At 41.8% G+C, this 65,000-nt stretch overlaps 1 protein-coding gene across 1 annotated transcript; it reads left to right on the top strand.

The window, feature by feature from the left end:
* Positions 1 to 29,233: 29,233 nt before the first annotated feature.
* LOC142440572 (DNA replication complex GINS protein PSF1-like) lies at positions 29,234 to 59,335 on the top strand. The gene is made up of 6 exons (XM_075542935.1): positions 29,234 to 29,430; positions 31,595 to 31,659; positions 40,923 to 41,021; positions 42,027 to 42,117; positions 50,698 to 50,814; positions 59,207 to 59,335. The coding sequence occupies exons 1-6, from the start codon at positions 29,323 to 29,325 to the stop codon at positions 59,333 to 59,335; spliced, it is 609 nt and encodes a 202-aa protein (XP_075399050.1). The 5' UTR covers positions 29,234 to 29,322.
* Positions 59,336 to 65,000: the final 5,665 nt, after the last annotated feature.

Here is a 65,000-nt window from a genome sequence, read left to right as displayed (position 1 = left end):
TAACCCTAACCCTAACCCTAACCCTAACTCTAACCCTACCCCTAACCCTCACCTTCAACCTATCCCCTTACCCTAACCCTAACACTGAAAGTAACACTAACCCCAACCACAAACCCTAACCCTAACCCTACCCGTACCCTAACCCTAACACTAACCCCTAACCTAAACCCTAACCCTAACCCTAATCCTCACCCTAACCCGTAACCCTAACCCTGATCCTAACCCTAAATCCTTTCCCTAACCCTAACCCTAACCCTAAACCCGAGCCCTAATCCTAACCCTAATTCAAACCCTAACCCTAACCCTTAACCCTAATCCTAACCCTAACACTAACCCCTAACACTAACCCTAACTTCTTACCCAAACTCCTAACCCTAACCTTAACCCTAACCCTAACCCGCACCCCTAACACTAATCCCTAACCCTACCTTAACCATAACCCTAACCCTAACCCGTAACCCTAAGCCTAACCTCTAACCGTAACCACTAACCCTAACCCTAATGCTAACATTAACCCTAACCCTAATCCTAACCGTAACTTTTAACCCTAACCCTAACCCTAAACCTAACCTAACCCTAACCCTAACAATAACCCTACCCCTACCCCTACCCCTAACCCTAACCATAACCATAACCCTAACCCCTAACCCTAACCCGTAACCCTAAGCCTAACCTCTAACCGTAACCACTAACCCTAACCCTAATGCTAACATTAACCCTAACCCTAATCCTAACCCTAACCCTAACCCTAACTTTTAACCCTAACCCTAAACCTAAACCTAACCTAACCCTAACCCTAACAATAACACTACCACTAACCCTAACCCTAACCATAACCATATCCCTTAACCCTAAACCTAACCCTAGCCCTAACCCCTAAACCTAACCCTAACCCTAGACCTAACCCTAACACTAACCCCTAAACCTAACACCTGAGCCTAACCTAACCCTAACCCTTACCCTCACCATAACTCCAAGCCTAGCCCTAGCCCTAGCCCTAGTCCTAGCCCTAGCCATAAACATAGCCCTAAAACTAACCCTACCACTAACCCTAACACTAACTCCTAACCCTAACCCTAAACCTAAGCCAAACACGAACCCTAACCCTAACCCTAACCCCTAACCCTAACCCTAACCCTAACTTTTAACCCTAAACATAACCCTAAACCTAACCCTAACCCTAACCCCTAACCCTAAACCTATTGCTAGCCCTAACCCCTAAACCAAACCCTAACCCTAAAACTAATCCTAACCCTAACACCTGACCATAACCCTAACCTAACTCTAACTCTAACCATAACCCCAATCCTAGACCTAGCCCTAGCCCTAGTCCTAGCGCTAGCCAAAAACATAGCCCTAAAAATAACCTTACCCCTAACCCTAACCCTAACCTTTACACTAATCCTTACCCTAAACCTAACCCTAACACCTAACCCTAACACTAACCCTAAACTTACCCGCTAACCCGTAACCCTAACGATAACTCTAATCCTAACCGTAGCCCTAATACTAACCCCTAACCCCTAACCCTAACCCTAACCCTAACCCTAAGTTAAACCTAACTCTAACACTAACCCTTAACCCTAACCAAAACCCTAGCCCTAGCCCTAGCCCTACCCTAGCCCTAGTCCTAGGTCTAGCCCAAGCCCTAAAACTAGCCCAACCCTAACCCTAACCCTAGCCCTAGTCCTAACCCTAATCCTAGCACTAGCCCTAGCCCTAACCCTAGCCCTTACTCTATCCCTAACCCTAACCCTTAACCCTAAACCTAATCCTAACCCTTACACTAACCCTAATGCTAACCTTAAAACCTAACCCTTACCCTAACCCTAACCCTAACCTTAACCCTAACCCCTAACCCTAACCGTAAACCTAACCCTAAACCTAGCACTAACCCTAACACTAATCCTAACCCTAAACCTAAACCTAACGCCAATCCCCTAAACCTAACCCTAACCCTAACCCCTAACACAAACCCCTAACCCCTAACACTAACCCCTAACCCTAAACCTAACCCAAACCTAACACTAACCCTAACCCTAGCCCTAGCGCTATCCCTAGACATAGCCCTAAACCTAACCCTAACCCTTACCACTAACCCTAACCAAACCCTAACACTAAACCTAACCCTAACCCTAACTATAGCCCCTAACCCCTCACCCTAACCCTATACCTAACCCTAACCCCTAACCTTAACCCCTAACCCAACTCTAACCCTAACCCTTACGTAAACCTAATCCTAACCCTAGTCCTAACACCTAACCCTAACCCTAAACATAACCCTAAGCCTAACCCTAACCCCTAAACCTAACTCTTATCCTAATCATAATCCTAACCCTAACCCTAAGCCTAACCTTAACTCTAACCCCTAACCCTAAAACTAACCCTAACGCTAACCCTTAACCGTAACCCAAACCCTAAATATAACTGTAATACTAACCCCTAACCCTAATTCAAACCTAACCATACCCTAACCCGAACCTTAAACCTAACCCTAACTGTAACCCTAGCTCTAGCCCTAGCCCTTGACCTAGCCCTAGCTCTAAACCAGCCCTAAACCTACCCCTACCCCTAACCCTAACTCTAACCCCTAAATCTATCCCTAACCCTAACCCTAAATCTATCTCTAACCCGAACCCTAAACCTAACCCTAACCATAACCCTAAACCTAAACCTAAATTTAACACTAACCCCTATCCCTAAACACTAAACCCTAATCCTAGCCCTAGCCCTACCGTACCCCTAGTCCAAGCTCTAACCCTAGGCCTAGACCTAAACCTAGCCCTAATCCTAAAACCTAACCCTTACTCTAACCCGAAGGCTAACCCTAGTCCTAGCCCTATCCCTATCCCTGACTCTATCCCTAACCCTAACCCTAAACCCTAACCCTAATCCTAATCCTAAACTTAACCCTAACCCTAACCCTAACCCTCACCCTCACCCTCACCCTCACCCTCACCCTCACCCTCACCCTCACCCTCACCCTCACCCTCACCCTAACCCTAACCCTAACCCTAACCCTAAACCCTTCTAATGTGATCTTTCATAGCAGTCGATAGTGGGAGCTAGGCACCATCTAGTTCTTCTGGTCTCCAGTGGTGGAGGGTGATCGTTGCTGGAGTCACTAGTCATTGATTCATGGTGCCCAATCAGTTCTCCTCTTCTGCTGTCCTCTGTATGGGGAGAGACCAACTGTTGCCCCTTTCCTGATTGCTCAGGAATTTTGAAAATCCCAGAGACGATGGTCCTGATCCCCCAGGCTCAACAACTAATTCCCTCACAGTGTTTGCATCTGTCTCAGAGATTTTTTCCACCCCCACCCCGTTTTATGACATTGGTCCCTGTATGCTCCACCATATACCTGGATCTATTTAACAACCAAGGTCAATACATTCTATAAACTTTTCAATGGCCGAGGATTCTGAAGAAGATTGCCAGGCTTCTCTTTCACAGCTCCTCTAAGTGGGTTAGGAATGACAACTTTTCCCTAAATAGCAGAGCTCATTAACTGTTTACACCCCTAGATATATGTAGGATATATTTTTAGTTTACAAATTGAACATATTTAAAGCATAGTGATTAATCACAAAAATAGGTTACAGTCTCCAACGCCCAAAAGGTCAGTTCTATACTGTTTTACACAGTCACTTTGAGTCCACCTTGATGGCAATGAGTGGCCGGTGCAGTGGTTAACCATAGGAGCCCTGGTGGATATATCGATATCTCCAGTTACAGCTATATAACTGGTTTGGTTTCTCTAGGGAACACTGACTATGACACTCTCCATAGGCAGGGCTGAGACCTCTGTTGAGATTTCCCTCTTGTGCCCTTCCTTGATTCCCCCCACAGGTGCTTATTCCCTGAGCATTCCTCAATAAATGTCAGGAATCCAGAGCTAATTCCATCACAGGGTCTCCTTCTTCCAGCGAGTCTGAATGGCTTCCGGGGAGTATGAACTGCAGTCTCCATCCAACTTCCTCCTTCTATTTCTATGATCTGGATCTTATTTGGGGCTCATCTGGTTGTAAACAGGCAAAGAGACCAATACTTGGAAGAGAGAATCCTAGGAAAATGGAAAGGTGGGGAGAACAAGAGGACAGCTGGCTCTGTCGACGGTTCCTGACCACCACTGGCATGTTCCTGTGTTCTTTGTGTCTGTCTCTCAGGGCACATGCTGTAATCTCGCAACATAGACCGCCTCCTCCACATGGCGGGACATGTGCTTCTGAATTATGCTTCTTAGATGCCAGGCCACTTGCAAAAGCGGGACTATCTTTTTTTGTTTTTTTGGTTGGAAATGCTCCAGAAAAAGCGTCTAGTTGACCCATCTTATGTAAGTGTCTCCACTGGGCCAATGAAAACAGCCTTGTGACCATATTGAAATGTGGTGTCTTCCCCAGGGAACTGATGTTTCAGCCAGTGAGGTAGTTCACAGGGACAGATAAGAAAGGGGGTTGGGACAGATTAAAATAATAATAATGTCTATTTGCAAAGAATAGGGCCTTATTATTTTTTCGGATGCCCCCATCTGAACACCCTACCACTGAATATAGGCAGGAGGTAGGGCCCACCTGTCACTCAAGCAGCTAAAAATGTACAGCACTTGCTGTAGCAGCTGCTAATGTGCCCATGTATTAGCACTTGGCACCCACCACTCCCATAAATGCCAATGGTCTCACAGGAAGCACATGTAACTCCCCACACAGGGAACAGTCATTGAGCAGACAGGGGAGTTGACATCCTCCAGAACTTAATGCCACTTTAACCAATGACACATGGGGATAGGTGGAGCCACACTCCAGTTCCCTCAGCCTTTGGGTGGGACAACTACAAGAGGATTTATACTGTCTCTGGGAACCTACTCAATGACATTTCTTTATCGGCCCCTTCCCTTTGCTCTATCAGTATTACCCTTCTCTACTGGCCCTTCCTGGAGGCACCTCCCAAGGAAACAATAGTCTAGCTGCCATTCCAATTCTAGTGGATTCCAATTCTTGGTGACCACATTCATGTGAGTCAATCAGAACTGTGCTTTCTGCAGATTCTTTCTCTCCCCTTTTTAAGAGTAGTTTTAAGGACACTGTGAAAGCTTCCCACCATCCAGTTCCAGAACATTTTCATCGACCCTGCAGCCATTAAGCAGTCATTCCCCATTGCCCCTCCCGCCCCACCCTGGGAAACCACCAATCTACTCTATGGCTCTACGGGATTTACCTGTCCAGCATTTTTGCTCTAAATGGACTCACAATACATGGCATTTGGTGTTTGGCGTCTTTCACTTCATGTCTTGCGTTCACCTGTGTTACAGAGTCTGTCCGAATCAAAGGCCTTAGTTTTCTTGTGGCAGACTATATGTATATCCCACTCTGTGTAGATCATATTTTCTCTATTCTTCTACTGATGGGTATTGTTGGCTTATTGTTTACCTTTTGCCCATAGTGATTAGTGCAGCATCCATCTGGGTACTCGTCTTTCATTCTTTTAGATATGCACTTGGGAATGGACTCCCTGGATCAGCTGGCAAGGGTTCATGACCAAGTGGGTTATGTTGGGCTGCTAACCGTAAGGCCAGCATTTTGGACCCTTTAGCTACTGCGAGATAGAAATGCTCTCATAATGATCCACAGCCCCCCAGACCCACCAGCCGCAGTTCTACTCTGTCCTTTCGGGTTGCTGTGAGTCAGAATCGACTCGATGGCAGTGGTAGTGATGAAGCCAGCGACTTGAGAGTGGAACCAGGGACCGTGGAGAATTCTGGCAGTAGCCATGGTGTCCTCACTACCCAGATGCCAGCAGCCACCAGTGAACAAAGGAGGCACAAGCAAAGTTCTCGCTGACTTCATGCTGGCGACCCGGCTGCCCCTGCTTCCTCAAATGCCATTTCCTCAGCTTTACTGGCAAGGGGGTGTACTCCCTATTATCATGTCACCAACTCTTTCAATGGTCCACCTAGCCAGGTGTGATTCCAGACACTCACTGTGCAGCCACCATCAGCGAAGGTGGCTGCCCACCTCATTTGTACACATGCAAAGAATGTGATCATTCTTGGCACTGGTGTCCTTAGTCATCCTGGTTGGTATATTTACATCCTTGGGGAGCTGGGTCAGTGAGCAAGCGCTTCTCAAGGTGCCCATATGATCTGTTTACTGAGAGTGCCAGCCCAAGGATCTGACTTGCCACCCACAGTGAACGCACCTCTGAGGCAAAGGGGAAGGCTTCTTTCTAACTGGGAGACCAGCAGGTCTTCTGCAGACATCACTCCCCTGCAGCACTCTGATCCGAGGCCTTTCATATTCCAAAGAGCAGCATTAAGATTCCCATCTGTCACCCCGTCAGACTCACATGTGCGAATTCTCTTTTCAGAGCAAGACAGCCAATGCAGTGAGCTGGGTAAAGGGGCAGTCTCACTCTGAGGAGACTCAGCCAGGAGTGTAGGGACAGGGAGTGAAATGTGCAGCTTCCAGCTGCCACCCAAGCCTCCTTAGTGCAGTGGCATGAGAGCAAAGAGATAGTCCTTTGTGATTCTTTGACCTCCTTCCTGGCCTTGGTGGAATTAACACTGCTCACTGCTAGTCTCTTGTCAATATATGGAAAAGATAGCTCAGAAAAGAATAGAGTTAAATAAGAGCAGGACAGAGTAAGGTGGCTTCATGGTGTTGCATTTGTGTGTCTCAGAGCCCATCCTGGCTCACAGTGACCCTCTGTGACAGAGAAGAACTGTTCCACAGATTTTTCTAGGCAGAATTTTAAGGAAATGTACCTAGCAGCACAGTGGTTGCATGTGCGGCTGTAACAGAGAGACTGGCAGTTTGAACTCACTGATCCCCATCGAGAGAGTGAAGACGTGACTGCCTGCTCCCATGAAGACTCCTATCCTGTTGTTGTCTGTCCATTTGTGGTGCTGTGGTGAGTTGTGTGTTACTGTGATGCTGGAAGCCACGTGACTGGTATTTCAAATGCCAGCAGGGTTACCTCAAGTGAAGAGGTGTCAGGGAAACTTCCAGGCTATGAACAGAATACAAAGAAGGTTTCCACTGCCCACTTCAGAGGAAGTAGCCGCTGAAAACCCTTACACTATAGCACAGTGTGCCTTTCCTTCCCGTCACAGGGAGTCAGAATCGCCTCAATGGCACATAACAACCAACAACACCTTTGAGGAGGGAAATCTCCTTCAGTAGGGCTGGGTGAGTTTAAACTGGGTGGCTTCTTGGTTAGCACTTGAGCTCTGAATCATCTCACCACCAGGGCTACCATCTTCATGATGCAGGCAAATAAAACCATCTTGGTCCTGCTCGGTATTGCCAGCGTCAGCATGCTCTTTCTCCCATAAGCACATGTCTGGTGGTTGGACCACAGCAAACCCGGTTGACACTATTTCCTCATCACCCCGTGTGTGTCAGAGTAGAAGTGAACCATGAAGTTTTCTTTGATTAAAAACATTTTTATTGTGATTTGGGTGAAGGTTTAAGAGCAGCTCAGCTGTCCATTGAGCAACGCATACACATTTTGTTTCATGACATTGATAGCAATTCCCACAATGTACCATCACTTCCCCCACATCTTCTTGTTTCTTGTCTCCAAGCTTCCTTCATTCTCAACTTTTTTGAACTTCGTTCTTGGGGGAATGCTGTCTTTTGATCTCATGTGATCTATTATTCTACGGTATTTGTATGTCTCTAATGTCATTGTTCCCATTATAGACCTGTCTATTGTTTGGTTGAACATTGAGCCATGATGAGTTCAGTTCTAGACCTGCAGGGTAACTAAGCACCATAGTCTTGCAATTTCACCAGCCTTTATCCAAACAGTAAGCTTGGTGTTTTATCATGTGTGGGAAGCCGTAGCTCTCGCGAGATGTGGGAAGCCACAGCTCTCGTGATGTGGGTGGCCGCAGCTCTCGCCGCCATTACTAGATGGCGCCGGGCAGTCAGGGCGGTGGTCCAACTAAGTGATAAACAACCACTTAGCGCATGCGCGATGCTGAGATGACGTAGTCATAACTCCACCCTGGAGTATGCAAACGAAGGTTCTGGCGAACTCAGCAATCAATGCATGAGGTTTTGGCAAATGCACCAATCAGGGCACAGCACGTCCCCATAGAGCATATATAAGCAGCAGTAGTTTGGGGTTTCGGGGTCTTTTACCGCATTATGAAATATTAAATGCTTGTGGAAGAATCCTGTTGTGGTGCGTCTTTTCTTGCTGGCGAGACCTGGCGCGCGACAATCATGATTTTGAGTTTTGCCCCACATTTCCCTTCTACTCTAATCAAGCCCTTCTAATGTGATCTCTTTCATAGCAGTCGATAGTGAGAGCTAGGCACCATCTAGTTCTTCTGGTCTCCAGTGGTGGAGGGTGATCGTTGCTTGAGTCACTAGTCATTGATTCATTGTGCCCAATCAGTTCTCCTCTTCTGCTGTCCTCTGGATGGGGAGAGACCAACTCTTGCCCCTTTCCTGATTGCTCAGGAACTTTGAAAATCCCAGAGACGATGGTCCTGATCCCCCAGCCTCAACAACTCATTCCCTCACAGTTTTTGCATGTCTCAGAGATTTTTTTCCACCCCCACCCCGTTTTATGACATTGGTCCCTGTATGCTCCACCATATACCTGGATCTATTTAACAACCTAGGTCAATACATTCTATAAACTTTTCAATGGCCGAGGATTCTGAAGAAGATTGCCAGGCTTCTCTTTCACAGCTCCTCTAAGTGGGTTGGGAATGACAACTTTTCCCTTAATAGCAGAGCTCATTAACTGTTTACACCCCTAGATACTTCTTACTCTTAGAAAACTCACTGCCATCGAATCCATGCTGACTCACAGCCAACTTATAAGAAAGCGTAGAACTGCCCCTGTGAGTGTCTGAGACTCGAACTCTTTATGGGAGCAGAATGCCTTATCTTTCTCCCACAAAGCAGCTGGTAGTTTCAAACTGCTGATATAGCAATTAGCAGCCCAACTTGTAGCCACTAGGCCACAAAGGCTCTTTTTCTTCTTAGCAAAGAGAGGGAAAATAAGCAAACGGAACATTCCCCTGGTGCTTCCCGTGGATGCTGCGATGGGAGCTGGATCCTGAAGGCCCGGATTGGCTAAAGCTCCATTTACATAGGAACACATGCCTCCCTTGTTAGTATTTGCATTGGGCAAGCCATTTCCTGCGCTGACATTTTGCATCTAGTTAAATGCCAGCAACTCCAGAGAGATGTAGCTTTTACCTGTGGCTCTGCCCTTCTGGACAAGCCTTTGGTGCTCGATGGGGCTACTTTCAGTCTATGATCTTACATGTCCTTTTGGATCCCTTCGTCTCTTGTTTTTGTTTTGATTAACACAAACTGGATGAACAGCTTCAGGCTTAATATAATCGCTGCTGAATATTTCATTGGGAAATGTTAAGAAGGCAGTTGGCATCCATGATCTAAGTGTATGCATAGAGATTTCTTTTCAGATGGTAAAGTGGCTTTGAATAATTATTGTTATTATTAGTGAATTAAAGACAAATGTGCCTCAAAATGTGAACATTAGGTGTGTGTGTGTGTGTGTGTGTGTGTGTGTGTGCATGTTTTAAAGAGCACATGGCGTGGTGATAGAGAGGGCGAAGCACTGGTGAGGAGCACATGACAGTGTTCAGAGAGATGACAAAGGGTAGTGATGAAACAAAACAGATTCCAACCTCAAATCCTCTGCTCCCTGCCTCAGAGGGAGGGCGCAACAAGGAGCAGAAAAGCCAAGGGCATTTCCTGCCCTCTCACAGCTGGCAAGCGCCACAGAAGGCACAGGGTTTTAATGCCGAGGCTTTGCTGCTGTGAGGCAGGGAGGGGGGCTTGCCATAGTTTCCACACGCTGACATCACAAACATACCGCAAGTGGGTGCCTTTAACACACCAAAGTCAATGTTCTCACAGCACCGGAGGCTGACAGCATCATGCCAGTGCACCAGCTTGATGGGCACGCACTCTTTGTCCATCCCTGGGGGCTGAGGGCTGGTGGGCGGTATTCTTGTTTTGGCTTCAATGACCTCCATGGTTGGTGGTCCTTGGAGCTCTCTGCATGGCAGCTGCCTTCTTCCTTTGGAGTTGGTTTGCTTCAGTGTTGAATTGAATCCTTTTGTATCAGCCAAGTCATTGGTGTAAGGTACAGCCTCTTTAAGTCACAAAGAAAATCTCTGCCCAGGTGGGATTACATCCACAGTAAAAAATCCCACTCCTGTAGAGCTCACTCCAGTTCATCATGGCCCTCTCCAGGGGGGTTCCATGGCTGGGCATCTTTATGGAAGCACACAGCCACAGTTTTTCTCCAGAGAAACAGCTAGTGGGTTCTGAACTACTGACCTTGTTGTGAATAGCCCCCTTCTTAACGTGTGCGCCAGAAGCCCTGCTCTGCGGTTTGATGAGCAGCCCTTCTGGCCATTGCTAAGGGCTACATGGCAAAGCCATTTGGTACAAGCAACGTTGTCATCAGCAAAGAATGAGTTTAGCTGGCCTCAGTAGGATACTCAGCCGGGAAGTGATAAACTGCTTGGCTTGGGTTTTATGCAGGAGAACCATGGGAGTTGAGATGTGCAGTCTCTTGATTTGAACCCAGACACTCTATCTCCCAGCCTGAACTCTCACCATCATACTCAACTTTTGGGGGTCAAATGTTTGACTCACCTGAGAGATGTGCAGGTGAAAGCTTGCCCCAGGAACATCTCCCTCTCATCCCTGTCATCTCAGAGAGTTCTCCAGATAAGGATTGGTGGTTCATGTGAAGGGACATATTGTAGCATTTCCCTTGCACTCCTCAAAGGCAAGAAAATGACCCACAGCACCTCGAGTTGCCAGCAGTGTCAAAGGGGATGTGCTCCTTGAGACTCAAGCTGAGTCCCCAGGAGACGAGCTCTCAACTGTGGAATTAGCGCTTTTGAAAAGGGGCAAATCTTCCAGCAGTTCTCTCTTCAGAGGCCTGGCCGTACGCTCTGCAGACTTGTGGGCACGCTCACTCTGGTGAACCCAAATTCTTGGGAGAGGCTGATCTGTCCCTAGAAAACTGGCCACATGCAAAAGCATAGAGACCAATATCTGCCTCCTGCTGGAAGGATCTGGAAGGAGAAGGGTGGCTGGAGTCCTCTAGGAGGGAAGTTGAGAGCCAGGAGAGGCAGCAAAGCCACAGTTCCAGCAGGTGGTGTCCTAAGGCTAAGGGAGCTTGCCAAGGATCAAGTGAGTCCTGGAGGTGTCTGGAGCCCATCTTGCTGAGGGCCTCCATTTATTTCATATATCTATGGATAATGGGAAGGGCCCCCAAGGCCCGCTGGCTGACCTCATATGATACGCCGTGAACTATCCACATTGGCATCCTCCAAAGTCTCTGAAAGCTGCAGCCCCTCCCACCCACTGGCAGCCTTCTTGGACAGGATCTCCTCCACACTGCTGCAACCATGGGCTCACACACAAGGACCATTGTGAGGACGGTGCAGGACCAGGTGGTGCTTCAATCTCTTGTGTGTACTTTTGCTATGAGTCAGGAGCTCACGCAATGGTATCTAACAAGTTATTGTGAGATGACATAAGAGGACTTCGTGGAGGCCCTTCCAAGAGAGGGTTGGAACATAGCATGGTAAGAGGCCTGGTCAGGAATGTGCTCATTGTGCTCATTGTTTCCATCCCCTTCTCCCAGAAGCCAATGCTCTAGGGAGGAAAGGCAGGCCCAGAGACAGGGAAGGGCTAGGGAAGAGGGAGCGATAGGAGAGCAATAGAAAAGACAGGTTACTCTCCCTCATTCCCAGTATAGCTCCTCAAACCTCAGGTAAAGCCTCTGATTCTGAGGCTGAGGCTTATAATAGGATCAGACTGAACATTTAATCCCTCAAGCTGCCTGGAAAGTGTGGGAGCTGATTAAGATGGCAAGAGATGAAGAAGGAAGGAATCTACTGGTTACAGATGTGAAAGCACCTGTTAGTGAAGCCTTCTCAGTTTCTTATTGCCTTATCAATGTCATCAGTCCACTTAATGTACTCACTTTCCAAACGCCTATTAACCAATTGTACATACCTTGAGTTCTTTCTAGGAGGCAATAATAATATTCTCATTTCCGAGTTGAGGCCACAGAAGTTTGGACAACTTCTGGTTGTTGTTGTTGCTGGCAGGTGCTCATCAAGTTGGTTCCAACTCATAGCAACCCCTGTGCATACCGGAAGGGAGCATGGCCCCGTCCTGTGGCCCCTCTCTGAAGGGCACTTGCCTCAAATCTTTAAATTCAAAGCTTCTTGTTTTGTCAAATGAAATCATTTCTTCAGTCAATCTCAGAAATCTTTATGTAAAAACGTTGGAAACGCCTTTCACTCAAGGTCTAGGGAGGCTGAGTAAGGTGGGAGGGGCTCCAGGACAGATGGTGGGAATCACTCCTGCAGGTGGGTGGTAGGTTGGCGAGGCCAGTCTCACTTGCCTCCCTGGTGACTGACCTCAACCAGCAATGTGCAGCTGGACACATGGCATGAAGTGACCTCTGGTCTTCGTGGCGGTGGATGCCAGTAGACCGTCAGGTATGGGAGACCCATGAGAAAATAGGTTACTTTTCTCTTTCTCTCCAAGTTTCTCTGTGATCTCTTTATGCTGCCTGAGCCCGCATGCATACTGACAAAGGCAGACATGTGCACACACATGGCAAAGTAAATAGAGACGCCCATATTCACAGACGTATTCATCCACGTGCAAATAGGCACATATGTGCACATGCATGCCAAAGCAGACACAGACATCCATGAATGCACATGTATTCGTGAAAGTTGATTTTCATGGGGAAAAAGATCAGATCTATCACTGTCAAGTCCACTCCAACTCAAAGCAACTGTAGAACACAGAGGAGAACTGCCCCATTGGGTTTCCAAAGCTGTCATCTTGTCAGACACAGTCAGCCACCACTTTCTCCTGCAGAGCAGCTGGGGTTTTCCAACTGCCGACCTTTCACTTAGTAGCCGAGCACTTGCTGATTTTCATAGGAGTCTGGAAATCAGTTTCATTGCCTGCTAGTCACACCTCCTCTGTGAGTTAGCACAGCCTGGTAAGCTTGGAAGGAGAAAAATCTTCCTTCCCGAGGTAGTTGAGTGGTTTTCCCCTGAGGAAATGGTTCAGAAAAATATTTCCTTCAAGAAATCAGAACACTCTTGAAGAGAAATTTCCTGCCAAAACATTTGTTTGCTTGACACTGAGACAAGTGAAGCAGCCCCCTGACTTCCCCCTTGGGTCCTCTTTCTCATCATGACTGCTCTGCTCAGCTACAAGGCTCCAGGTCCTGGGAGCAAGGGTGCCCTTCTATTTGGAACCTCACAGGGCTACACTGTGAGTCAGGGAAAGACCTGGAAACTTGAGCATCCTGAAACGAGGCCTGCATAGCAATATCATCTGTCATCAGGCTCATCATTTCTCTCATTTTTTGTAAGATCATTGAGCCCTTGGAGCCCTGAGAAGTTCTCTCAGAGGAAGCCATCCTCCTCCCATGAATCCAAGAGGGACTGCTTAAAGATTGTTGTCTTCTACTTACAGGAATACCAGCAACCAATTGCCATTGAGTCAACTCGGACTCATGGAGAGCCCAAGTGTGTTAGAGAAGTCCGGTCCCTAGAATTTTCCATGGCTGGGGTGGGTTTTTTTCCAGAGGCATAGCACCAGGCCCTTCTTGGAAGGCACCTCTGGGTGAACTCAAACCTTTAACCCGTAGTTCGCAGCCTAGCTCATGAACAATACCATCCAAGGACGGTACAGTTACTTGCTAATGGTCACCTGCAGTAGATGAACCGAGGTGAAGTAACTGCCTGAGAAACATCAACCAGAGGAAAGCAGAGTGAACCCCAGGGTTCTTGGGAAGAGGGCCAGAGAGAGAAAAAGGAGAAAACAGCTTTCTCGGGACATCAGAAAGGAAAGGACTCCACTTTGTGGATGCCATAGAACAATCCCAAGCCAAGCATGGGTGAGAAACAGACCCCACCCAAACCCAGCGGGCTGGATTCTGTCGCCAAGTGTTGAACACCAGACATGGATATGACAGAGCCGCTAGTCGTCCGTGGAAAGAAACTGTTTGCCCATTGTCTGGTAGTTTTGTAGCATTTGAACAACCAGGCCTCTGCTGCCTCTTCTGGCCTGAAATATAATTGCAGCCATAACCGCCCAGCGTTTCAATGGGTAGAACTCCCTGGGGAGGGCTAACTACCCAAATCATTTGGGAGATCCTTTTAGGATTGTCCAGGAGATCTTTCTTTGGCTGTGTCTATAATATGAACGATGGTGTCTTTGTTTTAAAAAAAGAAAGTTTTTATTGTAAGGTGGGTTAAGGTTTACAGAGAAAATCAGCTTTGCACGTAACAATTTATACACGTTTTGTTATGTGACATTGATGACAATCTCCTGCAATGTAATATCACTCATGCCATTGAAACTCTGCTTCCTGTTTTCATTCACCCTTCTCCCCTAACCTTGCCTGCCTTTTGAATTTGGCCTTGGGCAAATACTGCCTATTTGCTTTTGAATGGTTGATGGTTCTGAGGAATGTGTGCTCCTCAGTGCTATGATACATTTTGGTGTAGTTGTTCTTATCAGGTGCCATTGAGCCAGTTGCAACCCACATTGACCCTATGCCAAACAGACAGAAACACTACCTAGCCCTGAATAATTCTCCTAATTGTTCCCAAGCTTGAGCCCCTTGTTTCAGTCACTGTCAATCCATCTCCTTAAGGGGCTTCCTCTCTTTCACTGTCCCTCTACTTCACCTGGCATGATGTCCTTCTCCAGGGACTAGTCTCTCTTAATAACATGACCAAAGTATGTGAGAGGAAGTCTCACCATCCTTGCCTTTAAGGAGCCCTCTGACCATACTTCTTCTAAGACAGATCTGTTTGTTCCCTTGCCAGTCCATGTTACTTTCAATATTCTTCACCAGCACCACAATTCAGACATATCAATTCTTCTTCAGCCTTCCTTATTCAATGTCTGACTTTCACATACTTATGAGGCAATTTAAATTACTATGGCTTGGGTAAGGTCCACCTTAGTCCTCAAAGTAACATCCTTGCTTTTTAGCACTCTACAGACGTATTGTGCACCAAATGTATCCATATGGAATGCGTCATTTGATCTCATGATTGCAGCTTCCAAGAGCATTGATTATAGACCTCATCAAGACAAAAAATCCGTGACAACTTCAACAAATAACAACAAGTAAAAAAAACAACAAACTTCTCCATTTATCATGGTACCTATTGATCAAGTTGTGAGGATGTGTGTCTTCTTGACATTGAGTTGTAAACCATACTGAGGGCTGCAATCTTTTCTCATAAGGTTCACTTTATAAACCTGTCTATTTTTCAGGGGGTTGAATTCAGTTCCAGACCTGAAGGGTGATGAAGGACCATAGTAGTGGGGATCTCACTAGTCTATCTAACCAATAAACCTCATCTTTTACCATTATTATTATTACTATTGGTAGTAGTAGTATGACTTTCAGTTTTCTTACACATTACTCCCCACTCTATCTAGGACCATGTACCATGATCCCTTTCAAGCAGCTGTTTGTCATAGGCAGGCACCATTTAGTTCTTCTGACCTTAGCATCATAGAGGCTGAGGTACGCATAGTCCATTACTGATTTGGACTAATTGTTGCCAGGCATCTTGAGCTTCTTCAATGTTATTCGCTCCAGACAGGGTGCAATAGTTTATTGTGCCAGCCTGGCCGATAAACACAAGTAGGATTAATCGAAGGGCAGAGGGATAAATGGCTTCGTGAGCCTCGCCTTGCTTGTTCTATGCCTCAATTTAAAGGGGTACACTACCTGTGGGATGCCTAGCTTGTGGACTCTGTCGCTGTAAGTTGAGGTCCATTTAATCCCACAGGATTGGAATGTTCGTCTCTGGAGCTGGGGACCGACAGTTGGTGACAGTTGGTGACTTGCCTTGCTGTTTGCTGCCTGGGTATATATAGCCCAGCTCTCTCTACAGAAAGGGACTGGCAACTGGCGGCTCTCAAGCCTTAAAGGACTGCTAGTGTCTCACTGTTTTATAATTTAACTGTTAGTTTCTTGTGTTATCTATCTGTATATAATTTAGTGGTTCATTTCTTGTATTGCATATCTAGCTTTATAAATATATTTATATATAATTACTAGCAATATGGTTTTGTCTCTCTAGAGAACCCTGTCCAACACATAGGGTGAGACCAAGAACCGACTTTTAGTTTGCTACTCACTAGCTTTTGAAGATCCCAGTCACTTCCCTGATGGATACAGAACATTGTCGTTGTGAGCTAGTTTGTACCAATTGATCTTGAGGTCTCTCAGAGCTATGTTCCTGATCCCCGATATTTAGGACACGCTCCCTCAAGGGGTTTTGTTCTAGCTAAGACATTTCCTAACTATGCCTCCTGGATGCACTATTATATTCATGGTCATATTTGTAGTATATGCTAATATGTATATAGAACTATTCTCTGGCAAACCTATATTTATTCATGGGGCTATTCCCATTCCCCTTCCCACAACTGCTCAGATTTTGTGGTTTTTCTATCTATCTATTTATCTCTCTAGCTATCCTTGTATGTTATTGTTATTATTGGAGTATTTATCTCTGTTGCCTTTAATGCTTGTAGTCTACTGAGAAAGGATAGTGTTTTGATGTTCCAAATGTTTCCCCATTTTCTGGGTTACATGACACAAACCAATAGAAGAAGAGAAAAGAAAAAAATTTAACCCAAGTAATAACACCAACAATAAAACCAATTTAGTCTTTTGGTTAAGAATTAGTCAGACTTTCCCACTCCTAGGCTAACCCTTGAAAGAAAATGAATGAGATAAAAGACCATAGGAAGGAAGAAAGGAGAGTGGGAGGCAAGGGAATAAAGAAAGAAGGTGGCAGGGTTGTGTGAACAATTAATGTGGACCTTCTTTGATGTGTATTAAAAATAATATTGACTGGTTTTTTCAATACTCACCAAAAATTATTTATATCAATCAAGAAAACCTCATTACCCTGGAATCAATTCTGACATATAGCAACCCTTTGGACAGAGTATAGAACTGCCCCTGTGGGTTTCCAAGGCTGTAAATCTTTACAGGAGTAGAAAATCTCATCTTTCTCCTGTGGAGTGGGGGTGGGGGGAGTTTCGAACTTCTGATGTTGCAGTTAGAAGTCCAACTCATAATCTACCACACCAACAGGGCTCCTCCTTTCATCATTAATCTAGACTGTTTGACCTTCTTGGCTTACTGGGTTTGGTTTTCTCGCTTTGGAAGACATGGTACCAAAATACACACCATTTCCTAGCCCCCCAAAAAATCAAAAGTAAGCAAAACAAAACAGGAAAAACTAGCAACCCAATCCAAACTAACTAACCTATTTAGCCATATAGATAAAGGATACTTGTAGCCAACCTCTGTTTTGGGGGCAATAGGGATGGATGGGGACTGTGGTTAACAGGCACGTGTCAGCTCATCCACAGGGGACATTCAAATTCTAGCTCCAGACTGTTGTTGCCTTGGGGAAATGCAAGGATTTTAAGGCCTGATTTTCTGTTTGTAACTGAGATGCTGAGAATATAAAATTCGATGTGAAATCGTCAACTTTTCAAATATTGGATCACATTAGTTAAAACCACTTTTCAGGCTGCTCATCATCATACTAGCACATCATTAGGCTAAAATCATATCAAAGACATCTGGTTTGTCCCCTGTGCCCTTTAAGGACATCTGAAACATAAGGACGGGAATGGGACATTCATTCTTCCTCTAGACCCTCACCCTTTGCCTCCATCGGCTGGCGTTCATAGAAGAGGCAGACGGTTTTGTTCAACTTCAGCATAATCAGAGTCCTGAGAGTTAAACACAATACATATATAATTTCATACTAGTCATTTTAATATTAGCCCAAACAAAACCAACAAAAACCCAACCCATTGCTGTTATGTTGGTTCTGGTTCCCGAGGACCCTCTGGGTGCCAGGGAGAAACTACACATCACAGGATTCTCAAGCCTGTGGGCTTCTAGAAGCAGGCCATTAGTTATTTCTTCTGAGGGGTGCAGCTGCCCACCTCTTGATACGTTGAGTCCTTAACCATTTGTGCCACCCAGGGTCTCCCAGTCTTCGTATGTGACCCCCAAATTCCTTGACAGGTTACCTATAGGAAGGTAGAGTCTATGCCCTTTCCCCTTAAATTGGGATGTTCCATGACCTCTGTGACCAATAGATTATGGAGAAGATGACACTGTGACATCTAGTTTGGGCAACCCCCTTCCCTCCCACAAAGTGCTTCACAGCTTCTGAAAAATCCCTTCAAAGACTTCTTCTTGAGTGCTCACCCTTAGAATGTCCAGCCTCCACGTGCTACCTCTCAGGACACTTCTCAGAACCCGGACACTATGCTGAAAGAAGCCTGAGCTGCCTGGAAAGGCCACGTGGAGACACTCCAACCAACAACCCAGCTAAGCACCCAGCTTCAGCTTCCAGCCCTCTGAGTGCACATGTAGGCACTGGAGTCACCAGAGGCCCCTGCCCCAGCTCCCATGTGACTGCCAACTCATGGGAGACTCCAAGCACGACCCAGTGGCCTCCCAGCAACCACACGATGATGGTCCTTGTTTGAAGCCACTGCGTTTGGGGAGGGGGTGTTTCTTGCCCAGCCACAGGGATGAGAACCTGTATCTCAACATCATGCAGGTGGGTGAGGGGGCCGTCTCTCGAGCAAGGCAGCTTCCCTTCTTGTCAACTCCTGGGGATTTTTGTTGTTCTTGCCACTGCTGCCCCAATTCCCCAGGAGCTAGAGGAAGGCAGGCAGCAGGCCTCAGGTGGCCAGGAGGCAGGAGCCTTTGTGGGATGCAGTTACAATGGGAGACATAACCTTAAAGGCAGGAGCCTGACTTTACCTTTGCCTCCTGGAGATTTGGGATGCAGAACACCTGTCAAATCCCATCTTCTGTCCAATCCTGATCATATGTCTGTCTTATGTTTGCACACAGGACACAGACTTGTGAACACCCAAAGAACAGGGTCTGGCGCCAAGAAACCAGCACCACAAGGAACTGATGTTTCTCCAGCAATGGGGAGGGGTGGGATGAGAGGAAGAAAGGAGTACAAATCACTGGATCAAAACAAGGTGGGGGAAGGAAGGAGCAAAGGAGAGAGTGAAGGAGGGAAACTGGGAGGCCTAAGGGAAAAGGCAGGGAAGGAAAGGAGAAAGGTGGCGGTGGGGAGAGAGGAGCGAAGAAGAAATGGAGGAGTTTGGGAGGGAAGATGGAAAGTGAAGGCAGGCAGGAAGACGTGAGCAAAGGGAGGGAAGGAAGAAAAGAGAAAGAGAAGGGCAAGAAGAAAGGAAGGTAGGGAAGAAAGGAAGAAAATGAGAAACCTAATGTCAATGGCACCCTCTATATTTTTATTTCCTGTTTTTCTGAGGTAGCCTCTTCAGCAGAAGCAAATGGGCTGAATCGCCTCAAACTCTACCTAGGTAGAAAGCACGGGTTTCATTTCGCCAGGGCCTGTGAAAATGTTTGAAGTGAGCAGCATTAACACGGAGACAGCGATTACCCCACGTGGCTGTTGCACTCTGATGATACCAAGGCAACGGGAATGGGGGCTCATTATTTCACCAGGTGACAAAAAAAATTGTATTTTGACGTTTCACCCTGAATGTGGGGAAGGGTGGCGTGGGGGAGGAAGCAGGGGCCCTTTGTGGAGTCTCCTCTTGCCATTGTGATGTCCCTTGGCCTGGCAACAACCTGAGGTCCTGCACGCTGCCAGTGAGGGGCTTGGCTGCAGGCCCTAGCCCAGCATTTCTTATCAGATTTACTGTGACAAGTGATGGGAGAAAAGCAAGATGCTGTTAACAGCGCATCCGTTCAGACCCTGCTATTTAGAAATTTGGATTGATATTTTGTCAGAGAGAAGTAGCACTGATGTTAATCTTTGCACTACCCTTGGAAAAATCATTCATAATCTTATAACAATAATCCATAGCATTTGTGGAGCTCTGAGAACCAAGGGATGGTCAGAAGCATTTTTAGACAGATGTCTCATTTCATCTTCAAAGCAACCCAGTGAGGAATAAGAAAAGTTGGCTTATGACTTCCCTTTTGGAAAGTGAGTCTTTGGAAGCACAGAGAGGTCCAGGTTTGCCCAAGGTCACATAGTCAATAAGTTAGAGAGCCTGGATTTGAACCTGAGCGGTCTGCTGCCAGAGGTACTTTTTTTGCACGTGTTTATTAAGGCAACTTGCAGCTCTGGCAAGGATTCAGATAGAATTGAGGATCATTTTTTTTTAAACAATTTATTAGGGGCTCATACAACTCTTATCACAGTTCATACATATACATACATCAATTGTGTAAAGCACATCTGTACAGTCTTTGCCCTAATAATTTTTTTCTCCTCTTTTCCTTTTTTACATTTTATTAGGGACTCATACAACTCTTATCACAATCCATACATATTCATACATCAATTGTATAAAGCACATCCATACATTCCCTACCCCAATCATTCTCAAAGCATTTGCTCTCCACTTAAGCCCTTTGCATCAGGTCCTCTTTTTTTCCCCTCCCTCCCCTTCCCCCCCTCCCTCATGTGCCCTTGGTAATTTATACATCGTTATTTTGTCATATCTTGCCCTATCCGGAGTCTCCCTTCCCCGGTTCTCTGCTGTCCCTCTCCCAGGGAAGAGGTCACATGTGGATCCTGTAATCAGTTCCCCCTTTCCAACCCACTCACCCTCCACTCTCCCAGCATCGCCCCTCACACCCTTGGTCCTGAAGGTATCGTCCACCAAGGATTCCCTGTACCTCCAGCCCTCATTTGTACCAGTGTACAGCCTCTGCCCTATCCAGCCCTAACAGTGTTTCTCTCTATCCTTGTGGAGCCCTGGTGATGGGCTGGGCTGCTAAGTAGTAGGTTAAAGGGGCTTTCCCCTCCTGTGAAAAGTTACACTCTCGGGAAACTCACGGGTGCCAGTCCTACCCTGTCCTCCAGGGTTGCTCTGAATCAAGGTCAACTCAATGGCAGTGAGTTTGGCTTTTTAATGTCTCTCCCTGTTGTTGTTGTTGTTAGTTTGCCATCCAGTTGGTTCTGGTCCATGGCAAACCTATTCACAGCAGAATGTAACAATAACAGCTCCTCCTCCATCCACCCAAGTGTTCCTATGCTCAGTCCTCTTGTTGTCGTCACTGTGTCAATCCAGCTCTTCAAGGGCCTTCAACCTTTTTTCACAGCCCTTCCATTTTTCTAAGCATGATGCCTCTCCAGGGACTGGTCTCCACTCACAACATGTCCAAAGTCTCACCATCCTTACTTCTAATGGGAATTCTGGCCGTACTTCCAAGACAGATTTTGTTTGTTCTTTTGGCAGTCCATGGTACTGTCAATATTCTTTGCCAGTACCATGGTTCAAATTCATACAGTTTACCTGGGTCTTCTTCACTCAATGGCAAGCTTTTCACATGCAGATGAGGCAAATGAAAATACTATGGTTTGGATCAGGTGTACTTCCTGCTTAAAGTAACATCCTAACTTTTCAACATTCTAAAGAGCTCTTATGCAGCAGATCTACCCAGTGCAATGTATCTTTTCATCTCTTGACTGCTGCTTCCAGGAGCATTGCTTGTGGATCCAGACAAGACAAAATCCTTGACAACTTCAGGTTTTTCTCGATTTATCATCATGTTACCTATTGGTTCAGTTGTGAGGATTTTGGTTTTCTTTGTGTTGAGTTGTATCCCACATTGAAGGCTGCAATCCTTGATCTTCACCAGCAAGTGCTTCAAGTCCCCCATCCTTGTCAGCAAGCCAAACTGTGTCGTCTGCATATAGCAGGTAGTTAATAATATTTCCTCCAAATCTGATTCTGTGTTCTTCTTCATATAATTTGGCTTCTCTGATTATTTGCTCACCATACAATTGAAAAAGTATAATAAGTGGGTGCAACCAGGATGCACACCTTTCTTGGTTCTTAAACCATGCAATCTACCCTTGTTCTATAAGTGTTCTGGAATTCTCTTCTCAAAACTATCCATGTTTTCTTATGATCCACACAGTCAGATAGCTTGGGTGTTAATAAAACATAAGTAACCATCTTTAGGGTATTCACTGCTTTCAGGCAAGATCCATCTGATATCTGATATCCTTTGTTCCACATCCTCTTCTGAATCTGGCTTAAATCTCTGGGAAACCAAACTCACTGCCTTGTAGTTGATGACAACTCATCCTGACCCTATAGTATAGGGTAGAACTAACTGCCCCTGTGAGTTTCTGAGACTGTAACTCATTATGGGAGTAGAAAACCTTGCCTTTCTCCCACGGAGTGACTGGTGGTTTTGAACTGCTGACCTTGGGGTTTGCAATCCAACCTGTAACCACTGTGCCACGATGGCTCTTGAATGCTGAATATGGTAACTTTCTGTCAATGAATCAATGCAACTGTTGTTGTATTAGCTTCAGTACAATTTGACTCACATGTGATGCCAATGATAGTGTTACATAATTTGACCATTCTGTTGGTCTCCCTTCTTTGGTATGTATACACATATGGATCTTTTCCAGTCCGTCAGCCAAGTAGCTGTATTCCAAATTTCCTGACATAGATGAGTGAGTGCTGCCAGTGCTTTATCAGCTTGTGGAAACATTTCAATAGATATTCCAGCAATTCCTGGCATCTTGTTTTGGGCTAGTGCTTTCCATGCATCTTGAATTTCTTCTTTCCTGACCATTGGTTCTTGCTCATATGTTACCTCCTGAAATGGTTGAATGTTGGTCTATTCTTTTTGATACAGTGACTCCATATTGTTTCCATCTTCCTCAGATGTTTCCTTCATCATTCAATATTTTGCCCATAGAATTTTTTAATATTGCACCTCAAGACTTGACATTTTTCTTCAGTTCTTTCAGTTTAAGATATGCTGAATATGTTCTGTTTTGGTTTTCTAACTCTAGGCTTTTGCACATTTTGTGATAATATTTTACTTTGTATTCTCGAGTTGTCCTTTGAAATTTTCTATTTAGCTCTTTACTTCATCATTTCTTCCTTTTGCTTTAGCTACTCTCTGATTAAGAGTAAGTTTCAGAGTCTCTTTGGACATGCACTTGTATCTTTTCTTTATTTCATTTTTTTTATAATTACACTGTGCTTTATTCAGAGATGTTCTCAAAATTTGGTTGGTTATTATCAAGGTTGTATATTGACTCTCGTGTACTTGTTTGCATTTTCTTGAACTTCAACTTGAGCTCACATATGAACAATTGCTGATCTGTTCCACAATCAGTCCCTGGACTGGTTTCAGTTGCTGATATTGAGCTTCTTTTATTGTCTCTTCCCACAGGTGTAGTCAATTTGATTTCCGTGTATTCCATCTGGAGAAGTCCACATTTATGGTCACCTTTTTTGTTGTTGATCAAATGTTTGAAGAAATCATTAATCATGCAAAATTCTAACATACAATCAAGATAAATTGGTAATTATTGGTGATTGGAGTGCAAATGTTGGAACCAAAGAGGAAAGAACAGAAGTTGGAAAATATAGTATATGCTATCAGCAATTTATTGGTCTTGCAAACTCTGTCATGCGATCTCCAGCTTGGTTTCTATCACCAAGACCATATTTTTCAACTACTGATCCTTCCTCTTTGTTTTCAACTTTTGCATTCCAATAGCATTTTGATAGCAAGTCTGACAAATTTGGGACTGAATATGGTGGTAGAATTATTCAATTTCTGCATCACCAGCTTTGGGTGGTTGGTGCATAAATTTGAACAATAGTTGTATTGATTGGTTCTCCTTGAAGGGGCATAGATAGCATCCTATCAAAGATAGCATTGTACATTAAAATAGATCTTAAAATGTCCTTTTGATGATGAATGCAATGTTGTTTCTCTTGATTGTGTCATTTCCAGCAGAGTAAACCGTAAGATTTTCTGTTTCAAAATGGTCAATATCAGTCCATTTCAGCTAACTAATGCTTACAATATCAATCTTTATGTATTCCATTTCATTTTTAATGACTTCCAATGTCCCTAGATTCATATTTCATACATCCCAAGTTTCAATTATTAATGACGATTTGAACTGTTTCTCCTCATTTTGAGTTGTGCCCCATCAGCAAATGAAGGTCCTGATGGCTATACTCGATTTGCATCATTATGGTCGACTTGCCTATGAAAAGTCAGCTCTTCCTCTTCCTCAGCCGTATTTTGAGTACTTTCCAAGTTGAAGAGCTCATCTTCTGGCACACGTTCTGACAATGTTCTTCTGTTGTTCATGGGGGGTCTAGTAACTGACAGTGTTGCTGCTATCCATAGGGTTTTCAATGGCTCATTCTTCCCATGCAGGCAGCCAATTCCTTCTTCATTGTCTGTTCTTTGTCTGGAAGCTCTTTGGGTGACCCTGCTGGTATATGAAATGCCAATCACATAGCTCCCAGTATCTCACAAAACAAAAGTCACCACAGTACCACAAAATGCCAGACAAGTGATGGACCTCTATTCTTAGTGAGGCGTGGCCTGGTGGGAGGAGTGTGCCCTTAGGTGGTTCTGATCCACTTACTGGAACAAATACTGTTAGTTCTTATTTCATAAATGTGAAATGCATAAAAGAGACCCCCCAAAAATATCCTCCAATTCAGACTTTCTGCCTTTTAAAAGAGGATAACCCACTCTGATTCAAAGTCATTGAGGTGTTTTGTTTTCCCCTCCCTCTGAGGCTACAGAGACTAGACTAATCACAGCTGAGGTGGAGCGACTGAAATGACTTAAAGCACCAGCTAGACTGGCTGTCAGAAGCAGCTACAGTCAACAGCTACAGACTGACAGAGCTGCTCAGCCAAGAGCTGAGGGTTCTCAACTCCCACTTCTACTGATGGGCACAGCCAGTGGCCTCTGGGAGTTGACTGGAACCCAGCAGCCAGCTGTGAGGAGCAAGCTAATTCATCTCAGCCTGGCCCAGGTCATCAAGTCACTGAAGGAGTATCGGGAAAGAGGGAAGAAATTTGGGGTCCCACATTTGGCCACAGACAAAAGTTGTTCTGTGTTTAGACAGTAGTTCTGGGCCTGAGTTTGGGGCAGGTGTGATGGAGGAAAGTCGGCTCCCTCCCTGCATCTGGGAACAGATGGTGGGGCTGCCCTGGAAACAGCAGGTCAGTCAGCTGGAGCAAAAAAGGCTTGGCCTCTAAAGCCCTGGCAGGGCAGACTGAAGCTACCTGGACTGTTTTTTCTTAACCCAATAGCTCCTGCTACCCTCACCACCCCCAACTAGGTAAAAGGGAAGAAAGATGCATTTTCTTTACAGAGGCAACTTTCTAGAAAGGAGACCAGCCCACCAGCTGTGAAAGGTCCCCTTAAACCATTTTACTTTGAGCAGGAGGAAGAAATGTTGAGATTCCCAGAGCCACGTGGAATTGTGGATCCTCTAGTTTAGGTTCCAGTGATGCCAGATCGATTTTTCTAGAGAAAGTCAAAATTCCTGTTTTCTTAAAAACCTCCTGATTTTTTCAAAGGCGATTCAATAACATTGGATAGAAGCCAAGTAGGCCAAAGAGCCCTGATGGCACAGTGGGTTATGTGTTGGGCAGCTAACTAGAAGGTCAGTAGTTTGAAACCACCAGTCACACTGGGGGAGCGGGGGTTGGGGGATAGGGTGGGGGGCTGTGCAGAGATGAGACCTTCTAGTCCATATAGAATTTCAGCCTCGGAAACCCACAGGGGCAGTTCCGCTCGGTCTTACAGGGTCACTGTGAGTTGGAATCTTCTAGATGGCAGTGAATAAGCAGGCCAACCAGAGTCCACACAGGTCCTCATTTGGCCATGGGAGTCCCCAGTCTGTGACCCTCACAGAATCGACCTTTGTGTATCGATGTTAAAAGTGAGATCCAGAGAGGGGAGTGCCTGTCCCCTTGAGGAGCACCGAGTTGACTTTCCAGTCTCCAATCTGGATTTCTACCCCTGAGCTCTAAATATGCATTAATCACATTCATTTTTACCAGTTAGTACAGGAATCACCAAAGACAGCAATCAAAGGAAATCATAAAAAGTTTAACTTCCTGTATTTTTTCCATAAAACAACCCAGCAAACTGAATGGCCAGATCTAACCTCTGGCTAGCCAAAAAAGTACTACCATGAGCAGACGTCAAACAAGCATCCACTCTCCATCTTTGTGATTTGTTTCTCTAGTACACCACTCCAGGTAGCATAATGTGTTAGTCCAGGTAGACCAGAGAAACAAATTCACAGACACTCATGTGTATAAGAAAGAGCTTTGTATAAAAGAGCAATTGTATATTGAGAAACATCCCAGCCCAGTCCAGATCAAGTCCGTAAGTCCAATATTATCCCCTATGTCCAATACTGGTCAATAAATTCCTCTTTAGACTCATGTAGCCATGCAATAATGCCAAATGCAAGAATATCACAGACCAGTGGGTGGAAAGTCATGTAGATCCAGTAGCGGTGAAGGATCTTGGTGCTGGCAGGGGTCACTATGTGGCTCCTCCAGCTCCAGGGCTCTGGCTCTCTCAGTGTGTCTCCATGTGGTTTGTCAACAGGATTGTGTAGAAAAGAGACAGTGTGTTCCACCACAAGATAGCAATACAGGAATACCCAAAATCCTCTGGAGAAAGCCAGGCCCCACAGAGGCCTCATTCGCTGTGACCCTATTGACAGGCTAGACTTTACCCTTTCTCAAGTTATTAGATTATGTAACTGCCTACAGTGGGTTTTCCAACAATTCCTGGAGCCTTGTTTTTGACTAATGCTTTCAGTGCAACTTGGACTTCTTCTTTCAGTACCTTTGGTTCTTATATGATACCTCTTAACATGATGCAATATTGACTAGTTCTTTTTAGTATAGCGACTCCATATATTCCTTTAATCTTTAAAATTTTTTCAGTTTTATTGACATATAATTCAGATGTCATATAATACAATAGTTTAAACTTGTTAAAAAGAGGTGTGTAATGATCTGATCACTGAAGACAAATGGCTATCAAAAGATATAGGGTCTTAGAGACTTCAAAGTAAATAAGCAGCTCTCTAGCTCAGAAACAAGAAAACCCACATGGAAGAAGCACACCAGCCTGTGTGATCATGAGGTGCCAAAGGGATCAGTTATCAGGCATCAAAGAACAAAAAAAGTCATATAATTGTGTGCTCACCTTCCCGATATGATTGCTGAAGACAAATGGGCGCATAAACAAATGTGGTGAAACAAATCCTGGCTGTCAAAAGAGATAGCGTCTGGGCTCTTAAAGACTTGAAGGTAAACAAGCAGCCATCTAGCTCAGAAGCAACAAAGGCAACATGGAAGAAGCACACCAGCCTGTGTGATCATGATGTTTCAAAGGGATCAGGTATCAGGCATCAAAGAACAAAAAATTTATATCATTGTGAATGAGGGCAGTGAAGATTGGGAACCCAAGAACCATGTGTAGGCAAGTGGTCATCCCCTTTCAGAAGGGTTGTCGGGAGATGATCCAGTCGGTGCAGTGTAGCAATGATGAAACATACAACTTTCCTCTAATTCCTAAATGCTTCCTCTCCCAACCCCCTCCTGTATCATGATCCCAATTCTGCCGCACAAATCTGGCTAGACCAGAGGATGTACACTGGTACAGACAGGAACTTGAAACACAGGGAATCCAGGTCAGACGCTCTCTTTAGGACCAGTGCTAAGAATGGCTATACCGTGAGGGTGGAGGGAAAGTGGGGTATTAAGGGGGGACCGATTACAAGGACCTACATAACCTCCACCCTGGGGGAAGGACAACAGAAAAGTGGGTGAAGGGAGATGTCGGACAGTGTAAGATATGACAAAATAATAATTTATAAATTATCAAGGGTTCATGAGGGAGGGGGTAGCGGGGAGGGTTGGAGAAAATGAGGAGTTGATACCAAGGGCTCAAGTAGAAAGCAAAGGTTTTGAGAATAATGATGGCAACAAATGTAGAAATGTGCTCGACACAATGTATGTATGGGTTGTGATAAGAGATGTGCAAGCTCCTGATAAAATGATACAAACAAATACATAAACAAATAGAAAATAACTAGAGCAAAGCTATATGTTTCATTGTTGCTCCACTGCACCCTGAACACCTCTTCTCTTCCCACAACCGTTCTGTAAGGGGATGTCCACTTTCCTTCAGATGGGTTTTGGCCTCGTCCCTACTCCATACCCTTCCTCATTCACAATGATGTGATTTTTTTTGTTCTTTAATGCCTGATCCCTTCAACACCTCGTGATCACACATGCTGGTGTGCTTCTCCCACGTGGGCTTTGCTGTTTCTGAGCTAGATCGCGGATTGTTTATTTTCAAGCTTTTAAGGTGAGCATCACGGCATGCCAGTTCAATAGAACAAAGTGTTCTTGCAATTGAGGGAGAAAAGAAGTGGAGGTCCAATGTCCATCTGCTACCTTAATTCTAAACCTATCAATATTAACAAGGGTTTAGGAGGGAGGGGGTAGGGAGGGAGATAGAAAAACGAGGAGCTGATACCAAGGGCTCAATTAGAAAGGAAATGTGTTGAGAATGATGAGGTCAACAAATGCACAAATGTCCTAAACACAATGGAATGATGTATTGATTGTGATAAGGGTTGTACAAGCCCCCAATAAAATGATTTTAAAAAAAAAGGGGGGGACTGATTACAAGGATTTACATATAAGCCCCTCCATGGAGTTGCACAACAGAAAAGTGGATGAAGGGAGATATGGGCACTGTAAGACATGACAAAATAATTGATAAATGATCAAGGTTCCATGAAGCAGGGGAAAAAGTGAGGAGCTGATATAAAGGGAGTAAGGAGAAAGCAAATGTTTTGAGAATGATGGCAAAAATGTACAAATGAGCGTGACACAATGTATGTACATATGGATAGTTATATGAGCCCTCAATAGAATGATTTTTATTTTTAAAAACGGGAAAAGAGGAAGTTTCGGGGGGTGTGGGCGGTACATCTATTCCAAGCTATGCTGCTCCCTAAACTATGTGCTCAGATTAGTATTGGAAAATTCGTCTCACCTCATGGATAAAGTCAAATGGAACCCCAAGGACTCTTTCAGGAGGGCCGCGTTCCACCGGAACAAGGCACCGGTCACCGCCTCCCCACTTCCGGTCATATTTCCTGTACCGCGTATGGAATTGTCCCTTTGCAACCACCGTAGCCACGCAACCTGCGTCCTTGCCTTCCCATTGGTTGGGGATTTTTACCGCCAAAGCGCAGGCGATTTCCTAGACCTGCGCTAATAAGCGCGGCGCGAACTAGGCTGCAGGGAGCCCGCAGACTCTTCGGTCAAGTGGGCGGCCGACAAGGAGGTCCCGGTACCAGGTCTACCCGCCATGTTCTGTGAAAAGGCGACGGAGGTGGTCCGCGAACTGCACCACACGCCAGAAGGGCAGCTGCCCGCCTTTAATATGACGGGCTGGACGGCAGAGGGCGGGATGGAGGTCCGGGGAGCTTGGCTGAAAGGGGCTGGAGGGTGAGCGGGATCTCCCCTGGGCTGCTCTTTTCGCGGTTTGCTTCAGATTCCCCTGAGGGTGTGAGCCAAGTTCCGGAAGGGAAAGTAACAGCATAACAAAAGGTTACTGTGGGAGAAAGAAGGAAGTTACTGTACAACTCAGCAATTGCGCTTCCTCAAAGTCTACTTCCTTCCGTTTTGCTTCATTTTTAGCTTTGTTGCTTTTCCTTTGCTTAGCCAAGTAAAAGGTTGCCTAATACGAACTAAAGTAAATTCGAATCCACCTCCATTCTGCCGAAGAAAGCTGGAAGCTTTCTGTTCTTTTAAAGATTGACAGCCTCAGAAACCCACAGAACCAGTCGTTTTTATTGGATCTAGCGTTTTATGCGCGTTAGTGTGCGCGCACGCACTCAGTGAGCAAAATGTGATGATGAAGTAGGCCTCTGGTGCCAGACTGAGATTCATACTCTGTTCGATCACTGTGGACTCAGGCTTTCTGTGCGTCCAATGTTCTCACCAACAAAAATGGGCATGATGATGGTACAGAGCTCTTGGTGTAGTGAGGAACTGTACCTGACACACCCAGGGCTGAGTCCCTGTATGCTGTTTCTACAAGAAATAATAATAGTGCTAACAGTCGTATTGTTACTATTATGATTATTTGTCCACTACAATACCATGGAAGTAGGAATGATGTTCAGCACTTAGCTTGCAATTGTCTCTCCTCATAATTGTGTGAGATCTGAGCTGTCTCCCCCCACCTCAAACATGTGAGTGGAGAATTGAAGTTAGGAGATTTGTCAGTGGTGATATAGCCAGTAAAGAGCAGAGCTAGAGCTTGAACCCTGGAAGTCTGGCTCAAGAGCCTGTACGTTTAAGCATCGTAGTAAACAATCATAGGGCAGCAACTAGATAGATGTCAGTGAGAGGACCAAGAAACACAAGTGAATAGAATGCAATGTGGTAAGTGAAACTGGTGTTGCGTAGATGGGAGCATAAAGAGAAATGCTACTGGGGGGTTGGGAGTGGGTGTTCGAGCCTTGTATGAAGTATTAGCCCTCACACAGGCAGGTGATAAACAATGGCTTAAGACTCATGATCACAACTGGAAAGGTTATGTATGGAGATGTCAATGGTGGGTTCTAGGATTAGAAAAACTTCGGCATTATTCCACAGGCATTTGGAATCAGGTAGAGGTTTTCAGGTAGGGGTGTGGCTGGATGTTTTTATATTTTGGAGTACTTATTGGCAGTAAAATGAGGCCTGGAGTTATGCATTGGGCTGCTAGCCTAATGGTCAGCAATTCAAACACACCAGCCATTCTAAGGGAGAAAGATAGCCGCTTCTGTAAAGATTTACAGCTGTGTAAACCATAGGGAGCAATTTTCTCCATCCTATAGGGTCATTTAATCAAAATGTACTTAATGGAAGTGGTTTTGGTTATTGGCAATATGGAAAATGCATCAGAAGAGAAGAACTAATGGAGGCAGAGAGATGAGCTAGTGGTGAGAAATGTGGATGATTGAAACTCAATTCTACAGATATTGATAAATTAGTTTTTTAAGTGATTGAAGACTAGCAGGACTTGTAACTTTTAGAATTGTGGAGATGAAATGGGTAATAAATGACATCAAGAGTAAACAAGGCTATTCATCATCATCAAATATTTTCAACATATAATTGGCTACAGGGTTGGTTGAACCCAAGACTGTATTTTGGCTGAAAGAATATGTGATGTCACTTCTTTTCAAATGGTCAACTATCTTATTAATATTTATGAATTTTAGAATTAAAACATTTTATTTGTCTAAGTGAAAAATTTCTATCTTAAGGTAGATGGTAGGAAAAATTCCTTTGGCCTTTCTTTTCTTGCAGTACAAACCAAAACTGTGTCTTTGGGGGAAAAAATTGGGAGAAATATTTTAAAACTTGTATTTGTTGTTTTTGCAGTGAAAATATGTACTTTCATGCTCGATTAAGCCTTTATTTTTGATATAGGTACATAAATAGCCAGAATTTATGCAATGGCTATGGATTTTAAATAAATTATATATATAAATTGAGGATAAATGTAGTACAGATAGACTTAGGGGATTAATTGAATGCATTGGGGAATCCATGGATATATATCAAAAGCAGTTTATATATTCCAGGAGGATGGACTCAGACAAATTCTGGAGGAGATGAAGGCTTTATATGAACAAAACCAATCCGATGTGTAAGTTTTCATAAGATTTTTTTTAAGTTATCAGAGTTAAGAATTAATTAGAAATAATATTAGCTAGTTGATTTTGCATCATATTTGGGTTTTTTTTAATCTCTGTGCACCTGATTATATTCTAACTATATAATTTAGCCCAGCTCTAAAGGACTTAATATTGCTTATTGTTATATCTGCATTTTGGGTGCTTTAATGCATATTTGTTGGTTGATTGATATGACGGAATTAGGATAGACCCAAATTGAGATACAAGTGAATAAAAGCACTAACAAAGTGGAATACATACATTTTACTTTTTAAAAAAATTAATAGATGTTTTAATGCATTGAGTAAAGAGAATAGACAATATATAGTAGGCAGTATAGACAATAGACAACATGATAGCTACATGTTGGGCTGCTGACTGCAAGATCAGCTGTTTGGAACCATCAGCTACTCTGAGGAGGAAAGATGAAGCTTTCTACTCCTATAAAGTGACAGTCTTAAAAATCCAGAGGGGCAGTTCTACCCTGTCCTATGGGCAGAACTGCTTTGGGTGGAAATCAACTCACTGGCAGAGTTTGGTTTGAGTATCGGCGCAGTAGAGATTATTCATAGTTGGAGTGGAGTTTATACAGAACTAGTGCTGCAGAAAGCTCAAAAGGTTTCTAGATTTACAGATAGTAAAAGTTCAGCCTGGGATTTGGCACAGTGAAGAATTTGAGCTGTAAGACAAAGTAATAGTGCCCTGTGATTTGGTCAAAAAACAAACCAAGCTCACTGCCATTGAGTCAATGCCGACTCATAGTGACTCTATGGGACAGGATAGACTGCCTGTGTGGGTTTCTGAGCCTTTTTAAAAACAGTTTTATTGGTACTTAATCCACATATATCACACAATTCAATAGTTCAGTCATATCAAGAAGACTTACATAATCATTAACACAATCAATTCTTTAGAGATAAAATTACAAATAATGAGTAAGAAAGAAAAGACCACCTTGTCTTAGAACAAGCAAGAAATGCTCTCACCTAAACAGCAGTTGTCAACCTGTTGGTTACTACCCGTTGGGGGTCAAACAACCCTTTCACAGGAGTCACCTAAGACCTGAAAACACATTTCCAATGGTCTTAGGAACCAAGACACTGTTCCTCTAGCTGTCTCTAGGCAGGGCTGCCCATATGCAGATATGCCCACATACGAGTAACTGGCGTGAAAACTGTTACCCATGCTACACTATGCTTTACAACAAAATTAATTTCATTTGTAGTTAGAAATTAGTCTTTCACAATAGAAAATGTTTTTGTGATTAATCACTCTGCTTTAATTGTGTTCAAATTGTAACAATGAAAATACTTCCTGCTTATCAGGTTTTACATGACGATTCATAACAGTAGCAAAATTACAGTTATGAAGTAGCAACAAAAATAATTTTATGGTTGGGGGGGTCACCACAATATGAGGGACTGTAGTAAATGTATATTAGGAAGGTTGAAAACCACTGACCAAGAACAAGTTCAGGTTAGAAGGGAGGTCATCTGACCATGTATCCAGTTCATTCCAGCATAATCACACTTACAATGATCTCTATCTGATAGAAAAGCTGTTCGAGACACTTTCCTGTGACTAGAGGGGATCTGCTGGTGGCTAAATCTGACTAGATACTCTGCAGATGGGTTTGGGGCCCCCCTATCTTCTATAGCATTCTATAAATTGGGTCTTCGAAATTTGGGCTCTGATACTTTTCCCTTTGTCATTTTTGAATTTTGTTTTGCGTGCCTTTGGGTCACGCAAGCTGGTGTGCTTCTTCTTTGTGGACATAGTTCACTCCTCGTTTAGATGACTACTTGTTTGAATTTAAGACTCCACACACTATTCCGATTGATAGTGAGCACCATTTGTTTTCTTCACCACACTTAGCTATAGCACCCTTATCTTCAGTGATCATTACATGAGGTGGGCAAGGCCATGTTATCCAAACTAACTGTCTTTGGATTGGGACTAAAGTTAAATTGGGGCCAGAATCCATCTGCTTGTCCCTGGGATATGCATAGCTCGGGTTTACTTTGACAGCCATACTATGACAAATTAATACCCTGTAAGACCAACTACCCCACCAACAGCAGCAAAACAACTAGCAGACAACTAAAGAGAAACACAAACAAAACAAGCAAATGAAAGGCAGGGAAAAAACCCATAGAAACAGAAAAGTAACACATTGTCAATCATTCCCCCTGGAGTATAAGATGATTGCACTGGCAACACCATCAAGTTTTCCGATGACACATCATTCTGCTGTAGGTTTGAGGAGTCTGCATGTACAGTTCTAACTTGAGCCGAAACCCATGAGTTGTTGCTCCACACAGTTAGATCTCATATTCAGTTGAATTCTGTTTACCCTAAGCAGGGGGGATCGATGCCAGGGGAAACATCCTGGATCAATTCTTCCAAGTTTAAATCCCTGCCCAACAGATCAAAGCCAGTCATATCACTGAGAGGGGAGCATCAAGGTACTAAATATATGGTGATTCTGAGTCCCTTTTGATGGACTCCAACCAAATGGGGTTCCCCCCAAGGTCCAATGACCATCACTTCCACAGGTCCAGGGCAGCCACTCTGCTTCCTCTTCTATCTAAGCACCCCAGTCCTCAGTCCAAGGGTACAGGCACCTTTGAGGCCAGGCTCAGTTCATTCTGCTGGGCCTCTGTGTTAAGCGCTTGTGTAGCCCGAGTGATGCCATGCTGACCACAAGGTTTACCGTACCACAAGGTCAGCATCCAGTGACATCTTGGTGTTTAGTCCATGGCATGTTTTATTGAGCTTTGGCTAGAGACATATTTGTAGTGTTTACCCAGGAACATAAAATCTGTCCCTATAGGTTCCCTACAATCATTGTTTAGCACCCCTTCCCAATGTGAGGATATTTCTCCCCAATCACCTACCATGCTCACCAACAGAACTATCAGTGATGTTCCTCTCCCCTGGCCTAAACTTGATTTCCTGGCAAGGTTCTTTCATTTCTGTGGGGATTTGCCCCAGCCTTGTCTTGGTGTAGACCCTCAGGTGGATGGTCTTATCCCATATCCCACCTCTTTGTGGAGTGACCCACTTTGGAGGATATTTTTGGTTTAAGGATTATTTTAGGACTTGGGTTTTTCCAGTTTACGTGGCTCTAGAAAGTCTAGCGTTCTTGGTAATTTGAAATTCAATTTTGAATTTTTCCCTTTTGATCAGCATTCGTTTATAGATTCTTTAATCAAAAAGTTCACACTATCAATAGAATTGCCATGTGCCCCTGGGGGTGATTGATAATGTTCTCTAATATAAAATTACAATGATGTCTCTTAAGATTAACCAGAGATGTACGTAAACCATAGATAACATGAATGGGATTTAGACTTGCATTTAATTCTAGCCCAATATGAGAATTAGTTCTTGTGACTTGGCCCTTTTTGATGCTCACTGAAGATATGGATGCTATAGCAAAGTGTAGTAAAGAAATTTAGATGGTATGATTTTTAGAAAGAATGGCGCATGGGGGTCTTATTTTTCAACAAGCAGCCTTCTGAGTGAAATGTCACCTAAGTCCACATGGAAGAAGCACATCAGCCTTTGTGACCAGAGGAGTGTGAATAATTAAAACTCAAATATGAAGGAGGGAATAGTATTAGAGCTTAAATTGTGAACACCTGATTTGCAGAAGGATATGGATGACAGTGGAAATCCAAAATCATTTGCAAGTTCCACACAAGTGGTTTAAGATTCCGGTGAATCCTCTCTGACTCAGTTGAAGGATGTCAGTAGTCTTGCTATCAGACAGAGAGTGTTATAGAGATGATTACAATAAAGCATGATATCATTTGACCTCTGTTTTGACCCATATTACTTCAGTAAAAACAAAGTGCAGGGGAAATATGTATGGATAAAGCTCTGTGAGTCCTCTCTGAGCATAGACAAGTGTTGTGGTTAGCCTTGCTGTTATGCAGAGTGCATTGGAAAGTGGATTATTGCAGATGCAATTCCTTTAAAATTTAGCACCATAGCCATTGATCTCCTTTTTGACCCATTTTAAATTGATTTTAGTTTTTTATATTTTCTATCTTTTCAGTTGGGATACTTTTGTTTTACTTTGTTATTTTTAGTAGGTTTTTTGCTGTTTTTAAATGTTTTAGTGTATATGAAATCTAGGGTAGGTATATCTATTGAGACAATATCTTGATTAATGGTTCCTGAGTTGTGGCCGGGGCGGTTTGAAGGAAGTGAGTACAATAATAACAGTGAGTACAAGAAGGAAGAAAATGTTCTAAATTCGATTGTGGTGATGATTGTACAACTCTTCTTAATATGATTGAACCATTTAATTATATAATTTGCGATGGACTTTTTAACAGTTTATTGGTATATAATTCACATATCGTTGTAGAATCATCACCATAATCAGGTTTAGATATTTTCTTCATTCTTGGACTCATTGTTATTAGCTCCCCATTTCCTCCCCACCTCCCCTGCCCTGCCCCAAGGAACCATGAATCCAGTTACTGCCTCTGATTCACCTATCTTGGATTTTATATACAGAAAAACAGTGAAAACAATAAAAACAACACTAACAAGACTATGAAAGTAAAACAAAAACCTCAGTCAAAAGAAAGCTACAAGTATCTTAAGAACTAGAACACATTTAGATGGCTCATAAGGGAGAGCAAATGGTGGGGTGCTGAGTTTGAACCTAACCGCATCCGCAGGAATCCACTGCGCTCTGCATGCTAGCGAGGCCCTCCACCCCTCGTCCATGGTCACAGTGAGGCTCCAAGGGTTTGCTTCATGAGTGTTTTCCCTTCCCTTTTTTTTTAAATTGAAACAGCTTTAAAATGGGTCCAAAGGAAAATCAAATAAGATATACTGCATTTTGATCTATGTCTGACATATTGATTTACAGTGTCTGATAATAGAGCTCTTCACATCCCTCAGCTATAACGAGAGGGAATTCACAAGAGGCTTGATCTCTTTGTGGACCCTCTAAATGGATTTTGGGCTTCCACTGACAACCATAGCCTTCTACAAACCAATTGTTCACAATTTAAGCTTTGATATCATTCCAGCCTTTAGATTTGGATTATGTTCACACAGGCTGATGTGCTCCTTCCATGTGACACCCCACTTAGATGGCTGCTTGTTTGAAAACAAACCTTTAAAATCCCCAACACTATTTTTTCTAATAGCTGGGCACCATCTAGGTTCTTCACCACATTTTGCTGTAGACTCATATCTTCAGTGATTTCTTCATGAGGGCAACCACTAAGCAGGACCATGTCATAAGAACTAGCTGTTCTTAGATTGGGACTAGAATTAAGTACAAGCCTAAAATCCACTCATGGTTTATAAATGACTCTGGTTCACCTAAGAGACATCATTGTCATTTTATGTTACAGAACATTATCAATTATCATCCCCTTGCTGACTCATGACAACTTTATAGGGCAGGGTAGAACTGTCCTGTGAGTCTCCCAGCCTGCACATCATCACAGGAGTAAAAAGCCTCATCCTTCCCCCACAGACTTGGCTGGTGACTTTAAACTGTTGATGTTTCACTTAGGAGTCTAATGTGTAGCCGGTACACTTTGATGGTGTCATTAGTTTAGCCAATGTTACAGAATTTAGAACATTGTTGAGAAAGGGAAATTATACAAATATGGGCCAGCTGTGAACTGCAATACATGAATTGTTGACTTGTGTAAATTAAACCTTTAAGTGACTGAGCACTATTTACAGAAACAACAGGAGTTGGTGATAGGGCAAACGTTCCAATAATATTTACAACAGCAGAGCCACACCTGCCATAAAAAGCAAAGAAGCATTAAAACAGACTGGTAGTTCTGGGCCACTGTTCTTGGTGGCAAGAGATTGAAACCAAGTCCCGTGCTGTGGTTGACTTCTTTCACTAGTTTAATGACATCGAGTCCCATCCATATTGTAGATTGTGCCAATTCTTCATTTCTCCGATTGGCTGAGTAACAACATCAGCAGCAGCAGTAGTGTGTACACATATATATCACATTTTCCTATTCATGGGCATTAGGTGGTTCTTATCTTCACCCATTGCAAATAGTATAGCAAGGAATGTTGGTGTACAAGTCTGTTTGCATGTCTTTTCAAATCTGGGTGTAGTAGATCAGATTTTTGTTGAGTTGCGACACTACTACCTACATTAGCAATACCATTTTACATTCCTACCAGCAATGGATACAGGAAATTTTTTTTTTTTGGTAGTGAGTTTGGTTAGGTTTATTTATTTTATTAAATCATTTTATTGGGGGCTTGTATAACTAACTCTTTGCACAATCCATAAATCCATCTATTATGTCAAGCACATTTGTTGCCATCATCATTCTCAAAACATTTTCTTTCTTCTTGAGTCTTTGGTATCCGCTCATTTTTTACCCTTCTTCTCCCTCCCTCCCTACCTCACAAAACTTTGATAATTTATAAAAAATTTTTCATGTCTTACACTGTCCAATATCTCCCTTCACCCACTTTTCTGTTTTCCACCCCCAGGGAGGGGGTTATATGTGGATCATTGGTTCCTCTTTTCTCCCCCACCTTCCCCTTACCCTCCTGGTATTGCTGCACTCATTGATCCTGAAGGGTTTATCTGCCCTGGATTCCCTGTGTTTCCGGCTCTTATCTGTATCAGTGTACAGCCTCTGGTCTACCCGGATTTGTAAGGTAGAATTGAGATCATGATAATTGGGGGAGGAAGCATTAAAGAACTAGAGGAAAGTTGCGTGTTTCATCAGTGTTATACTGCTCACTGACTGGCTCGTCTCCTCCCTGTGACCCTGCTGTAAAGGGATGTCTACTTGCCTACAGATGGACTTTGAGTCTCCACTCCGCACTCCCCCTCATTCACAATGATGATTTTTTTTTGTTCTTTGATGACTGGTACCTGTTCCTATAGATACCTCGTGATCACACAGGTTAGTGTGCTTCATCCATGTGGGTCTCTATCTTCAAGCCTTTAAGATCCCAGAGGCCATATCTTTTGATAGCTGGTACCATCAGCTTTCTTTTTCACATTTGCTTATGCACCTGTTTTGTCTTCAGCAATCATGTAGGGAAGGTGAGCATCATGGAATGCCAATTTAATAGAACAAAGTGTTCTTGCATTGAGGGAGTATTTGAGTAGAGTCCCAATGTCCTTTAATACTAAACCTATAAATACATGCACATTAGATCTACTTCTCCATCATCATATATAAATATTGGCATGTACACACCTGTATTTAGACCTTTAAATACTCTGACTCCTAATTCTTTCCTCTATTTCCTTTTGCTTTCTTCTTGTCCCACTATCATGCTCAGTCTTCATTTGGATTTCAGTAATTCCTCTAGGTTATACTGCTCTTGATCAAGCCCTACCAGGCCTCCTGCACCCTCCTGGCCATTGATTTTGAATCACTTATTGTTCACTTGTCCCTAGGTTTGTTAACACCCACTTCCTTTCCCCCCACCCCCGCCTCCCCTGCTCCCATATCTCCCCAGAACCAGCAGTCCGTTGTTTTCTCCTTCAGATTGTTTATCCCGCCTATTTTTTCTAGATAGAATTGCAGAGATAATAATATGCACAAAAAACAAGACAGAGCAAAACGAAGCAACAAAAGAAAACCAAAAAAAGACAAAAAAAAAAAAAGAAAAGCCTGTAAATAGTTCAAGGTCTGTTTGGTGACCTTTAGGAGTGTTTTCCAGTTGAGTCTGATGGGGTGGCACACTCTGGCCCCAAAGTCTATTTTTTGTACTCCCTCAAGACTTCTTTGCTCTGCTTCCTTTGCTGTTCTGTTGCATGGCTCTTAGTGTTTTGCCTCAGTGTGATGGGGTCAGATTGGGCACAGTTCCCACACTGTGTTTCCAGTGTTGTCCCCTGGTAGCACTATGGGTCAGTGAGGTACATCGTGTCTCATAGTGGACTGGCCATATGGTCCTCTCTGCTTTGACTTCTCTGAGTGGAAATATCGTCCTCAGGGCTTGGTGGGCCAGGATGTGTTCCACTTTGAACTACTTTCTTGTATTCATAACACTTGTAAATTCTTGTTTTAAAAATTTGTCCCCCATCTTCCTGATGTCCTTCTGAGAAAACAATCACTGTAAGCAATGTCTGGTTAAATTATATATCAAAAGAAATCTTTTTATTTACCCACCTATAAATGTGATTTTTGTTTAGGACATTTGATGTATGTTTTTAAGTACTTGGTATTAGGTGTATTTGTGCTTAGTTTGTACAATGTAGACCATAATCTGGTACCCATAGAGTGACAGCAGATAGAAAAACCTAACAGCACAGGGTGTGCATTTTTCCTGTTTTCAGGGCCTAGTGCATTATGTGGAACAAAGCATGGTGGACCCTTTTTATATTCATCTAATTGCTTTAAAATGCTAAAGTAGATACTTACTCCTTTTGTTCTTCTGGTTTTAAAATGTGATCCATATCAAGTGTCTAAGAAGATGTGCATTTTATAGGGTGAAACTACTTCCTCTGTATATGAAAAAACCCTAAAGTATAGTAAAAAATATAGATGGGGAAATAGCAAATATTTGTTGAATGAATAAACTGCTGACTCCATGTCCAGCTACAGTAGTGTGGTGAGGATTCGGAAGTGCTCCTAGAAGCGGAGTGCTCATACAATAGAAACATCATGTAAGACCACCTTCTTCGGGCCATGATGTCAGGTTTTCTCTTACCTCAGTGAACAAATAGGACACTTGTCTTTTGAAATAATAGAAAGCAATCAGTGTGCAAAACTGTACAATACCAAATGGTTAAAGGAGATTAAATTATTATAGTATCATTGCATTGACAAGTTAGTTAACTTGGCTTTTTCTTACTTTAATCTTGTAATGTGTAAATAAAAGTTCTGAAGTAGAAGCAGCACAATTTGCTTAGGTAAACTGTTACGTACAAATAGGTAAAAATGTGTACGTGTATCAGTCCTTTGAAAAATATCATGGAAAAATTAATTTTTTTGGTTCTGTAGTGCCAGGAACTGGATTTAATGGTTTCTTGTGGGGATTGTAGGGGTGGTTGGTGGGAAACAGGAAGCTAATAACAATGAGTACAAGAAATAAGAAAATGTTCTAAAATTGATTGTAGTGGTAATTATACAGTTTTTTGTATAATTCTTAATAACTATTGAATTGTTTGATGTGAATTGTTACATGTCAATAAAACTTAAAAATTTTTGTTGTTCTGCAGTGTATTTATCCATTTTCTCTTTAATTCTCTTCCTAGTAATGAAGCAAAATCAGACAGAAGAAGCAATTTGATACCAACCATCAAATTTCGGCACTGTTCTTTGTTAAGAAATCGACGCTGCACTATTGCGTACTTGTAAGCTGCTGTGATTTTACTTGTAGTAGCAGGAAACAAAGAAGAGTTTTCCATGGGGTTTCTCAATTAAGTTTCTGGTTGATAGCAACAGATCTCAGATTTATTTATCTCTGTGGTCATGCATGGAGCCCTGGTAGCATGGTTACTTGTTGGGCTGTGATCTACATGGTCCACAGTTCAAAACCACTAGTAGTTCCGAGGGGAAAAGGCCGTGTTTCTATTCCTGTAAATAATTACAATCTCGGAAACCCACAGGGGTTTGCTATGAGTCAGCATTGGCTTGATGGAAGTGAGAGTGTTTTCAGTGTTTATGCGCTGGACTGTTAACCAGAAACAGCATTTCAAAACCACCAGCTGTTCTGCGGGGAAAAGATGAGGCTTTCTACTCTTAAAAAAGAGTTACAATCTCGGAAACTCACTGGTGCGCTTCTATCCTGTCCTTACAGTGTCAGTATGAGTCAAACAACTCCATGTGGCAGTGAGTTATTTCTTTTAAGTTTGATTTAATGTAAGCATTTTAATTTCGTTTTTCCAGTTTAAAATTTGTATTGTAAAAGATTGCACTATTCTTGAAAGCAGAGAGAATAATATAGTGAAGCTCCTGGAGTTGTCTTATAAATTTAACAATACATTTTCCATAATTTATGACATATGTATGTTAGGCTACTTAAAACTAAGTACTAAACATCAGATAACATTTTACCACTATATACTTTAGGATACATGTCTAAGAAATAAGGGCCTTTCTGATCTTTTTCCACATTACTGCTGTGTCACCATCACAGTTACGACAATGAACAGTGCTAGGGGCATCAGCCCAGTTCCTATTCCCGATTTCTGGTAGTCCCAAAGATGTCTTCTTAGAGTAGATCTATTTGCATCAGACTCTTAAAAAAAAAAAATCCACAAATGACAGTTTAATTGATAAGATCCTTGAGTCCTTACTGATAGAACAATGTCTGATTTCCTGCTTGTTTGTATGCTAATACTCTCTCAATGTCCTAGGTATGACCGGTTACTGCGGATTCGTGCACTTAGGTGGGAATATGGCAGTGTGTTGCCTAATGTTTTACGATTTCACATGTCTGCTGAAGAAGTAAGTTAGCACTTTTTCAAGTTAATGATTTTGGGAAAATACTGAGATCCTGGCTTTTTTTTTTCTACAATGATGTTTACTGGTATTTCTCTGTTTTCTGTAAATTTTCTATATTTTGTTTGTGAGAATGTGTAGAGGTAAATATAAACTACTAACTCAGCAGTTTGTATATATAATTTATTGACACATACTTTTTGAATTAAGCAACCATTCTTACCATACTTTTCTGAGTTATTCCTCACTAGCATAAACTTACTACTCCAAGATTCCTAGCTAATCTTTTGAGTTGCTATCATTTGATCCATGATTTGATCACCTTTTCAGCAATAAGTTTTCAGCGTTTTTTAAGCAGTTAGTACTTACTGCGATAGGCATGGGAAGTATAAAACCAAACTCATTACTCTCAAGTCGATTGTGACTAAAACTGCCTCAGAGGTTTATAAGGCTATACATTATTTTTGTTTTGAACTGTCTTATTTGGCACATAATCCATATACACTATCAATCTTTATGGAAACCAACTGCCATATTTTTCTCTTACAGAGTAGCTAAGTGGATTCAAATTGCCAACCTTTCCATTAATAGTGACAAATGTAGCAACTGCCACTGGGGTACCCTCCTGGAAGGGAGTAGTAGTAAGTAATTCTAGTGCTACAGGGAAAACTGACAAACAATAAAAAAAGGAGTTTCTTTTATTTATTAGTGATTCATCAGTGGAGTTGAAAAGCCGACATTATTCTTAGGAGATATGTAGTTTTCTAGTCAGCATGAATAAATATTCAGAATAAGATGAGTATTTGTCACTGAAGGTAGGGTGCTAGACCAGTATTTCAAGATAGAACATTAGAGTCAGAACACTTGGTTTCAACTCCTGACACTGCTTTCTAATCTTGGGCAAGTAACCTCATTGCTCTGTGTTCACTCCTTTATTTACAAAATGGGGTCATAGTGTGTCCTACTACAGCCTTGGTTCTCAACCTTCCTAATGCCACGACCCTTGAATAGAGTTCCTCATGTTGTGGTGATCCCCACTCTTAAAATCATTTTTGTTGCTACTTCATAACTGTAATTTTGCTACTGTTGTGAATTATAATGTAAACATCTGATATGTAGGATATATTTTTAGTTTACAAATTGAACATATTTAAAGCATAGTGATTAATCACAAAAATAGGTAATTATATCTTGTGAAATACTGATTTCTAATTATAAATAAATGAAATTTTGTCTTGAAGCATGGTGTAGCATGAGTAACAGTCTTAATATAACAATAGTGAACTACATTGCTACATTTTGCGACAGTGTGCGTAAAAAGCCAGAAGGTTGAGATAGTTTCTTTCTCACTAGATCAGAAATTCTCCAGACAGTCTTTGCAAGAGCACAAGATCATCTTCCACAACAAATCTACTTCTTTATTTAGACTTGATAACAAACAAGCTGGAAAACCCTGTTTCACAAAGATAAGTTGTTGGAAATGGAAGAAAAAGGTGCAACACAGTCTCCGACAGAACAGGACCTGACTGCAAACACTTGATCCAGAATTTTGTAACTGGCATTGTAGAGAAATCAGTTCTCGCTGCATCGCTGTTAGTTCAATAAACGTCTCTTGTGCTATCTCAGGAACATCTTCAACTTTGACTGCAAATGGGCTTCTGGCAAGTGCAAATGAGGTGTCGGGTAGATTTGGAAAGTACGATGAAATTTCATCTGCAAGCATATGCAAGTGTTCTTTCACAGAAATTGTAATCCTTTTGTCTGGTTCAGTGTCATGTTCTTCAAAGAAAACAGATAGGGTAGGCATGTAAATTTTATTTTCTTTTTATTATTTTTTTGGTAAATTTTATTTTCATCCAATTTTTTCCCCCAAAGCTGATGTTTCCTTTGGAATGATCAGATATTTTCAGATAAATCAAGGCATGTTGCATTTTGTCCTTGCAGTAATAAATTGTAACTCATTCAAGATGGCAAAGATGGCAATCAAACTATTTTCTGTATCTCACTTTTATCGCTGCAAAATGCTTTGAACTGCGGTCATGTTTTCTGATAAAAAACGTTTTGAGTTCATCACCATGCTCAAAAACACCTTTTAAAACTTTTCCTCTGGACAACCGTCTCACTTCAGTTGCGAAAGCAGTAGACTGTTTAAAGTGCTCGCCTTTACAAAATTGACAGAATTTATGATGCTTCTCATTACTTCTTGTAACTCTTTTGGCCGTGTATTTGTTGCTAATATTTTCTGAGGAGTTATACAGTGAGTTCCGGTGACTTTCGGTGACTCAGTACCAAACGTTGAAATTCAGATTGACATCCTAGCATAGTGGAGCATCATCTGCAAACACCACAAACCTTTTCCCAAGAGATCTTATGCTCTTTCAGAATGAACCAACTATCAAATACATCACGTGTAGTAGTTGCCATTTTAAGAGGTTTGCAAAAAAAGAAACTCATATTTAAAGTCGCCATCATTAATATGCCTCAGGTAAACAGTAACTGTGAACAGTTTGCAACGTCTGTAGATTCATCACGCTGGATGCTAAATATTGGAAGTGGAGCAGATTTACTTTCCTGGATTATCTGATCAAGAATATCAGCAGCCTTGTCTGCTATTCTTCTGCAGGCAGTGTCATTTGATAAGAAAATTGCGCTCAATTTTGTAACAAATTCATCTCTGATCATAACTCGAACAATTTACTGGCCCCTGGAAACAGTGAATCCTCAGCAATGGTGTAGGGTTTCATAGCGCTGGTGATTCTGAGTGCCACCAAATATGAAACTTCAATGACTGCTACGTTTTGTTTGTGGTACTTGCCACCAGTGTCAAGTCTGGCTTTCTTGAGTTTATCATCAGCTTTGCTTTTAAAATAGTTGGTATCCTTGCCAGCAAAGCTCGGATATTTGCTATCAAAATGGCATATTAGTTTGTTCAGCTTCATAGATTCAACTAATAGAACTTCACAACAAGTAAGACATTGTAGTTTCTCAGTTCCTGCTGTCATTGAAGTAAAACCATACCATAAAAAATCCTCACTATCTTTTCTTAACGTTCTTCTACATGATCCATTGTCATGGGATGGTTGGCTAATGAAAATAATATATAACCATAGCTTTAATAATACAAAAGATGGCTCTCCCTCCTCCACCACTGCCACCTCCTCCTGCTGTTCCTGCAGCTGCCTGTGTGCTCGTTTGGTGCGGACCTGGTACCTCTTTTGAGAAGACTTCAGCATTCACCCTGGCCAACAAAAAACTCAAGGGAGGAGTCAAGACTGAGAACAATGATCAGATTAACTTGAAGGTGGTAGGGCAGGATGGTTCTGTGGTGCAGATTAAGATTCAGAGGCACACCCACTTAGTAAGCTAATGGAAGCCTATTGTGAACAGGGTTTGTCAATGAGTCAGATCTGATTTGATTCGACAGACAGCCAATCAATGAAACAGACACACCTGCACAGTTGGAAATGGAGGATGAAGATACAATTGATGTGTTCCAGCAGCAGACAGGAGGCATCTTCTAAGGGAGCCTGCTCCTTTCCTCCAGAACTCTCTTCCAGCCGACCAAGAATCCATTCTCGATTAGAAAACCACAGTTTGATTCCACCACCTCCTGACAACTACAGTATAGTTTTCTCTTTATTTCATTTCCCCTTCCTCATTCCTTTATTGTACACAAAGTAACTGGTGCATGTACACAAGCATATTAAATTTTTCCCTTTGTTTATTTATTCGTTTACTAAATCACCAATGGTATGTTTTGATCAACATCAGGTGGAGATGGGATGGGGAAAACACTGGTTCTGTGAAAGCTCCCCTTCTCCATCAGTGGCTTGCTCATTCAGCTTCTCTCTTTGTATTTCAGTAGGTTATTTTGCTCTCACTGTTTAACAAAAACAAAAAAAATGACATGAAAAAAATCCTTGCATGCCTTGTTCGATTGAAGAATTTTTATGTTTTTCATTTATCATTGTAAAACCAAGGACAGTTTTATAACATTTTTGTATGTAGCTATTACATGTAGGGCAATCTGTCTTTAAGTAGGCGTAAATTACTCTCAATGAAGCCTAGATAGTTTTCCCTTCAAGTCAAGCGCCTTGTTTAAATTTCTTATTTAAGAAAAAATAGTACTAAAGATGATACATGGCAAAATTTAGTCAATACAGTTTATTAAAATTTCCTATGATTTAACATTCTCTATGTTGTGTTTTTACATACCTGTTACTATCACAAGGAGCAGTATTCACATCAACCACAGCTGAATATAAAAAGACCAATCAGCATCCAGATAAAGTTCCCATGGTACAGATATCGATTTTTTGCAGTAGTTTATGATTTTACCCAGGAATAATAATTCATGAAGTGTCATTTACCACCAATACTGCTGCTTTTAACACTGTCGCTGCTTTTAACACAGTAGCTGCTTTTAACACAGCAGCTGCTCTCTACGCATGTGTGACTTGTCCACATAAACACATTGTGGTGCCAACCCTGTCACATCCACCTTTATTTGCACAAGTTGAATGTGATGGGGTTGTCTGATTATGTCATTACGCTGCGTACACGTATGTGGGCAGACCCTCCTGGAGATGGATAGAGGAGCAGTGACTTGGTTCCTAAGACCATTGGAAATACATGTTTTCCAATGGTCTTAAGTGACTCCTGTGAAAGGGTCCTTTGACCCCAAAAGAGGTCGTAACCCACAGGTTGAGAACTGCTGTATTAACAGGGTTGTTACAGGATGATTAAGGCTGCCCATTTGGAACATAGCATAGAACGGAATGTGATCAATGCTGTTATTGTGTGAGTTTGGTATAGTATATCACTTATGAAAGAAAGTGTTAGTCTGGGTTGACTAGAGGAACAGTCATACACTCATGTGTATAAGAACTTTATATAAAAGAGCAATTATATATTGAGAAAACATCTCAGCCCAGTTCAGATCAAGTTCCTAAGTCCGATATTAGCCTATATGTTCGGTACTAGTCGATAAATTCCTCTTTAGATTCACAGTATATGTAATGATGCCAAATGCAGGAATATCGCAGGCCAGTGGGTAGAAGGTCTTGTGGATCCAGTGGCAGTGTATGCATTTCAGTGTTGGCACGGGTCTCCTCCAGCTCTCTGACTGTCTCAGCGCAGAAAAGGAAGGCAGAGAGACTGGGTTTGATCTCCATTGAGCTACTTATTTCTGTCATGCCTCAAAATGAGGTCATCAAGCTGCAATTTTATTGACAGGCTGACAGGATATAATGTAATTGCCACGGCATGTATTCAGTAAATTTGCCATGAGTTTTATAAACAATTTACTTGCTAACTGCATTTAAAAAATTTAACTTGAGTTTAATTGACATAATTCATATACCACACAACCCAGTGGTTTAAATATATTAAAAAGAGCTGTGCAGTTATGATCTCCATCAATTTTAGAACATTTTCTTCAGTCTTAAACTAACCATTTGCCCCAGCCTGCCCTGTCCTAACCCAAAGAAACTGAATCCATTTATAGTCTTCACAGTAACTAAGTCCTATCCTAGATTTTATTTAAAGAAAATCATATGCGTATGGATTGTGATAAGAGTTGTATGAGCCCCTAATAAAATGTAAAACACAAAATAAAAAAAAAAACCTAACTATCCTAAGTCATCATGGCAAAATATTGAATGCTCAATAAACCACTGAAAACTCCAAAAAAAAAGAAAGAAAATCATATGCAAAAAAAACAGCCCTCAATCCAAAAGAAAATATAAAAACTAGAACAAATTTAAAAGGGACCAAAAGAGAAAAACAATAACGTTAAAAATTATCTGTGTTAATCTACTTTCCAATGCACTCAGTGTATAACAAGACTATTTCCATTCTTTGTTCATGGTCTAAGGAGATTCACTGGAGGCTTAATCTGTGTGGGAACTGTGCAAATGGAGTTTGGGCTTCCACTGTCATCCGCAGTCTGCTCAGGTTTTAATCTCTAATACCATTGCCTCCTCTGATCTTGAATTGCTAAGTACATTTCCATGCTTTATTTTTATTCTGTTCATGTTCTGGAGAAAGAAACAAAGTACCTCAGCTTCTTGAGGGAACTACTAAATAATTACGTTACCAGTTAATTTTTCAGGTTCTTTTTCCATGGTCTTTGTGCCGGAATCTTACATTAAGTGGACTTGAGGGGTGCCTCTTTATTATGGTGAAATGAACAGAACATGTTCTTTCTCTAATAACAATAGCTATAGTATTTTTTTAAAAACATAGAGTGTTTAAGAGTAATAGTTCTTGTAGGATTTTATCTTAAAATTTAAGTAACCAATAGATGAGGATTTTATTTTAAACATAAATACATGAACTTGTCGTGCATAAACTTTTTTAGTTTAGTACAAGGTAGTCATGACAAGGCACACAAGTAAGACTTCAAGATGCTGATTTTCGAACCAGAAAATTATAATTAACAATTATAATGTTAGTCTTGAGATTAGATTTCCATACTTTAGACTTCATTTTGACCTTGAGTTCAATGGAAATCCCTTATAGCTGGGGTCCAAATTCAGTGTTAATAGAGTCTCTACAAGGTCTAGTCTATGGAGAGAATCACTGCCTCTGCCTTTTCCTTCTCAGAGCATAAACCGAAATTCAGTTTCTATATGTGAACATTTCACTTTGAACTCACCGATAAGGGATAGGTGATGCCATCTTTAACAAAGATTAGTGTATTATTTTTTTCCATGAAGGTAGACAAATAGTAGTTTACAAGTTAGAGACTCCAAGACACTTTAGAGAGAGATAATCTTATGTCATAATTTCTTTTTTAAAAATCATTTTATTGGGGCTCATACAACTATTATCACAATCCATACATACATACATTAATTGTGTAAAACACCCACTGCCATTGACTTTTAACAATCCTTAAGGATGAGCAAAGTAGAACTGGCTCTTTAGGTTTCTGAAGCTATATTTCTTTATAGGAGCAGAAATCCCCTTTCTCCCTAGGTGTAACTGGTTGAGTCAAACTGTTGACCTTGGCTTTAGCCAACACATAACCCAATACTAACCAACATAGTAGTGGTGGGTGCCTTCTCGTCAGTTCCGCCTCATAGTGGCCCTGTCTAGATCAGCATGAAGTACTACTGGACTCTGCATCCTCACAATTGTTATGTTTGAACCCATTGTTGAGTTACCGTATCAATTCATCTCCTTGAGTTGTTTTTGTTTTTCCCACTGACTTTGCACTGTACCAAGTATTGTGTCGTTTTCTAAGGACTGGTCTCCTGAAAACATGCCCAAAACTTGTGAGACAAGTCTTGCCATACTCATCTCCAAGGATCAGTCTGGCTGTGATCTTCCGAGACAGATTTGTTTGTTCAGTTAGCAGTCCATGGTACTTTCGGTGCTCTTTGCCAACATGCTAATTCAAAGGCATCTATTCTTTGGTCTTTATTAATTGTTGTCCAACTTTCATATGCTTATGAGGCAATGGAAAATCCCATGGCTAAGGTCAATGGAAAATCCCATGGCATTGCTCAGTCCTCAAAGTGTGACATCCTTGCTCTTCATCACTTTAAAGTAGAATTTCAGAAATCCAAAATATGTTTAGTGAAAGAAATTTGTCACAAAATAATAAATACTGTGTGGATCTATTTAAAGTACAAATAATGAACAGCACTAAACTAGTGTTTTAGGGATGCATTCTTGGGTGATAATGTAAAATTTTCAGAATGGAACAAAATGATAAGTCTCCATTTTGGGGCTGAGGATGTGTTACTCCTTGACCAGGCTGTTTCTTAATAATGTCATTAACCTGTACATCTTTGTTTTGCCTACCTTTCTGTAATTATACATAAATAAGATTCTGAGGAGATTGCAACTAATGTCACAAAACAAAATATATATAAATTATTGTATAAAACATGAGTTTTCTCTGTAAACTTTCACCCTAACCATAATAGACTTTAAAAAATAACAAATGCCTTTTATTATTATTTCCTTCCCCCAGCCCTTTGGCAACTCTTAATCTACTTTTTTACATTTATAGAATTCCGATGACTGACTTTCCTACAAATGCAGTCGTAAAATAATGTGACCTCTTGCGCCACTTTACATGTGATAAAGGTTTACCCTTGTCAGATACAACTTAGAACTGAATTCCAAAGTAAGCCTCACTATCTTCTATTGTGTGCACTCCTCATTTTGCTTGTCCTTCCTTCTCTTTGGGGACATTTGCATTGTCTGCTCAAGCATGTTGTTCCATTCTTATAAAAAGAGTCCGTGCAGTATTTAAAGCGACCATAACTGAATCATGTGTTTTTCGTAGTGTTGTTTCTGGTTGAATGGTTTTTTTAGATCTGTGCTTAGGTCTACTGGTTTGTAAGCTATGTGATAACAAGAATTTTGTCTGTTTTGGTTGAATGCTCCATCCTAAGTGCACAGACAGTTCCTGACTCGTAGAAGACAACCATTAATGTTCGCTATATAAATACAGGAATGCCACACTCATGATCTACATGGGCGTATGTGCTGTTTGAAGTCACGATTACACAATGTTGGCAAGCTTGTTTTCTTTGTCACTTGGTAAAAAGACCATTTTTCTGTTTTCAGATAGAATGGTTCAATTGTTATAAGAAGTCCCTTGCTACTTACATGAGGTCATTGGGAGGAAATGAAGGTTTGGACATAACACAGGATATGAAGCCTCCCCAAAGCTTATATATTGAAGTAAGTTTTACCTCTTGAGAATGGATTTTATTGAATGTGTGGATTATGCTCCTATTATGTAAGAAGGAGATATGAATATAGTTTTGTTAGGTGCCACCAAGTCCTATTCATAGTAACTAGATGTACAACAGAATGAAACACTGCCTTGCCCCGCACCCTCTTCTCAAACATTGCTGTTTGAGCCCATTATTGCAGTCATGGTGTCAATGTGTACCACTGAGAGGCTTCCTCTTTTTGACCATCCAGGGACTTGCCATCCAGATGACATATACACGGAGTCGGCCTCTTTAAGGGGCACTCCCGCTGTAGCTCTTCCAGCATAGCTTTGTTTGCTCTTCTGGCTGTTGATGTTTTGTCAGTGCTTTTCTGCGATATCATAATTCATAGTTATCAATTCACCTCTGTCTTATTCATTGTTCACCTTTCATATACATATTAGGTGATTAAAAAATAGCATGGCTGGGGTCAGATAAACCGAGGACTAGTTTTCATAGTTTTACTGAGATAAAAGGACCCCTGGTGGTACAGTGGTTACACATTGGGTTGCGATCAGCATGGTCCGCAGTTCAAAACCCACAAAAACTCTGTCCCTTGACTCCACCCCTTGAGGGATAAGATGGGGTTCCTGCCAGGTCTAGAGGCCAGGTGTGTGGATTTCTCACCCAATGGGGGGGGGGGGGGTTAAATTAAACCTCTCAAGTCTACTTTGAGATTGGTGCGGGAAGTGCTAGGCTTCTCTTTCCCCCTTGCCCCCTAATTGTGTTGTTTTGCTAACACATTTACTGCTTGGGGGTGGCAAGGTGAGGAATGTTGAGCAAGGGCTGGTGGAACTGTAGAACAAAGCAAAAGTTAAGCTTGGCTAGTGACTGTCTGCACCAAGCTGACTCTGCAAAGCTGTTCTTCACCAGAGGACAGCAAGCCAAGAGGCTTGGTCAGCTGGGTTAGCTCAGGGACCAGAAAAAATTGGCTATGCCAGGCAGGAGGGACGCTTCCCCAGCGTGTGGACAGCCTATAACAAAGAGGGGAATCTGTTAGTAGTTGCTACTGCTCTCTCAGTTTAAGAAGCTTGGATGTACTTCATATTGAGATTCTCTTCCATGAAGTTTAGGATATCGCTCCTAGTGGACCTTCTCTATAATTGCTGAGAGTTGTCCGAGTTTGTTGTCTGACAGTCATTTTGCTGACTCTGCTGCTCTTTAACACTTTAAAGAAGTCTTTTGCAGCATTTATCTCATGGCTTGATTTCTTCACTAATTCCATGAATGTTGATTATGCATTGAAATAAATGAAATCCGTGTCAATTTATTTTTTTCTCTTTTTATCATTGTGTTTATTGGCCCGAGCATGAGGCTTTTTTTTTCCATCGAGCCATAATCCCTACAGAAAGCTTTAGTCTCAGTTCTTCATTAATGTGTTGAATCCTCTTAGCTTTCCATAAGCAAAGTTGTATCATATGCATATCACAAGGTCTCTGCTTTTACACTGGACATTTTAATACTTTCATATTGAAAGTTACTACCACTAAGGAAGTACTTACCAAGGAGCTTCAAATGTTTCTGGGACTTTTTTCAGTTTTTAAATTCCATATTTGCACACACTTGAAGTCCCTGTCATATAGTTGTCATTTTGTTACTTGTTAAGTGGGTTATCCTCTCTTTGCTCCTCATTTCTTCCAGTAGTACCACGTACTTTGGCGCTTAGTTAATTTTTGGATTTTGAACCATCTTTATTATCCTCTTTTGTATACTTTTGAATATTGAATAAAGAAGACTAAAGAAAAATGTTTGCATTCAACTTAGGTGTTGGCTAAATATGTTAGGTAGCCAGAATAGGGGCCATAAAGGGGGAGTGTTAGTCTGGGTAGACAAGAGAAACAAATTCATAGAAACTCATGTTTATAAGAAAGAGGTTTATATAGAAGAACAACTGAATATTGCGAAAACGTCCCAGCCCAGTCCAGGTCAAGTCCGTGAGCCCAATATTAGCCCATATGTCTGATACCAATCTGTAAAGGCCTCGTCAGACTCACGAAACATGCAATGACTCCGATTGCAGGACGATCTTGAACCAGCGAGTAGAAAGTTTTTGGATCCAGTAGCATTGTAAACATCTCAGCGCTGGCAGGGTTCTTCTCTATGTAGCTTCTCTGGCTCCAGAGGTCTGTTGCATCAGGGTAGGTCTGTGTGGCTTTCCCAGCTACCAGGACGTAGTGCCATGTGTCTTGCCAGTAGAGCATCTCCAAGGAAGTGAGCTGAGAGAGAGAAGCGTCTCCTGTTTAAGGAGGAAATACTGGAGTTCCCAGAATTCTCAGGCGAAGGCAATGCCCACACAGAGGCCTCACTGGCTATCCTGATTGACCAACTAGACTCCACCACTTCACTCTTAATCCTCTCAAGTCCCAAATTGACATCAGATTACATAAGCACCACAAGGGGGTTGTCTCCGCACTAACTGCATAAGGCTAAAGCAAAAGGATTGGACGAAATCAGGCATCCGTTAAATTTTAGAACAATCAAACTGAGCATGCTCAGACAAGAGCTCCCTCCGCCCCGAGGGGAGGTCCACCAGGGCACACAGATTAGGCTCAGTTACATTACCTCACACAGGTGGGCCTAAACTCAAGCCAGTGGAACCAACCAATACCTTCAACCATGCTTCCCCCAGCCGTTGTGGAGAGGAGGGAATAAAGACCCTGCCTTGACTTCCTTCCATTCCAGCATTCTCCACAAGTGGGGGGTGGGAGCCCTTTTGGCCCCTGGGATTTCCTGGTTCCACGTGCTGGGTTACGTGTTCCTGTTCTTTCTATGTGTTTTTTCCCCATTCAGCAGTGAACCCATGTGCAGTTCTGCGGATCCTTGTATGCTTTCTTAAAACAATGTGTATTTTTTGAGGCTGTAATACCTGAAACTTCCCTTTTCCCCATAAAATCACTTGGATTACAAACCTGCTTCTGCTGTGTGAATTCTTTCAGGTACCTGAATCCAGGAACCTAACACCTTTTTCTCTATATTGCTTCATCTTGCAATCTACTCTCCTTGTATTTCAATCTAAAGGAATGTCTCAACATTCCCTCAGGTTTTATTTGTTTTCTTGAATTTTATCCTCATTTATAAAGGAAAGTTTTGCTGGCTATAGGAATCTTGGATGGCTGTTCATTTCTTTCATTATTTTAAATATGTGACTCTATTACCTCCTGGTTTCCAGGGTTTCTATATATGTAAATTGGTACTTCATTTTATTTGATATTGTCAAGATTTTATCTTTTTTTTAAAGAGTTTGATGATAAGATATTTTGGTGTGGATCTCTCAGGCTTTCTTCTGATTTGGAAATTCTTAAGTGTCATTGATATGTACATTCTTGTCCTTTGTCAAGTTTTGGTAATGTTCTGCTGTTGTCTATTAAGTTTTATTTAGTTACCCTTTGCCCTCTTCTGGGACTTCCATAATATTTGCATTGATTTGCTTGATGGTGTTCCTTGGGATCATGTTTCTTTACTTTTGTTCCTCAGACTCAATAAGCTGTTCTGTTCTTCTGCTAACTCAAATATCCTGTTGAGTTATCCAGTAACGTTGTTTCTCTTATTTGTTAGTGCTAGTAATTGGATTGGCTTCTTTAAATGTAGGAAGACATATCAGAGGGCCGTATTTGACTTTCTCTGGCTTCACTGTTTCCATGAGGCAGAGTTCAGACATGCCTCCATCCTTCATCCTTCAATATCTATTCTGACACCACCCACTCCTCCCTCACACACTGCCTTTCTGTCGGGTTCAATTATCGGTCCCAGTTGGCCTCACAGAACTCACAGACAATATTCACAATTTAGTGGGCTTATTAAGGAAGGTAACTAGTTACCACAAGTCAGCATCAGGAAACAGTAAGTGTACCTCTCCTGTCATCCAGCAGTCATGTCAGTCTTTAGTCCTTAGCCTCTCAGTCACATAGTCCCTTTGCCTCTTTGGGCCAGAAAGGCAGCCCACTGCTCTGCCTCAAAGTATCATAGTCTCAGTATTGCTCCTCTGTTTTATGTCATGGACGCCTTGCCTCAGCTCTGGTCTTGGCCTAGTCCCTCTGTTCTGTCCCATGGTCTCTGTGATGCAGCCTTTGATGCCTCCATCTCAGTCTCTACCACTTCAGACAAAGATCTCAAGTATGTCCCACTAGGGCCTCTTACACCTTGATGGTCCAGCATTTCTCTGTGTTCCTGCTTCTGAGATGGCTTTTCCACATAACCATCCCTCCAAAATGGGATTTTAACCATAGCCATATAGGCTAGAATTGATAATACAATGCATAAGAGATGATTGCTAGATGGGCCTTATTCATTGACTACATCTCTTCATCTCTTTCTTAGGATCCCTGCTGGCATTGTAGGATAGGCATTGATTGGACTGCTAACCATAAGGTTCCAGAACCAAACTCTCTGGTATGGAGTCAATGCTGATTCCTAGGGATCCCCTATGGGTTTCTGAGTAGAAAGCCCAGGCTTTCTCCTACTGGTACTGGTAGTTTTGAACTGTCGACCATGCAGATTGCAACCCAGTGATTAACTGCTGTACCACCAGGGTTCTGAGGTTCTTACGGTCCAAATTTACCAACTGTTGCTCAGGGGAAAGATGAGACTCTTAGTTTCTGTAAGGATTTACAGCCTTGGAAAACCAATATAGGGTCATTGTGAGTTAGAATCAACTAGAGGGCGGTGATAGAATCTCTTTATAGATATTTTAATTTATGTATATATATATTGCTAACCCAGTTTTCTTTTGTTCTTTGGGCCTGTTTTTTTTCCTAATTGTTTTATTAGGGGCTCATAGAACTCTTATCACAATCCATATATATACGTACATCAATTGTATAAAGCACATCTGTACATTCTTTGCCCTAATCATTTTTTTTACATTTTATTAGGGGCTCATACAATTATTATCACAATCCACACATATACATACATCAATTGTGTAAAGCACATTCCTACATTCTTTGCCCTAATCATTTTGAAAGCATTTGCTCTCCACTTAAGCCCTTTGCATTAGGTCCTCTTTTTTTCCCCCCTCCCTCCCTTGCCCCCCCTCCCTCATGAGCCCTTGATAATTTATAGATTGTTATTTTGTCATATCTTTCCCTATCCGGAGTCTCCCTTACCCCCCGCCCCCCCACCCTTCTCTGCCGTCCGTCTCCCAGAGAGGAGGTCACATGTCGATCCTTGTAATCAGTTCCCCCTTTCCAACCCACTCACCCACCACTCTCCCAGCATTGCCCCTCATACCATTGGTCCTGAAGTTTTCATCCACCCTGGATTCCCTGTGCTTTCAGCTCCCATATGCACCAGTGTAGAATTAGGATCATGGTAGTTGGGGGGAGGAAGCATCCCGGATCCGGGGGAAAGCTGTGTTCTTTTTTTTTTTTCTTTCTTTTTTTACATTTCTTTAGTGGCTCATACAACTCTTATCACAATCCACACATATACATACATCAATTGTATAAAGCACATCCCTACATTCTTTGCCCTAATCACTCTCAAAGCATTTGCTCTTCACTTTAACTTTGCATCAGGTCCTCTTTTTTTTCTCCCCTCCCTCATGTGCCCTTGGTAATTTATACATTGTTATTTTGTCATATCTTTCCCTATCCGGAGTCTCCTTTACCCCCCCCCCACCCTTCTCAGCCGTCTGTCTCCCAGAGAGGAGGTCACATGTGGATCCTTGTAATCAGTTCCCCCTTTCCAACCCACTCACCCTCCACTCTCCCAGCATTGCCCCTCATACCAATGGTCCTGAAGTTATCATCCACCCTGGATTCCCTGTGCCTCCAGCTCCCATATGCACCAGTGTACAACCTCTGCCCTATCCAGTCCTGCAAGGTAGAATTCGGATCATGGTAGTTGGGGGAGGAAGCATCCAGGATCTGGGAGAAAGCTGTGTTCTTCATCGGTACTGCATCGCACCCTGACTGACCCATCTCCTCTCCTAAACCCCTCTATGAGGGGATCTCCAGTGGCCGACAAATGGGCTTTGAGTCTCCACGCTGCACTTACCCCTTCATTCACTATGGTGTGTGTGTGTGTGTGTGTGTGTGTGTGTGTGTGTGTGTGTGTAAAATTAAAAACTTTTATACAATAGCCTATACTCCAGGATAAAGTGTAGCTATCTGCTTTATACTCCTCCTGGATCATTGCAGTATCCCCACTTTGGGAAACACTGCTATAGAGGGACAGGAGTATGGAAATACTTATAGTGCCCTCTCTGCAACAAACTTTGATTCACAGTTTTAAGGTAATAGTGATGTGTGAGCTGAACTATATTAAGCTTATATTTTATAGGTCAAAAATGATTGGATGTTGGCACTTTAATTTCAAGCATCTTAATGTAATCTAACATTCCATCTTCCATAAATTTTGTTTTATTTTTAAAATACTAAATGAAAATTAATTGATTGCTAAGTTACTGTGTAAGCAAAATGAAAGAGCATGAAACTGAATCTTTTAAATGTATTTTTAAGTATTCCTGAGAAACAAGAGATTGGAAGACTTGATTTCCTTTGAAAAACAGTTTGTTCACTCACTCAATGCATGAATATCTCCTTTTATTAAATTGGAACTCTATGATGCTCACTCTCCCGACACAACGGCTGGAGCCAAAGTGGGTGAACAAGTAAATGTGGTGAAGAAAGCTGATGGTGCCCGGCTATCAAAAGAGGTAGTGACTGGGGTCTTAAAGGCTTGAAGATAAACAAGCGGCCATCTAGCTCAGAAGCAACAAAGTCCACATGGAAGAACACACCAGCCTGTGTGATCGAGTGGTCCCGAAGGGATCAGTTACCAGGCATCAAAGAACAAAAAATCATATCATTGACTGCACACCTCCATGATAGGATCGCTGAAGACAAATGGGTGCATAAGCAAATGTGGTGAAGAAAGCTGATGGTGCCTGGCTATCAAAAGAGATAGTGTCTGGGGTCTTAAAGGCTTGAAGGTGAAAAAGCGGCCATCTAGCTCAGAAGCAAAAAAGCCCACATGGAATAAGCACACCGGCCAGTGCGATCGCGAGGTGCCAAGGGACCAGGTATAAGGCATCATGCAAAAAAAAAAGATATGTGTGTATGTATGTGTGCATGTGTGTATATGTATATATGTATATGTATATATGTATATATATACCATATTAAATGAAGGGGGAAGTGCAGAGTGGAGACCCAAGGCCCAAGTGTCGGCCAATGGAGATCCCCTCATAGAGGGGTTTAGGAGAGGAGATGGGTTAATTAGGGTGCGAGGTAGTACCGATGAAGAACACAACTTTCCTCCAGATCCTGGATGCTTCCTCCCCCCAACTACCATGATACGAATCTACCTTGCAGGGCTGGATAGGGCAGAGGCTGTACACTGGTACATATGAGGGCTGGAGGTACAGGGAATCCAAGGTGGATGATACCTTCAGGACCAAGGGTGAGAGGGACGATGCTGGGAGAGTGGAGGGTGAGTGGGTTGGAAAGGGGGTACTGATTACAAGGATCCACATGTGACCTCTTCCCTGGGAGAGGGACAGCAGAGAAGGGGGGTAAGGGAGACTCCGGATAGGGCAAGATATGACAAAATAACGATGTATAAATTACCAAGTGCACACGAGGGAGGGGGGAAAGGGGAGGGAGGGGGAAAAAATAAAAAAGAGGACCTGATGCAAGGGGCTTAAGTGGAGAGCAAATGCCTTGAGAATGATTGGGGCAAGGGAATGTATGGATGTGCTTTATACAATTGATGTATGTATATGTATGGATTGTGATAAGAGTTGTATGAGTCCCTAATAAAATGTAAAAAAGGAAAAGAGAAAAATATGATTAGGGCAAAGACTCTACAGATGTGCTTTATACAATTGATGTATGTATATGTATGAACTGTGATAAGAATTGTATGAGCCCCAATAAATTGTTAAAAAGAAAAACAGTTTGTTTTTAGATGTATGTTCTTTTATCCTGATGGATTATGGGAAGGATCTGGTCAATCTAGTTGAGGTAAAATGCTCTTTTCTTTCTTGTTTGCCACTGTTATGTCCCTCATTTTTATTCCTTCTGATTAATATAGTGCATTGTTTGAGAGGAAAACGTCCAACTATGTAGTCTCCTTTTATCTAAATCCCTGGTTTCCTTATTGGTAATACCATCCATGTATACATTTGCAAAGCTTATGTTTCCCTTCCCGGTGACGTAGGAAATTGAGATCTTTAGGTTTAGGACCACAGTAAATATCTGGGAATAGTAAGGGTCCTAAGTACACAGAGGAGGAAACAGACACATAAAATACAGTACTTTTACTGTTCGGGCATTTATATAATCCCACTTCATGTTATGATCACTGCATATTTTAAAAGGTAATTTGGATAAAATATCTGATTTTCTTTTCAGGTACGGTGTCTAAGAGACTATGGAGAATTTGAAGTTGATGATGGTACCTCTGTGATACTAAGAAAAAACAGCCAGGTATTTATTGTCTTAAGAATGTATACTTTGAACTTCAATAAAAGTATTGAATGAAGAAAATGTTCGAATCAATAGTAAAATAATTACCTTGTGATGACAATTTATAGCACAGGCATTATGTTTAATATAGATCACCTTGTTTTGTACTTTTTGTAAATGTTAAGACTTACAAATATTGAATATACAATGGACTGCAAAAAGTGGGAAAATTCCATTCTGTGATTCCATTTATCTACCATGTGTTCTAAGCAATGTACTAGTAAAATTTTTATCTATTAATTACAAACAGATATAATTTTTATGAGTATATTACTTGGGCTTTGTTTGTTGTTTTTTCATTCTCTTTTGTTTTGTTTTTTCTATAGCACCTATATCTTTAGTGACTTCTTTAAGCATTAAAGAGGGCCACATCCTAAGAACGCATAGTTCTTAGATTGGGGCTAGATTTAAATGGGAGCACAAAATCCATTCACATATCTGTGGTTTATATATGTCTCTGGTTCACTTTAGAAACAACATTATCATTTTATGATAACGAAAACTTTTCAAACCATCTTCCTGGGACATAAGGTAACGATAGTGTTATTCATTTAGCTAATGATACAGAATTTAAAACACGGTTGAGAAAAGCATATAGAAGTATAGGCTGGTTTCAGACATCAATTCATGCTCGAATTGTTGACTTATATAGATTAAATTCAAGTTTCTGAACAATTTATTAAAAAATCTTTTCTGGGGGGACTCATACAGCTCTTATTACAATTCATCCATACATACATTGTGTCAAGCACATTTGTCCATTTGTTGCCATATAATTTTCAAAACATTTTCTTTCTACTTGAGCCCTTGGTATCAGCTCCTCATTTTCACCCTCCTTCCCCCACCCTCCCTTACGAACCCTTAATTATTTATAAATTATTATTATTTTGGCATATCTCACACTGTCCAACGTCTCCCTTCACCCACTTTTCTGTTGTCTGTCCCCCATGGAGGAGTTTATATGTAGATCTTTATAATCCCTTGCCCCTTTCTACCCTACCTTCCCTCCACCCTCCCGGTATCGCCACTCTCACTACTAGTCCTCAGAGGGTCATCTGTCCTGGATTGCCTCTGTTTCTAGTTCCTGTCTGTACCAGTGTACATCCTCTGGTCTACCCGTATTTGTAAGGTAGAATTGGGATCATGATAGTGGGAGGGAGGAAGCATTAAAGAACTAGAGGAAAGCTGTATGTTTTATCTTTACTATACTATACCCTGACTGGTTTGTCTCCTCCCCAAGGCCCTTCTGTAAGGGTATGTCCAGTTGCCTATAGATGGGTTTTGTGTCCCCATTTCGCACTCCCACTCATCACAGTGAAAGGACTTTTTGTTTTTTGATGCCTGATACCTGATCCCATTGACACCTCGTGATCACACAGGCTGGGCTGGACACTATTTACACAAATAATTAGGGTTGATGTTGGAACAAAACTTTCAACAAAATTCATTCCAAAAGGTAGCAACATGCATACCTGACTAATACATGTCATAACAAAATAAGAAGAGCATTAAAGTAGTAAATATTTGGTATTCCTGGATCACCATTCATTAGGCACCCTGAAGGCCAGAGAGTCAAACCAAAGTCCAATAACTGCCAATTCCATAACTTGGGATAGCAGTCATCATCTTCTCACACTGATGAATTTCAGTCTTAAATCAAAGGGCTCCTGATGAGTTTGAATGAAAGCCCAGTTTACAAACTCCAGTGAATGTAGCTTCCACATGGATTCTTTCTGGTGTGGCCTATGAAAGATATTGTGTGCCTCCAAAGAACAATATTAAGTCCACGAGTCTGTAGCACACACCCTGGATTACCAAGAGCTGGATAGAAAGTAGGTCCAAAAGGTCCAATTAAGTGGGCCTCTACTCAAGTACTCCCTCAACGCAAGAACACTTTGTTCTAGTCACCTGGCATTCTGTGATAACCTTCCCGCCAGAATTGCTGAAGACAAATGGGTGCATAAGCAAATGTAATGAAGAAAGGTGATGGTGTCCAGCAATGCAAAGATATAGCATCTGGGGTCTTACAGGCTTGAAGATGAACAAGTGACTCTCTCTAAGAAGCAACAAAGCCCACATGGAAGAAGCACACCAGCTTGTGTGATAAAGAGGTGTCGAAGGGATCAGGTATCTGGCATCAAAGACCCAGAACAAAAAGCCTTATTGATGTGATTGAGGGGGAGGGTGGACTGGAGACCCCAAACCCATTTGTAGACAGCTGTGAGAGTAGTGGTAACAAGAGGGGGCACTGATCACAATGTAACCCCTCCTTGGGCATGGGCAGTAGAAAAGAGGGTAAAGAGAGACCTCGGACAGTGTAAGACATGAAAAATTAATAACAATTTATGAATTATTAAGAGTTCGTGAAGAAGGGAAGAGGGAAAAATGAGGAGCCCATGCCAAGGGCTCAAGTAGAATGAAATTGTTTTGAAAATGATGATGGCAACAATGAACAAATGTGCTAGACACAATGGATGGATGCATAGATTGTGATAAGAGCTGTATGAGCCCCCAAGAAAATGATTTTGATCAGAATTGTGTTCTATCTATAGATTTATTGCTTTCAGTAATATTCACATTTTGATTTTTCTGTAGTTTCCTTTGTACAGGTCTTTTGTTTCTTTGGTTAAGTTTATTCCCAGGTATTCATCTTTTGTATGGATATTATAAATGATATTGTTTTCTCTTTTTTAATTTTTTTTCTTGATGTTTTTATTTTGGAGCTCTTCAATAGCATATTAAAATTGATTTCTGCTTATTAATCTTGTATGCCATTACTTTAACAGATTCGTTAGTACTTTCCAACAATCTTTCTGTGGAGTCCTTGGGGCTCTCACTATGTAAAATCATACTATCTGCAAATAGTGACAGCTTGACCTATTTTTTGCCCAATTATATTCCTTTTATTTTAAAATTTTTTTGCTGTCTGTCTGGCTAAGATGTTTATTGTAGTACAATGTTGAATAAGAATATTGATGAGGGACACTCTTATCTACTTCCTGTTTTCATTTTTTCTAAATGATCGTGATCAGGTTTTGAGGATTATGCTCATTTCATAGAATGCGTGTGGGAGTTTGCTGTCAGTTTCTATATTTTGGAATAGTCTGCACAGAATTAGTTATGGCTCTTCCCTGAATACTTGCTAGCATTCTCCTGTGAAGGCAACATACATACTTCTTTAGAATCTTTCTTGGTTGGAAGTCTCTTGGTGACCTCTAATTCTTCTTTTGCTCTACATGTATCTTTTTATTTCATTTGGATCTTTTGTGATGGCACCCTTTTCATCTCAAATTCTAGATATTTGCATCTTTCTTTTCCTTTGTTAAGTTTTCTAGCAGTTTGTCGATTTTGTTAATCTTTTCATAACCAACTTTTTGTCTTGTTGATTTCCCCCCCATTTTTCAGTTCATTTATTTCTGCTTCAATTTTTATTAGTTCTTTCCCTTTATTGTTGAAGGACTTATGTGGTTTCCCTCTTTCTACTTCTTGGAAGTGTTTTATTAGTATTGGTTTTGGATTTCTCTCATATTTCGTGTGTGTATTGATTGCTATAAATTGACTTCAGATAACTGCATTTGTTGTATCCGAGTTTTTGGTATGATGTGTTATAGGTTTGCTTGTTTTAAGGAGTTTCTTAATTTCTCGTTTTCGTTTACTCTAGTGTCCAGTCATTTTGAAATGGTATGTTGTTCAGTCTCCATGTGTTTGTCTTTTTGTTCCTTTTCTTTCTGTTGTAGATTTCCAGTTTTATAACATTGTGATCTGAGAAAATGAATTGTTGAATTCAAAATTCCTTTATTTTTTCCTCCTCAGGAAATAACCTTTATTTCTCCCTTGTATTTGAGGGATATTTTTGTTCAGTATAATATTCTTGGCTGGCTTCCTTCCGCCCCACCCCCCCTTCCACCTGTCACAATTGTATATATGTCATTCCATTGTCTTCTTGCCTGCAGGTCTTTTGCTGAGAAGTCTGAATTTATCCTTTTCAACTTTCCTTTGTAGATGACTTTTCCTTTTTCTCTAGCTGCCCTCAGATTCTCTCCTTTTCTTTATGTCTTGATGTTTTCTCTTTGGTTGTCCATTCTTCTCAGCTTGTTGAATAGTATGTTGAAATTTTCTTCCATGGTTTCTTGTACTATTCTCTGTAGATTTTTTTTTTGGTGGTGTTCTTTTCCCAGCATTTCTTTTCTTTTTTCTTTTCTTAGATGGGTTCTTATGATAGTGTCCTACAGGATTTATTTGGATGCTTCCGGGTTTTTTTGTTGATTGCTTCTCTTGTCTACTGTCGTGAGGGTAATTGTCTTCAAGCTCATTTATTTTATTTTCCTTTTCCATTTTATTCCTCTAGCCTTTTACTATGTTGCCTAATTCAGTTATCTCATTGCTTGTCTTCTAGAATCCTTTGGTTTAAGGATTTTAGTTTCTCAATTTCTTCTGTTTTTCTCATGAACATTCCCCAGATCTCTTGACCTAAGCATCATTCTTCTGAATTCTGTTACTGGTGGTTCACAATCACATCTTCAGACTATTCCATTGGTTTGAGTGCTACTTGGTTGTTCATGTTTGTTTTTCTTGAATTTGGAAGCTTTCTGTGCTTGACTGGTGTTTCTTCAGCATTGTGGTGTGTGAGCTGCTGGTCATACAGAGGTAGAGTTTGTCTAGTGACACAGGTGAGTTCTAATAGGAGCTGGAAAACATACAGTGGTGAAATGAAAAGAAGGGGAAAGGTGCCTAAGTGGGGATAGTGGCTGGGAAAAATAGAATAAAATAAAAGTAATGATAAGAATAAAGTAATGATAGTAATAAGTGACTGTGAATAAGCCAACAGACTTGCAAAAATAATGGGAAAATATTTTCAGAGGGGTAATCACAATAAGGAGCTCTGGTCATATAATGGTTATGTATTGAGTTGTAATCCGAAAGGTCAACATTTTAAAACCACCAGCTGCTCCGCCAAAAAAAGGAGACTTTCTATTCCCATAAACAGTTACAGTCTCAGAAACTCACCGGACAGTTTTACCCTGTCCTATAGGATCACTGTGAGTTGACACTTGCGGGCAGAGAGTTAATCTCAATTAATAGGTTTCATGGAAAGATATTTAACGAGAGAACAGCAAGAAAATAGAAAGATAATTGATAGAAGTACAAGGATCAAAAAAAAAGACTTGGGTATGGTTGTGGGTACCAGATTCTGCTATTGTGGCAATGTGAATGAATGTGAGCATATCTGTGCACGTAGGAGGTCCTGGAAAGCCCATGCTAGAGTGGGTATGCTGGGATACACAGACCTGTCTCTTCCTGGGAGGAATGTGGATTCTCAGGAGGGTGGAGTCACTCTAGAAGAGGAAGTAGGAGATCAAAAAAGAGAGAGAGAGAGAGTATTAAAATAGAACAAAAGTACAAAATCCAAAAATATATATAATAAAGCTACCTTGTGGGTGGGGATTCCTGCTCTTTTAGTAGTCTGTGTGTACATGTATGCGGTATCACGGCGCTGGCACACGGGATGGAATGCCTTGTAGAACAAAGCAGGAAAAGAGGAGGAAGATGGGGAAATGGTACAAAGCATACCTTGGGTACTGAGCATGTGTGTACCAAGCTGCCCAAGTGATCTGCTAGCTATCTGTGTCCCTAGAGGCCAGGGAGGTAGAGGGTTGGCTGGCTGACTGTCTTTTCTCAG

The sequence above is a fragment of the Tenrec ecaudatus genome, chromosome 2 (assembly GCF_050624435.1).
Source record: "Tenrec ecaudatus isolate mTenEca1 chromosome 2, mTenEca1.hap1, whole genome shotgun sequence".
Taxonomy (NCBI): Eukaryota; Metazoa; Chordata; class Mammalia; order Afrosoricida; family Tenrecidae; genus Tenrec; species Tenrec ecaudatus.
This window is presented reverse-complemented; position numbering and strand designations above follow the sequence as displayed.

Excerpts from the sequence above, each read along its gene's own strand:
- LOC142440572 (XM_075542935.1), top strand. The coding sequence starts at position 29,323 with ATGTTCTGTGAAAAGGCGACGGAGGTGGTCCGCGAACTGCACCACACG. Across the intron at positions 31,660-40,922 it reads GAACAAAACCAATCCGATGT|TAATGAAGCAAAATCAGACA; the intron begins GTAAGTTTTCAT and ends TTCTCTTCCTAG. Across the intron at positions 41,022-42,026 it reads CGCTGCACTATTGCGTACTT|GTATGACCGGTTACTGCGGA; the intron begins GTAAGCTGCTGT and ends TCAATGTCCTAG.